A 72,089-nucleotide genomic window follows, 5' to 3' on the forward strand; every position below is an offset into this window, starting at 1 on the left:
ACTTTTCCCCTTTATTCCACTGTCTTCCCCATTGAGTGAGCCCCCTCTGCTGCTGTTCCTGAAACCATGGCCTTTTTTTCCTCTCTCTCTAAAATGTCCTTCAGTATTTTTTGTAGGGTTGGTTTGGTGGTCATGAACGTCCCCAGTTCCTCTTTGTCATGGTAGTGTCTTATTTCTCCATTAATTCTGAGAGATAGTTTTTCAGGATACATCAATCTGGGCTGGAGGTTATTTTCTTTCAGGGCTTGGGATACTTCACTCCAAGCTCTTCTTGATTTGATGGTTTGTGTTGAGAAGTCTGCCATTAGTCTGACTGGTTTTCCTTTATAGGTGATCTGCTTCTTTTCTCTGACAGCTTTTAGTATTCTATTCTTGTGTAGAATTTCTGGGATCTTGATTATTGTATGTCTAGGTGTAGCTCTGTTTTGGTTATAGCTGACTGGAGTTCTGTATGCCTCATATATCTGAATATCATTTCCTTTTCCTATACTTGGAAAGTTCTCTAATTATTTCTATAAATAGACTTTGTATTTCATTTGTGTTTATCCTGGCTTCTTCACTCAATTTTTTAATTCATAATTTATAGATCCTCTTATCTTCTAGGCTTTGTATTGTTACTTCCTGGTTCCTTGTTATTTTTAGGTGGTCTTTCCTTTCATGATGGAAAGCTGCAAACCTGTCTTCAAGGTTTGATAGTCTATCTTTAGTTTCTTTCAAGCAGTTTTGCAGCTTTCCATGGAGTTTTTAATTCCCCGGTAATCTCTTTGAATCTGTTTCATGTGCTCTAAATTTTTTTTATATTCTTCTTGAAGGTTTCCCTCCTTTTTCTATGCTCCTCTATTCTTCCATCTGTGTCTTCTTTAAAGGTGCTTAGCAATTCTTTTATTATGTTTCTCATATCTTCTTGTACCTGTAGTAGCATTTGTATTCTAAATTCTTTTATAGCTTCATAGCTTCTTTCTTTCAGTTGTTGTTGTTTCAAAAACTACAGGTGTACAACTCTCAATCTCTTCTGTGTTTACACCTCCTGGACCAGTACTGCTTGGGTTGGAGGCCAGAGAATGCCTTTTGCTTCTTTCTCTTGTCATGTTCCTGGTTTCTTCCGGACAAATGGGTAGCAGGATCCCTGGCACTGTATTGGTTATAATTACTCTGAAGTGTGTTGGCTAGGTATTTCTGCTGTTTGCTGCTTTACCCAGTCTGTTGGTGGCTACAGGAGTGTAAGTAGGGTTGGGGCAGGCTAGCCCTCCCTCTGAGCTGGTTAACCACAGGGCGTCTTCACTAAGTTAGTGTGTGCCGGCCGGTGGTGTTGGTTAGGGATAGCTTTAGGGAAACCTCAGCAGTGGATATTGGACTGTGCAGAGGGGTGGGACTCAGTCCAAGCAATTTTCACCAGGTAGGAGTGGCTGAACAAAGCCAACTGCAGTTCTGTCTCCAGGGTTATACTGCCCAACTCCAAAATGGCACCTGGCCAATCTCCCACTCGCCAGGGAGAACCGAGTCCCACACACTCACCGCCCAGCCGGTGCAGCTCTCTGATGTGCTCTCCCCTCTGCCACTGCATCTCCCCACCAAGGCCTTTGGGCTTGCTAGCCACCCGCTTCACTGTGCCCTTGTGTTCCAACAGTGCTTCTGGCACAGTGGATCTAGCACTTTTGAAAGCACCAGCTACCACCTTCCTCTGTTTAAGAAAAAAATTTTCTTATTCTCTCAGTGGGCTTCAATTCTCACTGTAGTTTCTTCCTGGGTGGAGGGGACCCACTTCTTTCCTTCTTGTCTTCTCCAGAATGCTGTATTTCAGCATCTGGACTATTTCTCTCAGAGAGGCTATTTACTCTGCTGCTTACTGTTCTGCCATCTTCCCAGACTCCTCCTGGTCTATTCTTTCAAATCATGGGCTAGATAAATTCTGTACATAATAACTGTATTTTTAAAGTACATACAGGCAGGCTTTTATTAGGGCAAACATTTCCATATCCATAAAGATATCATTAAACCAAGGATCCAAAATGAATAATTAATTTAAAATTAATTATAAACAAAGATTCCTCTGCATACAAACCAAAGTCTTCAAAGATTTTAAGTTTAGGGACCTAAGAACATTTTTCAACTGATTAATGAGAAAACCATAAAAAAGATTACAAATAATAATATAGTTTTACATAGCAAAGAGATATGTCTAATATTTTCATGAATCACATTTGATACTACAAAATATACTTTACAGGACAAAAAAACCTGAAAAAATAACTTTAGGAAAACATATGCAAAAATTGATAATGTATATTAATAATTTAAATACATGGTCACAAGCATGAAAATGTGACATTATTATTTGAATGAAAGTTTATTAAAATACAGAAGACATTGTCTGAAACAAATGAAAAATCAAGATATAGTGAAAAGTATCCTTGTAAAATAAGATGCAAAATGAAGTAATAATTATAAAGTCATTTCTACAGATTTTTCATATTAGGGCCTAATAAAATTAGTTTCCAACTGATAGATTTTCACCATATGACAGATACTAAAGTACCAAGTGGCAAATGAACTCTTATTTCTCTTATTTCCTGAAATAGGGGTGACAAATGATAGACATGGCTTTAAAAAATGTAAAGAACATAGTCAGTGAACTTACCACCTTCTTCAAAGAAAAAAGAATCATTTTCTTGGGAGATTATAAGCAGCATAGGAAGACACATCTTATAATACCAGTTAATGAAATACTTAGTATTTTTAGTACCAAACTACTTCAATGGTAAAAATGATGCTCAGAAGTATATTCTGCTGAGAGACCAGGTAGTTGACACTTTCCTGAACAGCTGCCACAACTCTGGGATCCTCCTGAGACTCATATTTCCCAGCTCCTGGCACCAAAGAACATCAACTCCTTTGAATGTTCCATGTTCTGTGAGGAAAACACCAACTAGCTTTGTGTATCCTTGATTGACATGGGTATGAATTGTCCCTGTTAAATGCATCACCCCACAGAGCTGGACCACCAAGTTTCATCTGAAAACCAGCCAGTTCATAGACTCTTTTTTTGTAGGCTTCTCTGTTTTGCACCATGGAACCAGATAAGTAATCTCACTCTCTTGTTTATCAATGTGAGCCAAATTTGCAATGAGGTATTGTTGTTACTTTCCAAACTGCAGTTTAGTGAGCAAAATTATCTCATTTACAAATATGAAATACTTTGTTCATTCTGTTTCCAAATTCTACACTTCACTATCCAACCAATTCAGAGTGAGCTGTCCAAAGATGAACATTTTTATTAAAAATTTCCAGGAACTTATTCATTTCTGAGGGTTTAAAATAATAGGTATGAAGTTCATAGAATGTCTATCCTGTCTGGTTCCCAAGGGGCATGCGCCTTTAAGGCCAGGGCCCTGCTGAGACCACTTTGGAAGGTAAGCATGGTGGGATTGCAGTTGCTGAGGGTGGTGGCATCCTGGGAGAGGCTCTTCTTACTAACTGCATCTTTTAAACTGTAGATTTTATGTGTCCTCTTTTTATTTTCCTTGTAATATACAAGGTCTTCCAAAAAATGTATGCATCGGGGCTGGGGATTTAGCTCAGCGGCATAAGCACCTGCCTTGCAAGCAGGCAGTTGTGAGTTCGATCCCCGGTACCGATAAAAACGAAAAAGGCAAAAAAAAAAAAAAAGTATACATCAAGAAAAGAAAACCCTATAGTGTTAAATTTATTGAGACATCAGGAGATTAATAGAAGTTATTTTCGGGCTCTACAAGAGGTACTAAAAGTGGTGGCCATTAGCTTCCAGACTTTTATTAGTACAGTGAACTGCTAAAGTGTGTATACTGCTTTCGGCTGACTGTATTTGTCAGAGATCAGATTATTTCTCTAGTTTCCCATAACCTTAATTGTTAAGAGTTTATCCCCATGGTGTTCTTTAATATGTTCCCCAGTTCCTTGTACTTCCTGTGAAATGGTAAATCTAAAAGGCTTGATTATATTCAGGTTCAGTATTTTGGCAAGACTATTTCATAGTGCTGTTATGTACTTCCGTCTATAAGCATATAATGTCTATGTATCTGATTTCTAATGTGTATAACATCTTTTTAATAGCTGCATAAATTCATTGTGGATTGCAAAATGATACACTGTTATATCTTAGTGTCTTTGTGTTAGTTTTGAGACAGGGTCTCACTATGTAATTCATGCTAGCCTTGAATTTGCAGTGATCCTCCCGCCTCAGCCTCCTGAGTGCTGGGAGTAGAGATGTGTGCCACCACATGCAGCTATCCTACAATTTCTTCATTTGTGAACTACCTCTTTACAATTCATAAGAAAGTTAGACTATACGGTGGATTTTTCCATTTACTTAAAATGTCGAAATAATGGGATAGATTCTCTACTTTTTATCAATTGTAACCCATTAGTTTCTTATTTTTTAAATGTTATAGTATATTATTATTATTTTTTGTTACTGGGGATCAGACTCATGACCTTGCACTTGCCAGGCAGACACTTGTGCCACTGAGCTAAATCCCCAGCCCAAATGTTATAGTATAATAGTGAAGTTGTGGATTTAAAAATGTTTGATGTACTCAAATCAATTGCAATTATCATTTTCACTGATGTTAAATTTTCCCTCTTTGACCTTTGGGTGCCCTTCAGCTCTCACAATGAGTCTTTTGATATGGCAATCACAGTAGTTTCTGTCAATTCTTTGCTTTATGGCTCAAGATGTTTCAAGTTTACCTTTTTTTTTCTGCGAGAAAGACTTATTTTTTTTTTCAGTCTGAGATTTGGGCAAGGGCTCCACAGAGGTGAAAAAACTGGCTAATGGCTAGAGGGAGAGAGTCAGGCCAAAGCTCTGATGCCAGGTGGTGCCTGACTGCCAGGCTCTAGGGCCTCCTAGTCCTGCTTAAGGGTGAGCCTTTTGAAGGACAAAAACCTCTAGATAATCTCCTCAGAGACAGTACATACGTTTAACAACAGGCAGTATCCTCTCATGCCAAGGTAAGTTTAGAAGCAATGTACCTCACCACAGTAAAGGGTATAGGTAAGAAGTCCACATACATACTCAGTGATGGAAAACTGAGTCCTCTATAAAATGTGGTAAAGACATGGACACCCACTCTTGCCAATTCTACTCAACAGGGTATTGGAGTTCCTTAAGAGAGCACTTAGGGAAGAGAGGGAAATGAAAGACATCTGATTAGAAAAGAAAGAAGTGAAACCATCACTGATGACATGAATATATATATATACATATATAATATATATATTTATAGCTAAAGATTGCACCAAAACTGCCAGAACTAATAAATACAATAAAGTTGTAGGATAAAAATCAACATAGATCAGTAGTGTTTTCATACATTTAAAATGAATTATCTGGCAAAGAAATCAAGAGAATAATATTATTACAGTGGTGATGAAAGAAATTGAAGAAGACACAAAGGAAAAGATAGCTTATATTCATAAATTTAAAAATTAATATTGTTAAAATGTCTGTAATACCTAGAGTGGTGTGTAATACAGTCAAAATTCCCATGTCAGTTTTCACAGAACTAGGAAAAGTCCTATAATTCATATGGAATCATAAAAACCAAACCAAACAATAGCAAAAAAGTAACAAATAGCTAACGTAATTTTGAGTAAAAGAAACAAAGCTGGAGGCACACATTATCTCTCTGCTGGCTGTACTACAAAGCTCTGGTGATTAAAACACCACAGCTCTAGGGAAAAAGAGACACACTGACTAATGGAACAGAAGAGGTGGCCCAGACACCAACTCCCAACCCTGTACATGTGCACAGTCCATTAATATTCAACAGAGGTGCCAAGAACAGAGATAGGAAAAAGAGAGTGTCCTCAATAAATGGTGTCATGAAAACTAGATAGATATCCATATGCACAAGAATAAAATTGGACTCTTGTTTTCTTTTGGAACCAGGAGTTGAATTTAGGACCTCATGCTTGCCAGGGAGGCACTGTGCCACTGAGCTAAACTCCCAGAACCCAAAATTGTACTTTTATCTCATACCATGCTTGTATATAAAAACCAACCTAAAATTGATTAAAGACTTAAATGTAAGACCAGAAACTAAAACTGCTAGAGGAAAACAGAGGAGAAAAAATTACATGGCATTGATAGGGGTAATGATCTGTTGGATTTGGCCCCAAAAGTATGGGCAACAGAAGCAAAAATAGACAAATAGGACTGTCAGAGTAGGAGGATCTTATATAACATAGGAAATAACAGTGTGAGGAGACAAACTTACGGAGTGGGAGACAACATTTGCCAGCCATATGTTTAATAAAGGGTTAATACCTAAAATATGTTGGGAGCTCAAAAAACTCAATAGCAAGAAAACAAAAAACTCAATTAAAAACTAAGTGAGAAACCTGAACAGATGTTTCTCAAAAGAAGACATGCAAAGACCAATATATATGCTTATTTTTTTCAACATCTAATCATTATGGAAAAGCAAATTGAAACCACGATGAGATATCATCTTACACTTGTGAAAATAGTATCAAAAAGACAAAAAATAACAGGTGTTACAATGTGGAGGAAAGGAAACTCACACTCTATTGTTGAAAATGTGAATTATTATAGGCATTACACAAAACATTATGGAGGTTCATTGCAAACACTAAACATAGAATTACCACATGATCCTGCAATTTCACTTCTGAGTGTTTACCCAAAAGATTCAAAATCAGGTTTTCAAAGAGATGCCTGCACTTTAACATTCATTACTATTTATTATTTAAACTAGGTAAGTTATGAAATCAACATATCTATCATCTAATAGATGGATGGATAAAGAAAATGTGATATGGCTGGGGATTTAGCTCAGTGTCATAAGCACGTGTCTTGCAAGTGCTAAGTCGTGAGTTCAATCCCCGGTATAAAAAAAAAATGTGATATGTACACACAATGGAATACTATTCACACTTTAAAAAGAAAGAAATTCTGTCATTTGCGACAATAACATATGGAATTAAAGGACATCATGCTAAGTGAAGTAAGTCAGGCATAGAAAGACAAATATTGCATGGTATCACATATGTGAAATATAAAATAATCAAACTCGTGTAAAATAAAGCATGTAAAATAAATGTCAATTACAGGAGGTTGGGAGGAAGGGCGAGATGACAGTTGAAGGATGAAACAATCTCAGACAGGTAGAGTATTTTCTTTGCGATATTTAGCACTATGGTGGGTGCAGTTTGTAGTAACAGTGTGTGATGTGTTTCAAAATGGCTAAGAGTAAATTTCAAATGTTCTTACTATAAAAATGATACATGAGGTTATGAATATGTTAATTAGTTTGACTTAATTATTCTACAATGTATTGATAAATTCTAATATCTCTTCAAACCCCATGTGATGTACACACACACACACACACACACACACACAACAGGAGTCAGTTTACGGTAATGTAATTCTAGCTGGCAATGGTTGCACTTGGAGAACAGGACTAGGAAGGGAAGAGGGGGTCACAGACTTTAAGGATAAGAGATTTTAGGGTTTTTGACTTTTAAAATCATGCACGTATAGTACATAAAAACAAAAAGTATGTGATTAAACAAATGAATACTTCTTTCATTAACAAAAGAAAGGAAAACAGTGAAAGGATATTTAGGATGATAGCATTACATGGGATCTTTTTCCAAATAAGTCTATTTCTCTTTTTCTATCAACTCTGATTTTCAACCAGTTTCCTTTACTTTTGTATTCATAAAAATAATATTTAGGAAAAGTCAGCACCTTATTGCATCCTCAGGTCTCTTCTGCGGAGACTTGGGTAAGAGAGGCTCCTTTTTTCTTTAACAAAAGCCTAGCCGGCCTAAGAATTCATTGTCTTGTACAAACATTGTGCATAGCCTCCCCTGCACCCCTCAGGAAGCTGTGTGGGGCACACACCAGCAAGGGTCCTGACCGCAGGCTGTCCCTGACCAGAGCCAGCAGAGACCTCCCTGAGAGGCTTTGAAAGAGCCGGGTTGGGGGGGGCGTCTCAGCTGCGGGCATAGAAGTGGTGCTAAGGAAGACACCTGGGAGGCTGAATTTCTGTGGCCAACTGGCCAAAGAGGACTGCTGACCTTGAAATGCGGGCAGCTTTGTCTCCAGTGGGAACTGGTTCACTGGTTCAGTTCAGGAAGAGGGAGAGTCGAGAGAACAGGAGGAGAGGACAGGGGAATTGTGGGTCTGGATGTAGGGAGAGCAGAGGATCAAGGACTCTCACCTCCCATGTCCTTCCCCCCAAAGTCAGAGGTCAAGTGAGATAGTGGAGAAACACTGGACCTGGGAGCTCCCAGATCTTCCCTTCCTGACTATAACAGGTCTGTGAAAGACCTTGCGGGCTGATGTAAAAACTAACGTTAAGTGCTCTGTAGATTATATGATGCCTTTAAGGAATGCAAGGAACTTTTTACCTAATATAGTTTATTATTAATCATGAAACAGTGGTGTTGGCTCAATTTATCCCTGAGATTTTTGCCTGGGACCTCTCAAACAGTCAAGCATCACTTCTGTCTCATAATTAAGACAATTGGACTTTCTCTAGCACCTAGTATTGATTCAATTAAACAATTCTTGTAGGTCTAGTGATAACTTTTTACAAAGTTATTTGTTTACAAAATCAGCAGACTAAAACCATCCTTTTTATTTTAAGGAGAATAAAACAAAATAGAACAAAGCAAATCAGAACAGAACAATGCAAGCAACACAGGACTTCAAAAGAAGACAACAGGAAATCAACAGTGGTTACTATAATGTCTCGTTTTCTTTGAAATAGTTGTCCATACCTTTGCACACAATAAAATCAAACAAAAAAAAATAGTATAAAACCAAACAACAACAACAACAATAACAAAAAAACAACAACAATGAAAGTACTATGGGACTTCAAAATAAGACAATAGAAAATCAACAATGGCTACAATAATGTCTCTTGTTTTCCTCAAAATAGCTGTCCAAACCTTCAGACATAATGAAATCAAGTAATAGAAAACAGACTAACGCCAATCAAAAAAGAATGCAAGTGTTACAGGACTTCAAAACAAAATAACAGGAAATGAACAATGGTTACTATAATGTCTTGTTCTCTTCAAAATAGCTGTCCATACTATCACACATGGTAAAATCAAACAACAGAATAAAACCAATCAAAACAAAATAAAAGTGTTATAGCATTTAAAGATAATAGGAAATCAGCAGTGGCTACCAGAATGTTTCATTTTCTTCAAAACAGCTGTTCATACCATCACACATAATAAAGTCAAACAAAACAAAACAGAATAAAACCAATTAAACAAAAGAATGAAAGCATTATAGGACTTTGAAACAAGATAATAAATGATCTCCAGTTGCATCCATTTACCTACAAGAGCATTGGGATTATCCTACTTTATAGCTGGGTAGCTTTCCATTGTATTAAATACCGTATCTTTCTTATCCATTCTGTGGCTGATGGGCAAGTTACCCTTGCTTTTTTCTGGTCTCCTGTCACATGAAACAGTTTTTTCTCTCTTTTAGTTTTCAGTCTATGAATTTCTTTTCGAATTAAATGTGTTTCTTGTGTACAGTATATTGATGGATCTTGTTTCTTGATCCATTGTCCCTGTGTTTCTTGTTGCTGACCTGGCGCTATCTACATTAATGGTTACAACCATCGTACATTTGTTCATCTCTGCCCCGCTATCCTCCTGCTGTTGGCCCTCCACTTTTCTGCTTCATTCAATTGCCTGTCCTGTTTGGTGATCCTCCTCTGCTGCTGTTCCTGGAACCATGGTCATCTTTATCTCTTTCTAGAATATCCTTCAGTACTCTCTGTAGGGTTGATTTGGTCATCAAGAATTCCTTCAGTTGTTTATTATCATGGAAATATCTTATTTTCCCATCAATTTTGAAAGATAGTTTTGTAGGGTACATCAGTCTGGGTTCGAAGTTGTGTTTTTTCAGGATTTGAAACACTTCACTCCAGGCTCCAAGCTTTTCTTGACTTGATAGTTTGTGTTGATAAGTCTGCTGTGATTCTGATTGGTTTTCCTTTATAGGTGATCTGTTTCTTTTCTCTAACAGCTTTTAACATTCTATTCTTATGCTGAATTTCTGGGATCTTGATTATTATATTTCTGGGTGTAGATTTACTTTGGTTATGGCTAGTTGGAGTCCTCTATGCCTCACTTATCTGCATACTAGATCCATGTTTGGGAAGTTTTCCTCTATTACTTCTGTAAAAATGCTTTTTTATTTCACTTGTGTTGACCCCTGCTTCTTCACTGATAACTATCACTCTTAAATTATTTTTCTGTGTGTCATCTTGCAGCCATTGAATTGTTATTTCTTGGTTTCTTGTTATTTTAAAAAGACCTTTACTTTTGTGATTGCTAGCTGCAATCCTGTCTTCAAGTTCTCAAAGTCTATTTCAGTCTCTTTCAAGTGGTTTTTCCAGCTTTCAACTAGTTATCACTTTGAATGTTTCAAGCATTGTGATTCTTTTCTATATTGTTCATTCAGTTTCCGTCATTTTCCTATGCTCCTCTTTTGTAATCTATGTCTTCTTTAGATATGCTGAGCAATTTTTTCATTGTTTGTGATTTCTTCTTTTACCTGAGACATTATTTCTGATCTGATTACCGTTACAGTCTCATGAAGTTGTTCCTTTATTTCAGTTGCTATCCTCTGGGAAATTTCAGGTGTGTGATTTCTATTTTATTCCATGACTATATTTCCCAGACTTGTTCTGTGTGGGCTGGAGGTCTGAGATTGCCTTTTGCTCCTTCATCTTGATATTTTCCTTGGTTCCTCCCAACAAGCTGGTTGTGGGGTCCCAGGCACTTCCCATGTTGGCTGCCGCACTGTGGTGTAGGAGAATGGACAGGCACTTCGGTTTCTCTGACCCTAGATTCCCAGGGAAGTAGCAGGGTGTGGGGTGGGCTTCTTCAGACCTGTGAAGCTATAATGGGGCTTCCCTGATGGCCAGGGGTGCATGATGGTGGGGCTGCTTCTCTCATCCTGTGTATCTGCATTGGGACTCCCTGATGGTGGCAGGCACAAAAGGATGTGTTTGTCTCAAACCCTCCTTTTTTATAGCAGGAAGAAAATAGATGTTGTTCAAATTGGATGATTCAGCAATAAGGAGGGAGATGGAAAGAAGAGGAGGGGAGGAGAAGTAAAGAGAGATCAAGATGCCATGTGTGCCAGTTCCCCACAGTGAAACGTTGGACCTGTTTCTACAACGGAACAGACCAAAGATATTCTGATCACACCAAGCCTTATTGATGAACTTCAGTGAGATTGTATTTGAACTGGATCAAAGATAGAGGAGGTAGAAAAATTTTGGAGCCTATGAGAAGTTATTGGGTTGTAATAAAATCAATTTTGGAGGCAGCCATTGTCATCACACACACAGAGAATCTGGATAATGTTCAGGGTGACAAATTAAGATGCCCTCAGTCTCTACTTTCTCTTTCTCCCAGCTTGAAGAGCAGAGAAGGTAGGTAACAGTACAGAGTGACTTAACTCATAGACAGATACACTTACGGGACAAAAATCAGAGACAGCACCGGGAGGACTTTAGAGGTTACTATGTGGTTCATTTTTTAATGTTAAAAATTACGTTAGTACATATTTGCATTCTATAACTGTAATCATTGTGAGGAGTTGGTGCATGCATATAACATGTCTTAATTCTTTTCATGTCTTCTTCCCCTCCCTTCACTCCCTCTCCTTTCATCTCCTTTCCATTTGCAGAAGATCTATCTTGTTATTTCCTGTATCTATCTTATTTTGCTCTTTATTTATAATTTGGGTTTCTCATATAAGAGAGACTATGTGATATTTAAGTTTGTGTCTTTGATTTATTTCATTAATAGTATGGTCTTAAATTGCATGCATTTTCCTACAAATGACTATAGTTTATCTTTCATTATGGCAGGGTAGTAACTCCATTGTTACAAATACCACAATTTCTGTATACTTTCATCTGTTGATTTACATGTAGGTTGTTTCCAAGACTTAGCTATTACAAATTGTGCTGCCATGAACATGGGTATGCAAGTATCACTGTAAGATGATGCCTTTAACTCTTCTGGGAAGATACATGGAAGGGAAGAGCTGTGTCAAATGGGATTTATAATTTTAGTTTTTTGAGGAATCTCCATACTGACTTCCATAGTGATGGCACTAGTTTGCACTCCCACCAACAATATATACAGGTTCTTTTCCTCCACAGCCTTGTCAGAAATTGTTATTAATTGATTTCTTGGTGGCAGCCATCTTTTTGGAGTAAGATGGAACCTCAGTTCTTTTAATTCACATATCTTAGTGGCCAGCAATGTCAAGCATTTTTTCATGTGTTTCATGGTCATCTGCACTTCTTCTGAAAAGTGTCTGTTAATCTCAGCTGTCAATTGTTTTGATTGGGTCTTTTATTTTGGGAAGTCTAATTTCTTTTGAGTTTATATTCTAGTTATCAGTCCTCTGTCTGAGGAATAGCTGGCAAATTTTTTTTCCCATTCTGTAGGTTATCTCTTCACTCTGTTAGATACCTCTTTTGCTGTGAAGAAGCTTTCTGACATAATCTCATTTTGTTTATTCTTAATGTTATCTTTTTGTGTGACTGAGGTTCTGTTCAGAAAGTCCTTCTTGCCTGTGCCTATGTCAAGAGTTTTACCCATTTTATCTTTCAGCAGATTAAGTATTTATGTTTTAATATTTAGGTACTTGATCCATTTTGATTTTATTTTCCTACCTGGGGAGGGACAAGGGTCTACATTCAGTCTTCTCCATGTGGACAGCCAGTTTTCCCAGCACCATTTAGTAAAAGATAGCCTGTCCTCCTATACATTTTTGTCCCTTGTTTATTTATTTATTTATTTTTAAATTTTATTTAAGGAGAAAAAAAACAGAGAAAGGGTACAAGTTAAACAGATTTACAGAAAAAAATAAACAGTAGGAAATCACTAGCTAATGGATTACATATTGTCATCTTAGAAATAATTGTTGAAGTCACAAAATTAAAGCTTGTAAAGTGGACATTCCAACAGTGAGACTGCAAACAGTTCTGTTCAATGATCCAACAAAACTCAGTGATATCATTATTTATCTTATACACTTATATGTACATGCAGTTATATCGTTTAGAGTACTTTCTTTTCCTCTCTTTTGTACAATGACAATTACACATTTTGGGTTTTGTTGCTCCCACAGTTCTTATTACTTTTTTGGAAGGCAGTAGAACCAAATGTGACATAACAGAACAGAGTCAATCAAATCAAAAGGGTGGACATAATAGATAATGTAAAAGCATAATACAAGGTGATCAACAATGGTTACCATAATGCCTCCCGCTATCTCTAATAGAATTGCCTATATCATCAGTTATAATAAAATTGAACAAAACAGTAAAGAACAAAACCGACAAAACCAAAACATTGGAGACATTATCGGTCTTCAAAAGTAGATAATAGTCAACGAGAATGGGCGTTATAATGAATCTCACTATCTTCACAGCTGTTGCTTAAACTTTCGAACCTGGTACTATCAAGCAAAACAGAATAGGGGGACATCAGTCAAAAACAAGATGGTGAGAGTAATACAGGGCTTTAAATCAAGATAATGGAAAGTCAAAGTGGGTTACTATAATATATCCTGCTATTTTTAATTTCCCTTAATTAAAAGGATAAAAATAAAAAGTAAATAATGAAGTGGAGATTGAGATAAAAGAGGGCATAACAGCAAAACAGCACAGATCAAAACATAACCATTTAAACAGAATAGTGTTTCACCACAAGATAATCCTGACATAAAAGTAGTTACCATATTGTCTCTTTCCTTGAAATCTTTGAGTATAACTTCGTATACTGTAGCATCAAATATATCAAAACAATGTAAAACCATTTAAGAGAATGACAGCATTACAGGGCATTTAGAATCAACCAACAGAAAACGAACAATGGTTTCTGTATAACCTCCTTGTCTTTAAAAGTTTTTGCTTATACTATCATACATAATAAAATCCAACAAAATATACCTGTTTAGACCAATGGAGACAGAAGAACAAAAGCTTGATGAAACTTCAAAACAAGATGATACTAAATCAGTATTACCTATTAAGATGTCATTTTCTCCAAAATAGCTGTTCCTATCATCTAATCTTCTCTGCCTCATTTCTGTTGAGCTCTTTTTCTGTCATTAGTTGTCAGTTTGTCTTCTTCATTTTGTTTTCTGCTGCATTCATTGTGGCCTCTCTGCCACTATTTCTGGATTCTTTGTATTTTTCTTTTTTAGAATATCCTGCAGTATTCTCTGTAGAGTTGAATTGGTGGTTGCATATTCCCCTAGTTCCTCTTTATCCTGGAAGCACCTTGTTTTTCCATCAATTTCCAGGGATAGTTGTGCAGGATATATCAATCTTGGCTGGAGATTGTTATCTTTCAAAGCTTGAATTATTTCCCCCCACGCTCTTCGTGATTTGATGGTTTGTGCAGAGAAATCTGCTGTAATTTTGATGGGTGTTTCCTTGTAAGTGGTCTGTTTCTTGTCTCTGACAGCTTTTAATATTCTGTTCTTGTATTGAATTTCTGGAATTTTAATTATTATATGCCTGGGTGTTGCTCTGTTTGGGTTGTAGGTGGCTGGGGTCCTGTATGCTTCATACAACTGAGTATCTTTACCTTTTGCTAAATTAGGAAAATTCTCCTGGATTATTTCTGTGAGTAGCTTTTGTAGTTCATTTGTTTGTGTCCCTACTTCTTCTTTTATGTTCTTAATTCTTAAGTTATGGATCCTCTTATCATCTTCTATTCTTTGTATTATTGCTGTTTGTTTCTTTGTTACTTTTAAGAAGTTTTTCATTTCATGCTCCCATATTACAAATCTGCCCTCCAGTTTAGATAATCTGCCCCTAGTTTCTTTCAAGCTGTTATGCCAGTTTTTGATAGAGTTTTTAGTTTCTTGGTAATCTCTTTGAACCTGCTTCACGTATTCTTTGCTTTCTCTATTTTCTCCATCAAACAATTCTCCCCTCTTTTTCTGATCTTCCATTCCACCATCTGTTTTTTCTTGGGTGGTGCTTAGCATTTCTCTAACTATTCTGCTTATTTCTAGCTTCAGGTCATTAATAACTTCATTCCTGAACTGATCTATGAGGCTCTCTAGATGGCGCTTTATGTCTATTGATGCGGTGTCCGCTATTGCCTGTTTCTCAGGACTGGGGGCCGAAGGGCCTTTCTTGTTGCTGCCTCTTCCCATATGCTTTGTTTCTTATGTATGCAAGCGTATATAGGAGGCCCAGCTTCCTTTCCTGTCAGCCACAGTCTGACTGAATTGCACTGGCTAGGTGTTCCCGCCCACCGCAGCACACCAGGAAGTTGCAGACCAGGCAGCCTACGCGGGGCCCACCCCTCCAGGCCACCCTCAGGCTCTGGGATCTGGGTTGTGCTAGCCCACTGGGTCTCCGCCAGCAGCTTCACGTAGGCTAGGCACTTCTCCTCAATCCCACTTGAGAGGGGGATACGTGGCTGAAGTCGCTGCAGCGCCCTGTTCCTGCAAGTCTGCCCAGTCCCAGAATGTCCTCTGTTGGAGTCTCCCAAACCATGGGAAGAGTGTCAGTTTCTCTCACTCACCTCACCGCAAGTCAATGCACAGCTCCCCGCCCATCCTGCTTTCAACTCCGTTCGCCGATTCCCGTTCTCAGAGCTTCCGCGCGTCTCTCTCCCTGCCGAGCCGAGGTAGATGCAGCTGCCGTGCGGTGGGAAACCCAAATTGCAGCTTCCAATGCCGCGGGCTCCAGCTTCCACACTGAGGCTTTTCTGTTCCTGTTATAGCACCAGGATTGCACTCCAAGTTGGTTTCTCTCAGCCCAGTTCGTTCTTGGGTCAGCAGGGCATATCTCCACCTGCTCACGACTCCTTATTCTGCACCATTCCTGAATTCCAAGCTGGTTCTTTCAGAGAGCCTCCATAGCTGCTGCTATCTGTCCGCCATGTTCTCCCGGAAGTCCTCCCTTGTTTAAAGATTAGCTGGCCGGCCGTGCCTGAATGTGGCTGAGTGTTTCTGCATCCTCTGTTCTGTTTCACTGATTTTCTTCTCTGTTTTTGTGCCAGTACCATGCTGTTTTCATCACTGGAACTTTGCACTAAAACTTGAAATCCAGGATTATGTGCTTCCTGTTTTGCTCTTGTTTCCCAAGACTGTTTTTGCTGTTCTGGGTCTTTCCTAATTCCATATAAATGTTAGGATTGTCTTCTCTAGTTCTGTCAAGTATTTGTGTGGTATTTTGATTGGGATTGCATTGAATAGATTTATCAGTTTTGGTAGTGCAGCTATTTGGACAATATGGGTTCTGCTTATCCAGGAACCAGCTCTATCTTTCCATTTTCTGATGTTCTCTTCAATCTTCTTTTTCAGTTTTATAGTTTTTATAAAGAACTTTCACTTTCTTTGTTATCTTAATTCCTAGGTATTTAATTTTTCTTGAACCTATTGTGAATAGTCTTGTTTTCCTGATTCCTTTCTCAGTAGATTCATTGGTTGTGCACAGGAACACTTAATTTTTGTGTGTTGATTTTGTATCCTCATACCTTGCTAAATTTGCTTATTAGTTCTAGGAGTCTCTTGGTGGAATTTTTTTTGGGACTTTTATGCAAACTGGGAAAACGAACAGTTTTTTTTCTTTCCAATACATATCTCTTTTATTTCATTTTCTTACCTGATTGCTTTAGCTACAGTTTTGAGTACTGTATTGAATACGAGTGTTGATAGTGGACAGCTTTGCCTTTTTCCTGATTTTAGAGGAAAAGTTTTCAGTTTTTAATATGACATTGGCAGTAACTTGGTCATAAATGGCTTTTATCATGGGTTCAATCACCAGCAGTGACAAATGGTTTTTATCAGATCTCTGAGATAAGATCTTTCCATATCTGTTTTCTTCCCAGTTTTTTTTTTTGTTTGTTTTGTTTTTGTCTTTTAAAATCATGAATAGATGTTGGATATTGTCAAAGGCTTTCTTCTCTGCTTCTATTGAGATGAATTTTGTTCTTCTTCTGTTCATGTGATGTATGATGTTTATTGATTTGCGTATACTGAATCATTCATGCATCCCTGAGATGATGCCCACTTGGTCATGATGTAGATATTTTCTGATGAGCTGTTGCATTCTGTTTGGTAGTGCCTCACTGAGGAATTTTGCATCTATGTTCATTCAAGAGACTGCCTGTAGTTTTCTTTTTTAAATTGAGTCCTCATGGTTTTGGAATCAAGGTAATGCTAACTTCAGGAATGAGTTTGGCAGTACTCCTTCCCTTTCAATTTCATTAAAGAGTTTAAGAAGTATTGGCATTAGATCTCCCCTGAAGTTCTTGTGGAATTCAGTGATGATTTCACTCAATCCCGCAATTTTTTGGTTTTTAAGTTGTAGATTTTTATTACCATCTCAATTTCATTGCCTGTTTCTGGATTTTTCAGGGTTTTAATTTCTTTTTGGTTCAGTTGTACTAATTGAGAAGAAAGACTAAAAGTCTTTCTTCAGGATTCTCCATTTTTGGAGTATGTTTTCAAAGAAGTTACTAATAGCCTTGTGAATTTCAGTCGCGCCTGCAGTGCCTTCACCATTTTCATTTCTAATTGCATCAACATTGAACTTTTTTCCTTCTTTTAGTTAAGTTTGGATAAGGATTTTTAAATTTTGTTTATTCTTTTGAAGGATCAGCTCTTCAGTTCAATGATTCCATGTATCTTTGTTTTAGTTTCAATATCATTAATTTCTGCCCTCATTTTTATAATTTCCTTCTTTATACTAGCTTTGGATTTGCATTTTCTCAGCCAATGTGGCCCATTATTTGGCTATTGACAGCTGTTACTGCTTCCTATTGAATTGCTCCTTAACCCATATATAGTGCTCTTCTTTGCCTCTTCTGATCATTTTTGGCTTAAAGTTCACTTTGTCTGAAAATAGAATAGCTACTCTTGCTTGCTTTTGGGTTCCTTTTCTTTTTTTATCGGTACCAGGGATTGAACTCACGACTGCCTGCTTGCAAGGCAGGTGCTTATGCCACTGAGCTAAATCCCCAGCCCCCAAAATTTCAAGCTTTTGCATGGAATATTGTTTCCATCCTTTGATTTTTAGTGTCTGAATGTCTTTTTGGATTAGTTGTGCTTCTTGGGTGAAGTATACTATTAGCTTTTGTTTTTTGATCCAATCTGCCAATCAGTATCTTTTGACTGGGGAGTTGAGACTATGCACATTGAATATTATTACTAAAAGGTATTGGCTTATTCCTGTCACTGAATTATTCTCCTATTACTGATTCCTTTTTTTCTCTTTTACTGAACTGCTCACCCTAACCCGTTGTATTTATTTCACTGGACTTTTTGGTGTCAATAGCTTTACTGCCTCTGTTGAAGATATCTTTGAGAAATTTTTAGAGTGCTGATTTAGTTGTCATGAATTCCATAAGGTGCTCTCTGTCATGGAAAGACTTTATTTATCCTTCAGTTTTGAAAGATAGTTTTACAGGTTATATTACTCTGGGTTAAAGATTTTTCTTTTTAGGGCTTGAAATGTTTGAGCCCAATCTCTATTGGCCTCCAAGGGTTTGTGCTGAAAGTCTGCTGTGATGCTATTAGCTTTTACAAGTGATTCTTTCCTTTTTTTTTTTTTTAAAGGCTTTTAAGATTCCGTCTTTAGGTTAGACTTCTGGGATTCTGACTATGGCATGTCATGAATAAGTTCCTTTCTGACTTTGGCTGTTTGGGATTCTGCATTCCTTCTTCATACTCAGAAAATTTTCTGTTCTGACTTCTGAAAAATGGGTTTTTAAAAATGTAATTTGTGCCATCTTCTGATTTTTCACTAAATCCAGTTAATCCTAGGTTAGTCTTCTTTGTGTCATCTAGCAACTGCTGGATCTGTTTTCCATGATCTCTTGTTTTGAAGACAACTCTGAGTCTGGGTATTGTCACGTGCATCGGGCCTGCCTTCCAGTTCTGATGCTCTCCTCAGACTGGTCACACGTCCTGCCCATACTTTTAACAGAACTTTGCATTGCCTTGATTTATGCTTGGCACTTTTTAAAGTTCTCTAATTTTTTTGCTAAACTGGCCATTCAGCTTTGTATGATTTTGTAGTTCAGCTGGCTTTTTATTTGTGTCTACTTTAAACTTACTGTTTTGTGTTTATTAAGTTCAATATCCATCTATCGGTGAGCTTGCCTAGTACCTTATTCATTTCTTTCTTTTTTATAACTTCATATAATTTTAACTGTTTTTATAAAATTCCTCCCAATTGATGCCCGATGAGTCAGCTTTTGGAGAGCTGGGGGTCGCTGGGGGAACTTCATTACCTTGTTTTCTTATCTTTTTTTCCCCCTTTTTTTGTGCTGCTGGTAGAAGCCTGATTCTAGTGAAAGGACTTTGTTGCTGTGTAGTGTGGAGATAATTTTGGTTAGTGTTTCCTTTCCAGCGATCTGATCTTGGCTTCCTTTGTATTTTGGTATTTATTTACCTCTGCAGCCTACTCAGTTTAATAGGCTCAGATCTGGTCAGTGTTCCTACTGGTTATATCAATGTCAACTATATGTCTTTAAGACTTTAACAATTTCATCCCCTATCAGTGCTCCTTACAGACTGTACTAGGTTGCTACTAACACGTGGACTGGGATGTGGAGGAACGGGATAGGAAGAAAAAATAAAGGGATAAGTCAGTGGAAGAGAGACTATGAATAGATGCAAAAGAGATAAGAGATCTGACTTTGTTAGAATTATTTTTATAGTTGGAGTAAAGTGCTAGTGTGGAGTGGGTCAGAGAGGATATTTGTGGGCATGGAAGAAGGGACACAGCGGGAAGAAAGTGGAGTTGGAAACAGGGGAAGCCATGAGTGTCCAAACCTGTTAATGCGCTGGTAGTCAGCTTATGTTTGGATCCTTTATGCACAACTTTTGGTGAGGTTTATCCTGACTTGCCCATTATGGATACTGTTTAAAACACTGGAAAATTTTTTATTTTCCTTTGCACATATACAGATTTTCTTTGCACATATACAGTCATCCACAGATTTATTTTGCACACCTACAGATCTGGAATGGAAGAGACAGAAGATAAAGGGATCAGAAAGACAAAAGAAGGAGAAAGAAAAGAGAGGAGAAGACAAGGAACAACAACAAAACACCCCAAACCCAGGCAAGAACAAAATTGATTCAAAGCAGCCTCTCTGTCCTGTTTATACTGCAGTCTGAGTTCAGTTGCTGGTCTCTGAGCTACTCCCCCATGCCCATTTGCTCAACTACCTGCCCATGAGTGAGGAGGCTTGTCCATCTAGGTGGCCCCCTGGCCTGCCTCTCAGCTGAAAGCCCCGCTTTGAGAATGACTGACTATTGGCCTTTGCTTCTGTCTCAGAATCTGACCACCTCAATTAATCTGAGGAGGTAAAAGAGCAGTACAATTCTCCCCCAGTTATCATGAAATGAACTGCAGTAATGTCGATGACACAAAGGCAAACGAGATACTGTGCTGACATACAGTAGAAACCAATTAATAGCAACAGCTGTATCACTTCTAGCAATAGCAAAGAAATTAGCAACAGTGGAGTCAAAGACAAACTACTCACACACCATAAGAACCAATAAAAGCTACCACTGTACCACCTTTAACAATAGAAAAGAGACCTATGGTAATAATAAAGATGCAAAGACAAACCAAATATTAACACACAATAAATAGCTACTAAATGCAACAATGGAAAAGAATTTAACAGTATAGCATCAACTAAATATCTAAAAATTAATAAAACTTAATAGTAATTTTTTTGTTGTTTTTTTTCCTTTTTATCGGTACCGGGGATTGAACTCACAACTGCCTGCTTTCAAAGCAGGCGCTTATGCCACTGCGCTAAATCCCCAGCCCCAGTAATTTTTAATAAAAATTAAATAAAAATGAAAGAAGTAAAATTTGAAAAATAATGAAAATGAAGATGAGAGAAAAATAAGATAATGAATTTAATTAAAGAGTACAAGAAAATTGATAGATAAAATTAACAGAAAAGCACTGTCTTGGTTACTTTTTTCTGGTTGCTGGGAACAAACTACCTGACACCCAAATGAAGGAAGGAAAGGTTTATTTAGCTTACAGTTTTTGGAGGTTTCAGTCCATGATCAGCTGGTTCCAAAGCTGAGTGGCATGGCACTGGGGCAACGCTTCAAGGCAACAGCCAGAAAAAGCACCCAGAACAAAATGGGACAAAAGCAAGCTTCTTTTCCTCCCTTGTATCTTACACAGGCCACCCCACCCTCTCCAGTGGGGGTGTAGCACTCACAAAATCTCTGTGCCCTTGTCTTGCACAGGATGAGGATATTTATAAAGATCTTGGTTCCCTGCTGAGTCTCTCAGTTAAACTTCTCAAGTTGACACAATGTATCAACCATAACAAGGACAAACAAGAAAAAAGAATAAAACAGAAAAAGAGACAGGAAAAAAATGTTCAAATCCTCAAAAACTAAAAAAGGAAGAAAAAATAAAAAGAAAAAAAGTCAAAACAATGTGTATGAATGAGTTGTTTCCTTCCATAGCCTGCAATATTGGAGCCACCAAATGTAGGAGAGGGATACTAAGTCACTACCAAGGACTATTTTGTTTCTGTATTTATGCTTGTGCATGCCAATGCTGAGTCCTGTCCTGCTTTTCCTGCTCCGCTGGGTCAATCAGTGCTCTGGTGCCTGCCCTCAGGCTGTATTTACTTCAGTTGCTCACCATGCCCTTATCCCTCTGTGCAACCTTCACCTTGCTAAACGGCCTGGCCTACAGGTTTGTGAGCTGCTCCCTTTGCACCAGAGGCTCTTCCGTTCATATACCCCCGGCAGTGGCAGCTGTCCAAGCTGAGACACATCCCTGGTCACGTTGGCAGGTGAGGAAAGCAAGAAAACCACCGAGCTCTGTGCTGGATGTAGGCAGTGGGGATAAGGATGTCATGCAGTCACACTGAATGCCAGCATTTGAGATGCAGCTCCCTCCATAAGACATGTGTGCCCATCCTAGCTTATCACAGACAGTGGGACCACTGTGTTTCCTGGCCCGAGCTTGCCACTGCTTAAATTTCTCAGAGGGTCTATGTCTTGCCTGTGGCCTCTCTGCATCTCTCTTGTCTCTCAAACAAACACTCTAGTAGGGGGACTCCAGAAAGTTGTTCTGTGCCTTCTGAAATCTGGAGTACCTCAGTCTTAAACAATTAACTCCTTCCCTAAACGGCTTCTGACTGATCACTCAAATACAGTGGGTGCCTCAGTAGATTTCTTCTCCAAATCCAGCTTGCCATGCAGAACAGTGACTTTCAGGGTAAAAGCCTGTGCTGAATTTGCAGTGTACAATGACCATGGGCTTTTCTTGCAGCTAGCACTGCCAGCCTGACCCACTGCTTCTCCCTTGGGGCTGCCGACCTCCAGCTTGTGTTACCAGAAACAAGTCTCTCTTCTTGGGAGCCAGGGTTAGCATTCCAGCCTGCTTCTTTCTTTTTTCCTGCATTGTCTTCAGTTTCTTTGTGACTTTTTCTTAATTCCTGGAGCTCTTCTTCCTTTTCTCTTTGCTAAATTGTTGTTTTTCAGATGTTGCAAATGTAGGTCCTGGAGAGGCTGTGATAAGATGCTGGATTTTATGCTGCCATCTCTCTTTGTCTTTGGGTCTGGGTCTGTGTCCCGTATCAGAACATGCAAACAAATGGTTAAAACTTAATACAGATGGTCCTCAACTTCTGATTGTTTGATTTAATGATTTTTGACTATAATAATGTCAAAGTGTACCCATAACACATTTTAAACTTTAAGTACAGCATTCAAATAATTACATCAGATATTCAACATTTCAATAAAAATATGCATTGTATTAGAAGATTTTGCCCAACTTTAGGCTAATATAAACATTTTGAGCACATTTAAAGTAGGCAAGGCCAAGCTATGATGTTCAGTTGGTTAGGGTTATTAATGATGGATCTATCCAAATATAATCCCATCATAAGCTGAGCAGTACCTGTATAGAGATCAGATAGCAGGAGGGATGGAAAGAGGTTAGCTAAGGAGCACCCAAGACACAGTTAGATATGAGGATTTAGTTCTGGTTTTCTATAGCCTAGCAGGATAAATACAGTGTACGACAGTTTATGACATTTTTTTCAAGATAACTAGAAGAGTACCAAGATTCTCCACACAAAGACGTGATTAATGTTTGAGGAGACGGAAATGCTAATTACCCTGATTTCATCATTACAAATTATATACATGTGTTGAACGATCATACTGCACTCCATAAATAGGTACAAATATTATGTGTTCAAAGAGAAAACCCAATCAGTGCAATCTGAAATCACCATCTTACAGATGGTGAAAGCAGGCAGCCAGAGTTGGAGCAGACCCCACACCAGGGTTGTACTGAGGCGGACGATGATGCCAGGAGCCGGGTCCGGGAGCAGGGAGAACATGTCCTTTGCATCACAGCGTTTCTCTGCCTGTAGACTGGTTGGGGGACCCATGGACTTTGGATTCTATTCAGCTTCTGTTCCTGCAAGGCAAATGCCCAACTGGAGAGTCAAAACAGAAACTCATGTACACTTCTGAACCAGTGTTCTAGGGTAACACACTCAGCTCCAGAAAGTGGGCTTAGATCATTCAGGCAACATGTCCTCTTTTTCGCTAGCCTTAGAACTGGAGGACTTGGTTGGGACCAGGAGAGGACTCAGCATATTTCTTAGGTTAGGACTGGAGTAGCGAACACCACCAACTGCAATATCGAAGAGTTTCCAGCAGAGGGCACTATTCCCCAACAATCTAGAATGCTAATCTGTGTTGGATTGGAAATTCATAAAATTTATATATATGCACAATATATAATAAACATTTAATACAATAAATATATAACATAACTATGTAATTATATAATATTGATTATAATATAATAAGTATATTTCAGTCCTAGGGGTTGAACTCAGGGCCTTCCCACTGAGCTATATCCCCAGTTCTTTTTGAATGTTCGAGACTGTCTTATTAAGGCTTTTAAATTGCCCAGGCTGGGCTGAAATTTTATATCTTCTTGTCTCAGCCTCCTAGAGTTCTGGGATCATAGATGTTCACCACCACGTTGGGTTTACATAAAATGTTTTCCGTGTCCCCAGTGTTCCCTGTCCTTTGCAAAGAACAAAAAGTACAGCCATTTAAACTAATTAAAACTTATCAATCACACAGATTTCTAAGTTCTAGAGTGTAGCTTTAAACGTAACAGGTAACCAACAAACATTCCTTCTTCCATAGTTTGCCTGCAGCCACTTTCAAAGTTTCCTGATGAATCTGGTTTTAATAAATAGCCAGAACATTTCTCTCAGAAGTTGTGGGTGAGAGGAGCAAAGTCACAGGGCATGGGCTCCCTGCTCAGGACCGCACAGCCGGTGACAAGGAGCTCACTGCCCTGAGAGGAGGAAATCTGGTCTAATGGATGGTTCTGGGGGGGCCCCAGCAGCTTGGGGAGAGGCAGAGAGAGGTCGCCCAAGCCAGGGCTCAACTCTCCCTTTGAATGGACAAGTGGCAGGACCTCTTTCTTCAGAATTGTCTAGGCCAGTGGTTCTCAACTGGGGGCTACTTTGTCACCACTCCCACCAGGGAGTACTTTTTGTTGTAATAATTTGGGGGTGCTACTAGCATTTGGTAGGCAGAGGCCAGGGAAGCAACAGAATGCTCTACTGTGCACAAGACAGTGCCCCCCTCCCCGCGCCAAGATGGGATGATCTGATAAAAAATGTGAATCGTGTTGAGTTTGGTCTAGACTCAGGAACAGCAATTCTGAAAGTGTGGTCCCCAGACCTAGTGAATCAGTGTCACCTGAAAGCTTATTAGCAAGATAAATTTTGGAGCCTTACCTCGGACCTACTAAATCACATGTTATGGCAACAACCTGTGTTTGAATGTACCTTTCAGAGGATCTAAGACACTGAAGTCTGAGAAACTTGCCTAGGGACTACAGTGCTGGAAAGGGGTAGTCTAACACTGTGCTTTTTAAGAAAATGTGCTTACAGTCACGGCAGAATCATTGAGACATAAATTCTGATTTAGCTGTAGTTAGAATTTTTACTTCATGCAAGTTTCAGGTAATTCTGGTTGTTTTTGTCTGGCCACACTTCAAGAAGGACCTAAGATACTGCTTCCAAATCTGCCTAAATAAAATATACCTGAAGTGCATGTTGGCACTTCAGGTTCTCAAACTCCCGCTAAGAGACCTGTGAATTAGCTAGGAGATCTACAAAGGAAGGGCATAGGAATGTGTATTTTAATAAGTGGCCCAGATAATATGATCAAGTAGATCTGCCTTCAGAGGGCAGGTTCAGGAGTTACTGATTAATGAAGTCACCTGAATCCACCACGTTTATACCAGAAATTCTCAGGCTGGGCTGGGGAGAATCACCTGGGGAGCTTTGAAATTCCCCTGCCAAGGTCATAGAGCAGACACATTTCAGCAGAACCACCGAGGGTGGGGCCTAGCAAACAACACTTTAAAAAGCTGCCAGGTGAGTCCAAGGTGTAGCCATATTTAAAAATCAGTGACCCCAGCAAACAATCTGGCACTGCCTCAAAAAGTCAAACATACAGTTACCATATGACCCAGCTGTTCCACTCTGAGCCGTATACCCAAGAGAATGGAAAACATATGTCCACGCAAAACCTTGTACATGATGTTCAAGCGGCACCGTTCATAATAGCCATAAAGTGGAAACAAACCAATGTCGATCGGCTGATGAATGGATAATCAGATTAAAGTAGATGTGTTATAGCCACACAACGGAATATTATTTAGTGATAAGAAGGAATGGAATCTGTTACAACATGGGTGAACATTGAACATATTATGCTAAGTGAAAGAAGCCAGATGCATAAAGTCACATATTTGTATGAATCCCTTTATATGAAATATCTGGAGTAAGTAAATCCATAGGCCAGAAAGTAGATTAGTGGTTCCAGGGAACACTGGGAGGGTGGAACAGAGAGGGACTGTTTAATGGGCTTAGGGTTTGATCTGGGGAAGATGAAATGTTTGTAACTAGCCAGTGAATTGTGAACGTACTAAGTACTATGTGAACATTTAAAAATAGTTAATATGGTAAATTTTATGCAAATTTTATCTCAGAGGTAAAAAAGAGTAAATGACCTATAAACTCTTATGCTGATAGATTGTAATAAATCAGGCTAAATCCAGATATGACCATAACAGGAAAACTGTCAGGAAAACTCATTCTAAAGAAGACAAAATGCCTTTTCCATGACTATCATGGCCTTAAGTCCTCACTACGGTAAAAATGATTTTGTTCAGAGCTTGATGAGAATGGATATAAGATCTTACGATTAAGAGCAAAGAAGATAAATGTTTTTTTTCTTTTTGGTACCGGGAATCAGACTCAGGACCTTACATTTGCCAGGCAGGCGTTTTGCCACTGAGCTATATCCCTGGCCAAAGCAGCTAGTTTTTATCTCTGTACTGAAATTCTGGTGGTTTAAGTATGTCTTCTAAACCTGGGAGGTTTGTGCTTTTTGCACAGGCTAATGGAGAGTGTCATTGCTGATACCAGTTTTGTTCAAGTGTGGAGTCAAGGTTCCAGTTACTTAATTTGAATATAAACAGGATGATTCTACAAGACTGGAGGTCTGGGGACCTACAGGCATTGGATAGTTAGTCACATTTATGTAGCTACCTGCCTGGGAGGGGAGACTGTGAGTGCACAATCTTGAGGAAGAAATGTTATAACTTCACACCCTCAGTCATCTGCAAATAGATCTACAGGCAGGGATGCTAGCAAGAGAAACTGAAAATGGAATTGTGTTTTGAAAATTCAGCTCATATAACATTTTCCCTTTTGGGGGGTATAATACCTGATTCCCTTGCTGGACTTTATATTTCACAATAGCAAACATTTTGTGCGTTGCATATTATTTACCACCATATATTCAGCAGTGCTTGGCGCAAAGTAGGGGGCTCCGAATTCATCTGTGTTGATTGACAACTGGAAGCCCCAAGCCAAGCCCTGTAGTAAGCTGTGAATGCTGGCGATAGGACTGCAGACAGGTGGTGGTGCGAGGCCTGTGAACACACAGCTGTGCTATGGGTATAGGGAACGGGCTTGCTTACCCCTGAGGGGAAGACATAGGGATCAAAAAGGTTTTCTGGAAGTGACGACTCTGTGTTGAATCTCAAAGAAGGACCAAAGGTTGGTGGGTGGGAGACTGGAAAGGCAGGTCCTGCAAAACAGACAATATACGTGCAGGGGCCCAGGGGGCAGAGCGGCCCTGGGGCTAAGGCAGCTGCAGGGGTCAGGTGGCTGCGGTGGGAGCAGTAATGAAGGACAGGCCTGGCCTTGCTGCGGATTCTACCCTGATGGCAGTGGGAAGCAACTAGCAGAGGGGAGACAGAATCAGGCCTATGCTGTAGAAGATACCTAAGATGCTTTTGGAGGATGGATTTGGGAAAATAGCGGGCCGCTGAAATAATCTAGAGAAGGAAGAGAAACGAGGAGAGGACTGTGTTGTTGAACCAATATAGATGATGTGCTCGAAGAAGAGGGGAACAATCTGTTTCTGCTAGATTTGCTGGGATTTGGTGACTGCTGGTTTGGCGTCCAGAACAGTAATGCTGCCGCAGCTGTCTCAACACAGACATCTGTCTGTCTGTACCAGCGCTGTACTAAATGCTGCACAGGTACTGTGTCAGTTGAGCTTCATCATGATGCACTGAAATGTTAAAATTTTTATCCTCCTTATATACATGAGGAAACTGCAGTCTAGAGAAGCTGTCACTTAGCCAAGGTCACCCAGTTAGTATGGAGTAGCCAAGCTTTGACCTTGAGCAGTTTACATTGCTCTTAGCTGTATCTGTACTGATTTCAGGTTATCAGTGCTTGGACTGGCCAGGTGGATGATGGCATCCTGACCCCAATCCAGGGAAACGGGGAAATGGTTCACTGGCAGGAAAGCAACAATTTGAGTTTAGGACACACTGGGCTGGAGGTGCTGTGCATTATTTTGTGATATCCAACAGGCATTTATTTTCAGCTGAGCAGGCAACTCTGGAGGTGTAGATTTGCAGGCATGGGCTTACAGAAGTACTTTAAGTCTTGAGGAGGGCGAATGAGATACCTTAGAAGGTGAAAGAGTGAAGAAAGCAAAAGGTAAAGGACAGGACCAGCAGACAGTGAAGAACCACACAAGCCCTTTGGATATGACCATCAGGAAGTCACTAGGAGCCTTGGCGCGAGGCAGACGGTTAGTGGGTGGGAATAAACACAAGTTCAGTGACTGGAGCTCAGGAATAAGGCCCTTGGCTGCAGCAGAAAAGCACTTCCTCATTCAGATGAGGGATGGTGTAAAGAGGTTTGCTTTTTTTTAGTCATTAATGTCAAAGAGATTTTAAATGTTGCAGGCTAAAGAGATGGAACCAATGTAAAGGATGACTTTGAGAGAATGAACATGAGAGGAGAGATGATGGAGTGACATCCCTGGAGGATGTGGTGAAGATCCCGGCCTTAAAAAAAAATAGGAACATTTATTTTTTAGTTCAGTGAAATGTGTAGGTTTGAACCCATCTTGAACAGTACACAGAGGCTTTAAATAGGTGAGCTTTGGCCAGGAACTCCAGCTATTGTGTTCTGAAATCCACTGCTGCATTTGCACTGAGGTACACATCCCCCAGGCTCCCTAAAGCCAATGATGCCAGCATAGTAGGGTCACAATCCCCAGGGAACCCACTCTTGGGAGATGCTGTAGTGCTTGCCCTGGACTCGAGAGTTCTCCACAGCTCTGGATGGACCTTCCTTAGAGTGCACAGCAGTCTTGGGTGCTTCCACCCAGTCTTCCCTCCTTTCCCTTTGCTGGGGGTCAGACTGCATTGTGATTGCTATTTCTGCTTTCTCTGCTGCTTTTCTATTATATATCAAAGAGTTTTTCTTAATAAAATCCTTGTACGTTTAATCTGCTCCATGGAAGATCAAGCCTCAGAGTCACCGAAATGCACAAGTGGATAAAACCAGAAAGGTTGAGACAGGGAAACCTGGGTCCCTTATGATAGGTGTTGACTCTAAGGGACTGCGAGGGATTTGAGCATGACAGGTAAATGGGTGGCGGGGGATCCTGGTCATTTTCCTGTAGATGTTTGCGACTCACTGTGACTGCACACCAGACACAAGGTGGACTCTCAGAAGGTCTAAGCAGTTGGGATGGTATCAAGATGGGTGTGAACACAGACACAGCGATGGGGGTGCGTGGGAAGATGCTGAAAGGGATCTCACTTATCTAAGAGGAGGAAGTGAGGTCAGCCACTCTAAATATGGAAAGCCAAGGAGTGGCATCTTGAAGAGTGGAGTTTTGGAAGAGCTACTGTGGGAAAATGAAGAGAAAGCTGGTAACGCAATGAGACACTCCAAGGAGAGAGGAATGAGAAGCATCAGGGTGGGGATGACAGTGCAGGGCCTTGAGGCACTGGGATGGTGTATTAACCGTTAGAGAAGCCAAGGGAGGGTTTTGAGCTGGGCACTATGTGATCCGATTTACATTAAAGACCATTTGGGCCTCTGCTGGATGTAAGAATGGAAACAAAAGAGCAACTAGAAGCTCTTTTCTACAGTGGCCCAGAAAAGAGAAGACTCGGTTCAGAAAAGGATGGGACCAGTACAGATGCTGACTGATAAGTGGTTTTACTCCTAGTGCCTTTTATCCCCCAGTGAAGTATGAAATCAAGGCAACAACTGAGAGAGTGGCTCTATTTTCTTTCTGTATCATGGATTTTGGCCCACTGTCATCCATTGCTTATCAGAAGGTAGCACCAGGAAAGCCAACAATCTGGAATATGTAGTTCTCCATTTTATCACTCAATTGACAGGTAGCTTTCAAAGCAGCATCTTAAGCACTGGCCCAATGCTTCAGTTAGGCCAATTTAACAGATACTGGATTAATGTAGATAGAAAAAAGGTGAAGACATTAAAGTTATAAAATTTTAAGTTTAAAACTGCCTATTCAAGACACTTAACTGTCTTAACTGTATTCTGAGCACTGCCCAGTCTTTGATAGCAAACTTTTAAACAATCGTTTTGATAAAAGATCAGTACTCAGCTCGTCCTCCCAATGAAGTAACTTCATCCTATCTATTTGAATCTATCAGTTGCTGCGATTCCTATTTTGAGGTGGCAGGAGTTACACTATGCCCAGTCTACCAGCTGCTCCTTGGATTTTCAGTTCTTTCAAATTCACTGTGTGTGCGTGTGTGTATGTGTGCGTATGTATGTGTGTGTGTGTGTGTGTGTGTGCATGCACTTGTAAAAATAAATGTCTTTAAACAGAAAGTGTGCCATATATTTTTATTAAATCATAGAAAACATCTGTATACAAATTTTTCCACTTTGAGGAAATTAGAATATTAAAACATCTGGGTAACAAAAGAGTTGAAAGATTTATCTTGCTTTAAGCAGAAACAAGTTTTAAGTGGTCACATTTATTAAAATTAAAAAAGAAGCTGAAATTATCAGTGATAGGTTTTTGGGTTTTTCCATCTCTAGGCCAAATGCATATTTCTTATAACCCTTAATTATCTTTAAGGATTTTTTTATCAGTTAAATCAACATGAGTTTAAATACAGTTAACTTGGACTCTGAATACAAAATCAGTTTCTTTTTAACCTCTGTAGGCTTTTAGGATACAATAAATGCTAAATTTCAGGAGATGGTCTCATTCCACAGGGATGATTAAGGTTCCTTTCTACAACAGCAAACATGTATAACAGTGTGGAATATATTTCAGAATAAGTTAAATATTAAGACATACAGTATGACAACAATGTCCTACTTTTTACCAAAGAAATTTCAATGTTCATCCTTATCGTGTACATTTATAAAAGGCTGAAGATGGAGAGATCCAGTGATATTGAAAATACACAAAAACCATCAGAAACTTGTTCTCTAAATGTTTTGAAATGAAAAAAAATGTATCTCCTGCCAGGATCATGCTTGCATTTATTCCATGGGGGATCAAAACACACAGAGTGAAGTTCATCAACTGAAAATGGGCAGTGGTTTTGAAGTGTAAATTACCATTTGTTCTGCTTCTGAGCAGAGATCTGGAGGTGCCACTGTGGCATCCACACTCATACAAAATACTTACATAACACAAACACAAGTTAAATATTATCAAAATCAGTTTAAATTAAATTGAAGACCACTACTTTTAAGTGCATATTTTCCCCTTAGCTTCTAAATGCATAGTATAAATCAAGAATTAATAAGGAACACAGCAGAGGCCAACTTTGCTTCCTCTCGGAACTCCCTGGAATAACATGTGAAACTTTCGGACAAGGGAGGGAGCAATTCTCCACTCCAAATGGAGGAATGGTCTCAGAAAGTCATGTTCCCCAACTCAAGTCTGGACTTAAGACTGTAAAAGGAACTGAAGATGGAATCTTTGGGACTAAGATCTTGCCTATGGCAACAATCTTTTTCCCAGGATATTTCTTCCCCAAATACCCTTAATACTGCGGGCTTCATTTGAAGCTGCCTCCAGGTCCTGGGTCCTCACTGTTGATCTGCAGACCTGAAGCTCTACCAGGGAATGTGTAAACAAATCTGGAGAAAACTGCACTTCTGCAAGTTTTCTTTTTGTCAGTGAAAACACCTCTTGGGTTAAGAAAAATAATAATAGGAAGGGCTACCCTAAAGTCAACTTCCCACAAAGCTTGTCTTTTGCATCTCCTGCTGTAAAAAACTAAATAGGTAAATTAAATATTTTTTGCCTGGCTTACCCAGCATTTCTTTGGATTACCTTATTCCTGATTTATGACAAACACTTGTCACAGTTTTTGTCCTGTCATTTTGTTACTGGAGATGACTTGGAGACGAGGCCAGGCTCTTGTGCAGGTTGGGATTCTGGCTGTGTCTGTTTCGACTGCGAACAGATGAAAACATAGTGTTGCAGCCCGGCACTTTGCATTTGTGGAGCTGCCGAAGGTGCACGGTTTTGTAGTGGGCCCTAAAGGTCCCTTTGTTACTATATGTCTTTTGGCAGAGGTGACAGGTTATGGGCAACCCAGAAGGCAGGCTGGCAAGGCTCTGGTCAGCCTTCTCCATCAGGACACAGATCGGGTACTCATCTTCCCCAGGGACAAGACCTTGTGCTTCACAGTTCCCATCACTGTCCTCCATAAGCACAATACCTTCCTCACTGGCCCCGTCAGAGTCCCAGGAAGAATGGCTGCTGCTCTCCGACTTCATGCTCGAGGTAGTGCTCAAATCTAGGACAGTACCGTCGCTTGGGGGGCCAGAGTTGTAGCTCTCTAGGCTGGCACTGTGGACTTGGGCTATTGGGTAAACCAGACTGCCCATTCGACTGGTTCCCTTGAAGATGACAGATGTCTGGGATGCTTGCTGTGTGAAAGCTATGTCCTGATAGGCCTCTTTAGCCACATCTTTCAGAAGGTAGGCTGTAGGGAAATGATCTTCACTGCTCTCCAATTCTTCTTGGTTCAACACTTTTTTGTGGAGGCTTAGGTTTGAACTATGTCTATAAGAGTGAAAAGATGGTTAGCAATGAGTTGGCTGCTGCTTCACAAAGTCATCATCCTGATAGAGCATGATAACAAGAAACGTTTGTGACACGGGTGAAGTGATGGTAAGAGGTTGGCCCCCTGTGAAAGTACATGTTCAGTGGACACTAGGGCACTGTGTCATTCAGTGCTTGCCAGAAGGTGGCATTCACTGGAAAACCAACATCACTGAAACATCAATTTTTCACTCTCTGACTGACATACCTTCCTATAAAATTCATCTCTTGTCAACAGTTAATACTTCATCCAATTAGGCCAATTTAACTGGGACACTGGAACCAGGAGATCTTAGGATAACATCAGTGCTATGGTTGAAACACTGTGTCAACTTGAGAAGATTAAAAATTTGACTAAGAGACTCAGTAGGGAGCTGGGATCCTTACTTTGTAAATATCCTCAGCCTGTGCAGGTGGAGGGTGAGGAGATTTTGAGAGTGCTACACTCATCCTGGAGGCAGCGGTGGCCTGTGTACAATATATGGGAGGAAAAGAAGTTTGCTCTCGCCCTACTTTGCTTTTGTTGCTTTGTTGTGTTCTGTCGCCTTCAAGGGCTGCCCCAGTGCCATGCCACTCTGCCTTGGAACCAGCTGATTATGGACTGAAACTTCCACAGTGAACTAAATAAACCTTGCCTTCCTTCATTTTGGGTGTTGGGTATTTCTTCTCAGTAATGAGAGAAAAGTGAACAAATAACCAGTCACAAACCACAAGAAACCTAGCAAGGGACTATATTTTGATGAAACCAGGAAATATCTCCTTGAGCTACACCAATATGGTGACTGAGTACCTTGAAATGTGGCTGGGGTCATATCCTGAAATAGCAATGTTTTAGATATACTGGATCAAGTAAGCTGTTATTAGAACATACTCTGTTTCTTTTTACTTTTTTAATGTGGCTATTAGAATATTAAACTTTCCCACGTGACTGACATCTTCCTAATGGACAGCTCTGGTGTACAGCATCTGTACACACTTCATACCCGATGGTCTATAAGATGGGTGGAAGTTTGGTTACAAGTGTGTGTGCACATATAGTTTAGTTCATATTTTCAGTGTTTCACCATGAAACACTGTAGAAGTTTTGCAAATGCAGCAGTGTGAGCACACCACTGATCTTCTAACCGATGATTACTCCTACAGGGCAGATAATGAACATCCATTACAACACACATCTTTTGCTTATATGTTATCATTCGGTCATGACTAGTAAATCAATGTTGTCCACGCTCAGGGATCTGTTTAACTTCTGACAAACAAAACCAGCCCCTATTCCCAAGAGGTACAGTCTTAAAGGTGACAAAAGAATGGCTTTAGAAACAAATGCCTCTCTCTGTTTCAGATCAAAATGTATGCCAGGGTCATGCTGGGAAAAACACCTCATTGAAACCACTAAGAATGGAATTTTCTCTTCACAATCTCTCAAGATGGGTGTATATGGGAGGCTTAATCACATTTCATAATATGTGTAAAATTTACAGCAGAACTTCTTTTTCCACTATGCTTTTTGCGGGGCATAATCCGAATTATATTTCCAGGTCACCCACTTTGCAAACAGCTCTTCTCAATAGCCGCTCTGCCCTGTGATTATGTCATTGTTCCACGTGGAAGTAGCCAGTATGTGTCGGCAGCAAATGAGACAACAGATTGACATATAGCCTAAAAAGTCAGACGAACACATTTAGTGGGACCTTGTTCAGAAAGGCACCTTCTGCAACAAAGCCAGCCTCTGGGCCTTATGCCCAACTACGGAGTAGCCCATTAACAGTAAGAGCTAGCCTGTAGCTCCTCTTTCCCCTCTCAGGCCTTTAGAGGGACAGACGCTATTCCAGTTGCCATGTTCCCTTTGATGAGTAACTCTGACAACTGCAAAGGCATCCAGACCACGCCCTCAGGCCTTCTACTTCCGGGACTTTGCAAATCCTATGCCCACTACCCTTATTCTCCCTTCAGTCTCTAACTCCTGCTCCAGCTCTTTCCCTGTTTTATTTTAGTTGAGGCCAAGAGATTCTCAAAAAGGTGGTCTGAGGGACAATCCTAGTGTTCCCTAAGGGACTTTCAGGGGGTTCCTGAACTCAACAAGTCATAAGTAACTAAGACATTATTTGTCTTTCCTATTCTCATTCTCTTATGAGTGTATATTTTCCGAAGAGATTACATAACTACAACAGATGGAATGTAGAAGCAGATATGAGAATCTAGTTATTGTCTATTAAACTAGACATCAAGGAGATTTCAAAATATGTAAAACAAAGCCATGTGACTCACTAAATTTTTGTTTTGGAAAAGTACATTTTTTCATAAATGTTATACTAACATGTTGTGTTTACAAAAGCAATATAATACAGTTTTTCAGTTTTAATATCTAATATAACAAGTATCGAGAGCAATGACTCAAACAGAAGTCTAAAGAGTCCTTAGCTAAGTATCTATAAAAGAGTTGTGAAGTCAAAATACCTGTGAGTCGCTGATTTAGATACATCCCTTTTCCTGAAGCCTTAGTTTTTCCAGGGGCCTGGTTAGACGCCCTCCCAGGAACCCACAGCACGCACATATCCTCCACTGTTATAGGGGCACTCGCCTCTTACGGCTGTCTCTTCCACTGCACCTGAAGGCTTCTGTGGGCAGGGACTGTGTCCCCAGCACCTACTGTGAAAGATTCTTAACAAACATTTCTCAGCTAAAAAGCACCTAAGGTGCTGTCCCAGTCCCTCCCTGATGGGTCCTAGTGACATCTCCCGCCTGTTCCAGTGGCTTAAAGAGCAAGGTGAACTCCTTTCAGCAATGTGGCTGTCACCTGACTCAGGGAAATGGTGGTGGGCTGGGGCCCACCCACAAAGTCCTATTTAAAATGATGTCATTTTAATTATAGATTCTAGATAAGATTACTAGAATTAGTAGTGTTAAATTAAGAATACAAGATGCTTTCCTATGTGTTGGGGGGCTCACATCTACAAATAGAATAGAGGATAAAGTATTAAATAAATGAAAAGATAAGTATCAAATGAAAAAGTATGTTGAATACAATATGTGTTCTAATTTAATAGATACTGTAGGCTACAACAATCTCAGAAATGTCAAAGATAATCTGACCAATATGACTACCACTTGGTAACAACGGCCTATTCATGAACAAACACTCCTCCTCTTGGAGGATGAAGGAGAAGGACTGGTTCACTAATTAGGGTACCACAGTGGTTTGGTTTAACATCCTAGCAACAGAAACAGGAATTTTAACTAATATCTCCCGTGCTCTATCCTCTTTCCTAAAGACAATGAGTGTGTTCTTATGCGCCTATCCAGGAATGTGTGTGGGAGTCTGTACATTTTCACCCTGTTAACAAATTAGCTATTACAATTTGGACCAACTTAGGGGTATTGACCTGCTTCAAGCAAGCTTGTTTGAGCAAATGTAACATTTTAATATTCTCTGAGCCACTTAGTATTTATCACAATGCATGTCATCACACAGCTAATCTTCTCCTGAAACCTCCTGGGTCATCTTACTCCTTTCACAAGCTGAGGAGAAGGGTGATCTGAGGAGTAGTCAGACACCCAAATCCATGACAACAAGCATAAGCAAGATAGCAATGCCAGCGCTAGGTCCCTGCAACAATGAAACAGGCTCCGTAGATGAGCATTCTGTAAACAGCTGCCTGTGTACCTATCATGAAAAACCAGCATCTTCCAGCCACCCACACAATCCCCAAAATAACCTGCCAATCACCTTTATTCTTTGATATCTTAATATTCTTAAAACAACTTTAATCCAGCCAATCTTCTACGTTTTCAAATGTTGATGGCTGACTAGAAATCGGAGAAAATGTTTCATTTGAAGGGCTTCATATTATGAAGTGGAAATCAGACAGGTTTTGGTAAACTATAGTGATAATTTAAGAAGCTCCCTCTCCTGTCCTTTCCAAATATTTATCTTTTGCCCAAGTTTTTAATATGAAAATTAGTTCATGACTCCTTATCCCACTCCCTTCAGGGCCAGATGTGTTCTAAATTCAGACATTCTGAGTTCAGAAAGGCAGAACAACACATTTACTGACAGTATTAATCTCTCTATGATAAATACAAATATAAATTCATTAAAATTTTTGTACCAATATAAAAAATCCGCACACCAAGCTGAAATGACTACAAAACTAAAAAATGACTACACATACCCTCTCATCATTTTAGGTGAACTTTTATAGTCAAAGTATTTTGGGAAATTAATGAATTTAGAAATATGAAAACTTACAGAACTAGAGTCCCTGGGATTGCAAGGCTAGTGTGAGCTGGGAACTCAGGGGAAATGTGACTGTTCAGGCCTCACCCTACCTTCCAAAGAAGAAATTCTAGGGAGAGGGCCCGGAAGTCTGTGTTTTAAGAATCCTAGGTGATTCTGCTGCGTGTGCCAGTTTAAGAACCACTGCTGTAGAAAAAGTGACTGCCCGCAGATGCCTCACCTGTCTCTGCTCCTTCGGGAGGGGAAAGTGGCACTGCAGCCTTCCACTGTGCACGTGTGTGCTTCTTTGGCGTGCATATTCTTGTGGTGCATTTTCACCCCGCAAGCACTTTTGAAGGTCTTTTTGCAGATGTCACACTGAAAGCGAGTTTCTTCTTTCTGCCTTGCTAATGCATGCTGATTCACGTGCTGCAGTTCTTTAGACTCTTCCAGACAAGGAAAGGTTATTTCCCTGCTGGATAAAGCACCGAAAAGTCCTCCGGTCAGCAGGCGCTGCTGCAGTTCCACATAGTCAGGAAAAGGAACTCGGGGCTCCATTCCCGGTGTGAAGTGGTGTTCACGGCTGTCACCATCAACCTCCTTTGGCACCAAGGTCAATGCTAGCTTCTGCTCGGCCTCCCTTTCTGAACTGTGTGTGGTTTGCTCAGAGGTTCGGCTGATGGCTCCATGAGACTCAATCACTGAGTCCAGGTGGCAGGGCCTTTCTCCCTGGGGGAAAGGCTTTCCTGAGCTTCCCGACAGTGTGTGCTGCTCCTCGGGTGTTCTGGCTGACACGGGACTGCAGGCTTCTGGCTCATCTTCACTGACCACCTGCAGGGGCATGTCTTCATCTGAACTGTGTCTCTTTTCATTAGCAATCTCCACAGCTTCCTTCTCGATTTTGATAGGCATGCTGGACTTGCGGGATTTCTTCTTGGGAAGAACATCAAATGGCATTTCGTTGGAAACCAACTGTTCTGGGATTGAGGAGGACAACAGAGGGAGAGAAGGTAGTATCCCAGGTGTGTTTGCGAGCTCAGCGGGAGTGGCTGGACTGCGGTAGAAAGGAAGGACCGGTTGGACTGTCTTTAGGTTGGGGAAAAGCACGCCATTTTGGCCAATGCTCGAGAAGGCTGGTTGGCCTGGCGTATCCTCTCCTGCACCAGGGTAGCCGGGGAGAGGTCTACAGTCTGGAGACATCACCATGAATCCTGGGCACTTGTAGCTCTCAGAACTCGCCATGCTCAGGCTGTTCCTGAGATCTTTGTCTCGGTTATTTCTATTCATTGGCATGTGGAGCCGAGGGTTGGGATTGGCGCTGTGGCGGTTCCGGCTCCTCAGGGAGCTGAACACCATGTTACATCCTTCGATAGTGCACTTATGCTTGATCTTCAGGTGGACGGCGTTGTAGTGGATCTTGAGAGTGCCCTTGTCATAGAAGGTCTTCTCACACGCAGTGCAGAATACTCGGCCTTTCTTTGTGCTAAGGCTGTTCCTTTCAGGCTTCACTTTGGCCTCGGGGGATAACTGTGTCCTTTCAAGCTTAGCAACAATGCTATAGGAGCTGGAGTCACTTAAATGGGCACTGTCTTCTTTTTGAGTAATAGCATCTGGACAGTTTAAACACTGCTCCTTTTCAATCTGAAATGGTGTGGAGCTGGAAGTTAAGAAGCTGCTGTCAGAGAATGGCCCGTGGATTTCCTGTTTGGGGTCATGGCTTTGGTCCTGACCCTGGTCTAACATATACTGTTCAGGCAGCGACCCTATCAGTGCAGGAGGCAGAGGGTTGAAGAACTGGAAAGGCAGCATGAAGGTCATGTTGTTTATGAGGTTCTCAAAAGGGTGCACATTGCTAGGGCTTCCTTTGTCTACAGGGGTGGGGAGGCTAGCACTTCTGTGGCCACAGCTTTCAATAAATGCCCTAATGTCTACATTTGTTGTGGAAGATGGTATGACGATGGCCTGCTCTTCTTTCTCTTGAATTGCCATGAGCTCCACTATGGACTTGGTCTCTCCAAAACGAAGGAACTGCTGCAAGGTGGCCACTTCTTCCTCACTGGTCATGATGTTCCAATGATCCAACACCTTTCCTGATGCATCCTAAACCCAAATCAGAATTTGAAAGTATGATCAATTTACTGAACTTTCATCTTTTCTCCAAGAAAGCAGCGATCTGATCAGGGCTCTACTAGACTACAAGGAACATTGACACATGTCAGAAAAGGATGCCCTCTTGTCTTGTAGAGTTCAGCCCTTGACCAGAAATTCTGCGAAGAACATAAACTGCACAAATGTAAGTAGTGGTCATACAAATGGTGCAAAAGAGAGAAATAAAACTATATTATTGAAACTCAAGTCATGGAAATTTGGTTATTATATTTTATCTTATTTCAAACCAACTGGTTGTCTTGCATTAGGCACTAAAATTAAAATATATATCATTTGAACAATAGCAATTTCTTTATCTAGAGACTACAAATGGAGCACTCAGGCTTAGATATAGCTCAAGTATTCATTTGCTGCAAGTTTAATAATCTTCCCAAGCAACTACCATCAGAAAACAAATGAACCTATATTGATCTATTACCCATGTTCACAAAGCAGAGCTGTAATTACACTGGAGTGCTGGAGATCTTTCAAACTCTAGTAAGGCCAAACTTTTCCCAAAAACTACAATAAATATTTTATCACAGAACATGTATTTGATGGCCTACTGAGATTTTTCACAGTGCATGTAAGAGTTTTGAAGATGATGAAGAATGTAACATCATAAATTTTTCATGCACTAGAGGCTCAAGGTAATTGATTCCATATTTTTAATCCTAACACTAGAAAGCAAGATTATTAGTATCATTAAATATTGATCTATGTCATAATGTAAGATCAGAGTGCTACTCTACATAAATGGTTATTTTTAGACTGCTGGGGGTCCTGCACTAGCGGTGAGCAAATGTGCTTCCAGAGGAAAATTATGGGCTTTAGAGCGAGACAGAAGTGGGTTCAAATTCTGAACATGCCACACATTTGTGGAATGACTTTCAGAAAGGCATTGAATAACTCTGAGCTTCTGGTTTTTCAATTAGAAAATGGGGATAATATACCTACCTTATAAGATCATTGGAAAAAAAACGTAGATTAGTAAATGTTTTTTTTATTAGTGTTTCCTTTAATGTTATAGTCTACATAAGACTGAAGTGTAAGTCATTCATCTCATATTTCATTGAATTTTTTACCAAAGTTAGCTGAAGTTATAGTGGTAAGAAAAAAAATTGCTATAGCTGTTTCAAAGGAACAATATAATTTTCTTAAGGAAACACGTTCTTTGCTCAGAAAACACTTGATATATTTGAATATGACACATGAAGCTTTACCCCTATGGCATGCTCTGGGAAGAAAGGTTAAATTACTCTGAAAATAAAAAGAAAAGAAGGGATGAAAGGTATGGAACACTGGAGAAAAGAAGAAAAATTAGGACAAAGCCAAAAGAGAATTGTGGGGAGAAAAAGGGGAAAACAGGAGAGGGTTAAGGGCTGGGACAGAGAATGAACAAATATCACATGAAGTGGAGCCCAGGAAGATGAATCAGCACCAGGAAAGCAGAAAACTTTAATGAATGATACAGAGTGGCACACAACTGTTATTTGCTGTTTGATTCTGGAATGTAAGTTTCCTTTCTGATCCCCCAAATCCTCAGTAAAATCTGATACAGACAGCATCTTGAGTCAGTGGGTAGTTTGGGGTTATAATGCAGGCAGCACCCAACATGGGTCAAATGGTTTGCTGCAGAAAAGGGGGCTTAGTGAAAGCCTCATCAGAGAATGTGTCAAGTTCTCACAACCTGACAGGTATCTTGAGGAAAACATGGGGCTCCACCCAGAACAGGAGGTGGGGCTTAAGTCATTAGGAAAATATTACAGGAAAGGGTGACATCAATGACCATGCTACTGGTAGGCAACTGGGTTAATCAGGTCCAAGGGCGCTCATTTCAGAAGACACCAGGAGAGCAGTACCTGTAGCACGTATCCACGGATGTAATCTTGCAGGGTCCAGTCCAAGGCATGGAGGATCTGGAGTACTTCATCTTGCTTCAACACACTAAAAAGCCGGTCTAGAAGGATTTTCAGGCGCACAGGGATAGCCTGGGTTCCATACAGCATGAGGCTGCTGATGTCAAACACCACATTGGACTGGACAATTTCCACCTGGCTTGTTGGATACATGGGGGGAATCCTCAGCTTACTTAGTGCTGAAAATCAAAATGAAGAAATACCATCTTTAGAGGAGCAAAAAGTAGACTAGGGCTGATTCTAGTTATCTGTTTCCACAGAAAAAACAGGAATACACAAATGACTAATAACCTGAATTAACTATCAAATTTCAAGTTTTTAAGAAATTCTAAAATAAAATTGCCTGATTTAAGATTCCCTTTCTTGTGATATCTATGAAACGACACTGTCACAAACAGGAAAAGAACAAAGAAAAGGAGGAAATACAAAGGCTGCAACTGAATAATCAAAAGGATGAACAATTAGGAAGCAAAGATTCTGGCACTGAAGAACCTGGGCTCGGGAATCTGGGTGATCTGGGCGACAGCCCCAATAGGCTGCTTTCTACTTCTGCTTCTTGACAGATGAAGTCACCTAACTCCAGGCTCTCCAAGGCAACAGTCACCTGCCACATGTGGCTATTTAAATTTAGATTAAAACAAACTAAGATTAAACACAATTAGAACTTCCACTCTGGCCACCCTAGTCGCATTTCAAGTACTTGGAAACTACAAATGGCTAGGGTAGAGATGTCAGGTTTGGCAGTGAATAAGCAGGACACCCAGTTATAAATTTATGGAACATACTTCCACCAAAGAACGTATTGGGATGTGCTTAAACTATAAAATTAGAGACTGCTTAGTAGCACAGAACATTCCCATTACTGCAAAATAAACAGCTCTGAAGCATCAGTTTCTACATCCTTAGAATACAGTTAACAAGACACAATATAGAACTGTTAAAATTCAGAGGTAACATATGAAGTGGTTAGCCTGTAACTTAGTACATACTAGAAATTTACAAGTTAGCTGTTATCCTTACACAGTAAACCATCATCAGTCCCGGAGTAATGGTAAGTTATTAATAGGGAACACTAGAGGAAGGGTAAAATGTCAGTTACCATGAGCCACCCATCCATGTCTGCATTGCTCACACTGACGGTGGTTTATTTTCCCAGGTTTGAAGCTTTGGCAACTACAGTTCAGAGTACAGCCGATAGCCTGCAAAAGAGGAGAATAAATACATGTCTGTGTGGCAATGTAAGTGCTGTGCAGAGCATACACTGCACTTAGGAAACAAAATATATTCCCCCATTCAATAGCCTTCACCAAGCAAGGAGTATTCACTCTGTGCCAGACCCAAGGATGGGAGCAGTACCCTGGAAAGATGATCAGCTGGCCCAGTACTTGGGAGACTGTGAATGTATTACACAGATATTCTGCACACGAGAATGGGCAAAAACACAAGGACTTTTAAGAGAAGATTATGGCTTGGAAGTTAATGTCCTGCTCTGTTATGTTATTAAGGGCACAACATCAACAGTCGGTTTTTTACCATATCTCTTTAAGTTGACCAGAACAGCAACTCTGAAAGGTTTTCAGTGGACATGCAATAAAAGGAACAATAATCTGAACTAAGAGCAATCCATATATGGAATTTGTTATTCCCATTCCCAAGATGTGTAGAGGCTGAAAATACCTGAGAACGTGCAGTGGCTGGCTATGATCAGGCTGATTCTCTGACCCACTCCCTGGACTGTGTGATTGACTTTTAGAGACAGACAACTGGGTAAGGCCTACATGGATACCTTGTTTGCCTGTAATAATGCTGTGTTTGGTGTCATTGGGTTGACTATATAAAAATAGAGCTGAGACAGAAAACGTATGTATGTAACAGAGTTCTAGAGTTAACAGTAAAGATATATTAAATATGTGTAATTTTTTTTTAAAAGATGAGTTTCTCAAAAGGAGATAGAAGGCTGAAGAATATAATCTATTTTAAAGCAAAAAGATCTCAAAGAAGCTCAGTCTGGGAAGAGACAGTGGGTGGAATCTATACAATTCAAGAAAGGCTTGAAAATAGGAACTCTGTGTGTGTGTGTGTGTGTGTGTGTGTGTGTGTGTGTGTGTGTGTAAGAAGGATGAAAAGCCTTACAATTATGGGCTTACTCCCCAGTCTGGCATTTGAGGAGCCATGTGGCCTTGTAAGAAGGACAAGAAAGACAAAATCTGGCCAAGGACTTGGGAAACTCACTTTAAGAAGTATAAAGCCAGTCTTCACTTAAAAACCTGTTGCTGGCTGGACTGTAAAATGTTACAGCCACTTCAGAAAATAATCTGGCAACTGCTCAAAACATTGAACACAGAGTTATTAAATGACCCAGAAATCCTACTTCTCAGCATATAGCCATGAAAACTGAAAACAAATCCACACAAAAATCTGTACATGAATGTTCACAACAGGATTATGCACAATAGCCAAAAAGTTGAAACAATCCCAACATTCATCAACTGACCAATGAATGAACAAAATGTGCTACATTCATACAATAGAATAAAAAAGAATGAAGAACGGATACTTGCTACACCATGAGTGAAACTTGAAAATATTACACTAGGAGAAGCTAGGCACAAAAGGTCCTGGGTTGATTCCATTTGCATGAAATGTCAAGAAAAAGCCAATCCACAGGGGCAGAAAGTAAATTAGCAATTACTAGGGGAACAGGCAGAGGTGAGATAGGACTCCTAGTAAGTGATGGATGGAGACTACTGTGTATCTTCATTTAAAAAAAAAAACTTTATTGACCTCTTTACTCTTAAGTGAAGTAAATTAGACACACATGTTTAAATATCACATTGTTTCTCTAGTGGGAGAAACTGAAAAGGTAAATAAGGACCAAAATGTGTAACAGATACCAGGGAAATAGGAAGAAAATATTCAAATGGGAAGGTGGACAAGGGATGGGAGAAGAGGACAGGGAGGGAAAAGAAAAAAATGAATACAAGGAAGTGAGACAATGGAAACAAAGCTTTTGTGAATAAGAAGGGAAAGGGGTTGAAGGGAGAAGAGGAGATTGGGGAAAAAAGAAAAATCAAGAAATACTATACACAGGTACACATTTCCTCTAATGAGCATGAACATTATACATATCTAAAATTTACCAATAAAATTAATTTTTAAAAAGTTTTATTGAGATAATACTTGCATATCATATAATCTAGCCATTTAAAGTGTAAAATTTGTGATTTTTAGTATATTTGTAGAGTTACACACCATTATAACAATTTAACTTTAAACATTTTCGTCATCTCCAAAAAGAATCTTCTGTATGAGTTTATAATAGATATGTTTTCATTTCTCTTGGTTAACGTCCTAGAAGTAGAACTGCTGGATTACAGACAGGTACACTTCATTTTATTGCCCCTGGATTTACAGTACCTCACAGATACTGTTTTTCAATTGAAAGTTTGTGACAACTCTGTGTTGGCAAATCTACAGACACTACTGTTCCAACAGCTCAGAAGATTGTTAGTATATTTCAGCAGTAAAGTATGTTTTAATCAAGGGATACACATTGTGTTTTTAAACACTATGCTGTTGCACCTTTAACAACTATAGTGTATAATATAAACACCTACGTGTACCGGGAAACCAAAAAATTCATGCGATTTGCTTTATTTTGACATTTGCTTCTAAAACCGAATTCACAGTATTTCCAAAGCTTTTTATAAAGTCATACAATGTAAGACACAGAGTCTGATGCAATCTCAACTCTGTGCTACTCTAGGAATTATGTATCTCCAGAGGGGGTGGTATCATTCCCAAAGGAATGAAGTCTGGCTCTTGGGAGTGTGAAAAAAATGTTATTGTATTTATGTATAATGCACAGATATTCATGAATATCTAAAGACACATACATATATATGATTGTACATGTATGACAGTGTGATACTGTACTAAAATTTCTTTGGGGAGGTATAGTTAGGAAAAAATTTCTAAAATCTCCTCAGATGTGGGAGGAAATATAAAAAAATTGAGAAACACTGCTCTAATGCCAGAATTTATCTTACTTTTTCATTATACATTTTTTAACTTGCATATGCATATACAAATACATTCAGTATATGAACACATGTACCTGAATATGTGTACGTTAAGCATTATTATATAGTTACCTTGAATGGAAGCTGAAGGGTAAATGTGAATCATGGTTTAATTTATATTATACACCATCAAAAATTTAAGGAGACTATTAGCTTAGTTTGTGGCACATCTAGTATGTTGTCCAGCATTTCAAACTTTGGTCACAGCTTCATGAACATCAGCTGCCGATGAACCAATCAGTAGATTGTTGGTAGCTACCACCACACTCAGTACTAAACCTGTAAAAGTATTTCACAATCTAAATGCTATAAATGTGACTGTCTTAAAGGAAAAATAAAAGGGAGAAAAGTTATTCTTTTGGACTATATGCCTCAAGATCCTTTTCATTACTTAAAAATAAGACATTGCAAAAAAATTACACAAGGGAATTCATTTTATTTATTCTGGAAGTAAGACCCTGTACCCACCAGTTGCCAATTATTCCCCACTTCCCAACTAGTGACAACCAAAATTATCTCCAGATATTGTCAAATGCCCCTTGGATCTACACCTCCCTCTAGCTGAGACCATAGACCTAATTAGTCCAGTTTTAGCAGCTTTGTAGTTTGGAGACAGAATTTTAAACAACTTTTATATGTAATTCCAAAGGATAAATCCTGCTTTATAAGAAACATTCATGTGGTTTCACATGAACCTATTTGAATAAGGCTTATTAAAGGCTCATTAAACATCTATGGAAATAAATGTCCGAGGAGTTATTTATGAACTAAAATACCTAATTACAATGTGTAAGGAAACTTCTGATATCAAGGGCTTTGGATATTCCCACCTATCTCAGAATTCCATGATGCTGTAAAATTATAGCATCATTATCTAAAGATAAAGTAAAACTTCTAAAATGTAATCAAACCAAAACATTTAAATTACAGGCCAAAAAGTACTCATGTAAATCAAAATTGAAAACTTTTAAAATTTATCTCCTTTCCTTTGGAATCCTAATAGCTGTTCTGTTCTTCAGAAACACAGGCAGATGTTTACAACTCTCTTAACTCACCGAGACATGATCATTGCTTCTTACGCACTCATCTTAATCAGACTATTTCTGGAATTATTAGTCACTTTGATGTACTACAAATCAACATTTAAAGTTCTATAACTCACGTGTTCATTCATTTCCAAATGGACACACCCAGTGTGTGATGAGCTGGGTTGTTTGCTGTGGAGTGCAACATTATGACCTAACGTTCTGTAAGTTGGTGGACCTATTTCATCTCCCAGACAACCCTGCTCGACCTTCAACTTGGTGGATAAACTTCCAGAAACTCTGCGAGTAGCTGGCGCAGGCACTTGGTGAAGTAGATGCACAGACATCCTGTGCTAGGATTTGCTTTATGGAGTTTAAGAACAAAAACTGTTTACTTCAGAGCTATTTTCATTTCTGGAACAGGCAGATATTTTTATAGCACCGGAAAATAAATCAAAGGGAATGTTTTTTGGGGACCAGACAGAAGAGGGAGGGGAGAACACAACTTTAGGGTTCCTAAACTCACAGCTCTAGCCCTTTGTATGTGACAGAGACACACTGAATTTCACTGAGCCTGGGAACTCTCAGATTTGTTTCTTGGTTTGTGCTGTCCAGTACACTAGCCACCTCTGGTTAGGTAGATTTAAGTTAATTATTTAGCAGTTTAGCTCCTTGGTCACATCAATTACATTTTAAGTTCTTAGTAGACATGTGTGGCTACTGGACTGGACAACGGAGATACACAGTATCCAGTACCTCAGGAAGTTCTACTGGACAGTGCTGAGCTCAAGGGTGAGACCAGTTACTGTTCTCTGACCTGGTAATGTTCATGTTTAATAGGTGACTTTATTTACTCTCATTAGCTTGCTGTGAGAAGGGAATTATTTTTTGGGAAATTTAAATTGATAGAGGATTTGTAATTTGTCCAAGATCACACAGTTGGCAAGCTTTATTGAGCATCTTTTTAGATTTGTGAGACCCTGTACTAAGTAGGTCACATATAGTATTTAATTTCTTTCTCACACACACTAAGGAGGAAGGGCATGTATAAAATTCTATTTTATAGATCAGGAAACTGAGAAATTTAAGACCTCGTGGTAGTCTCAAATCTAATCATGGGGTGAAATATTAGTAGCTGGAACCAACTAGTTTTATTTAATCTCTACAATTTTCAGCATTAGGCATTATCATATACTTCTGCACATAAGGACAATAAAGTTCTATATGGTAAAGAAACTTCATTCATTGAATATTTACTGAACAATTAAGAGTCAGCAGTGTTCCAGATTTAAAGATTAAAGAGCAGAAGAAGGAGGATAAGGTCCTTGTCCTTGAAGAACTAATATTCTAGGCAGAGATCAGAAAATGAAAAGTAACAATTATTTTTCAGAGTAAAGTAAGTTTTATGAACAAATTGAGAAGGCTATGCTAATGATTTAACAAGGTGGCACAGAGGAGTAGGGATAGAATTATGTGTGTGTGAGGGTCATCATCAAAGATCTGTGAGGAGATGGCACATGAACTAAGACAAGGAGCTGGCCATGTGAAGATCTGGAAAGGGAGGGAGTGTGTCAGAGTCTGGAATTTATTCTAACAGCACGCCTTTCAAAAGAGTGAAGCATGTATGATTTGCCTATTCACACGATATCTTTGGTTGCAGAGCCGGGGAGCTTGAGCTCCTCCCCCTTCACCTCCTGAGTGCTTTTTACTGAGCCATAGTAAAACCCAGGACTAGCCTCAACTTAAGTCTTCCTAAATCACATGACCTTTAGCTCTATGCTTCGACACCCACAACTCTAAAACAGCTTCGATACCAGCTTCTGCCAACCTCAGAAGCCTCGTAGCCATACAAATGAGGACTCACAGATGAAGAGTTGAGAAAAATGAACATAGTTAGACTGTTACTGCCACCATGACCATGAGTAGGTTGTCAGGTCTTCTGGCTCTGCATAGACTTAGCTACCAAAAATATGTAAGATAAAAGCCTCCCTAAAAACTACTCCACAGTAAGTCATTTCTAAAAGATGAAATGAAACAAAACTCCAAACCAATGCCTACCTATAAGCTCTGGGCTTGATACTTGGAAAATCTTCCACTGGTATTACTTCAAAGAATAAACAAATCACTGACTGAATCAGTGAGGGAGCTGCACCTGTTGTGGTGTCCCCTAGATCCCCTCCCCGGATCTGCCTTGCTAAAAGAAACGCAGTTTCCAAGTCTCTACTGGTGGCCAATTACTAACTGGTATGCAGTAGTAGCTGCTGGTTGGGGCATTACAGAAAGCTCCTGAAAAAAACGAGCCATGACAGAACTGAGATTCCTATTTTCCTTTTCCTATTCCTCCTTCTTGGAACAAGATGGCTGGAATCCAGAGATCATTTTTTGACCGCTGGGTAACCCTGACATCATGCCCTAAAACATGGTTTAGCAGAAAGCATGGTTTTTAGGAGCATTTTACCAGCAGCCAAATTAGTTCCTGGTTTATACACCGATCTTCCTATTGACTGTGAAGAGAACCACATAAAATCATATGGAGGTGGCTCCTTAGTAGAGATTACTGGGCCAAATGCAGAGTCTCTGGTCCACTCTTACTTGTGAAATTTTATGGCTATGCCAGACTCTTAGTGGTAAGAATTCCAATCTGAAATCAGAGGATCCAGCCTGCCAGACCCCAAGTCACTTTTTACAAGTCACCAAGCTTTAGAATAAATATGCTTCAGGTTTTTCCAAGTTGTCATTTTAAATGCTGAATCTAGGTGATTGTTACTACTGTCTTCAAGCCCTGGGAGACTGCTGTATTATCAAAAATGGTCAGTTAGGACACAACAGAAGACATCTTTCGGAGCAACTGAGCTAGCCTTAGCTGTAGGGAGAAGGCTTGGTTTCTCTTTCCCTGGAGTGAAACTGTCATTCTTTTCCCTGTGGCTGCAGAGCTGACCTTGCTGGTTTAGGAAACGGGCACTATGCTGAGATGGGCGCTCTCTGCCCTCTGCTCTGCCTCTTACACACATACTAAATAGGACCTTGGACTTTTCTTATCAGAACCAGATTGTTGTTGTTGTTGTTTTTGGCTTTTTACTTCTCCTTCTCTCTCTTTTCACCAACTTATTTCACTTCCCTACTTTTTAAGTTTTCCAGTGTTTTTGTCACACATACAAACTCACAGAAGTAAACGTAAGATTCTGAAATAGTGTCACTACCTGCCAGATGGGCAATGATGACAACTGGAAAGAAAAGAGAAGAAAACTCACGAGGCCTGTTCTGTGAGGCAGCTTATCTGTGGCTGACCGCGCTGGACCACAGCCCACCTGGAGAAATATGCACGGACCAGATGTTCATCTCATCAACACACCAAGCTATCGTCTTCCATTAATAGTTTAACAAAATGATAACCACGTATTTTAAAAAGTTGGTTTTTGTTTGTCCTAAAAGCTTCTACCATATAGAACCTAGGAAGCTTAGAGGATACAAAGATCAGTAAGTAACTTCTAGTGTTTGCATTAGGGGAGTACATGGCTTCCAAGTCATAGAACTGGGTTGGTTAAGAACAAAAGCTCAGGGAATATGATTCGTCACAAATTAGCATGTGCCATTCACTAAATTAAATATCTAAGAATTCAGTGTGTGCAGGCAATACCACAGGGTTAATCACAAAGAAAGGCTCACTGTGCCCATGTGTGTCAGGCCCAGGAGCCTGGGCCACAGGGTACAGATTTCTGCAAAGGGTAATAAGAGCTAATCTTGAGAGGTGACCCAGGCTGGGCACTGGACTAGGAAAGACCGGGAATCAGGAGCCTCTCTTTTGAGCAGATGGAACTATTAGAATTCTAAACAACAGGAAGATATGATTATGATTGAAAGAGGGGAGTTGTTGAGCCTCAGAAACCAGACAGCATCTGTAATGTAAAAATGACGCGAACGGATACCGGACAGAATCTGTTTTCTCACTCCAAGTGAGGGATGAAAAGCTGTCAAAGACAGCTAAGGGCACAGACAAGACAAAGCTCAGCCAGAGAAAGCTCAGGTGGGAGGTAAAGCCCTTTCAGGCGATAGCTGCTGGGCTAAGTCTACCTGTGAAGAGAAAGTGTGCGTGACACACTGGGAGTGTTCTCTCATTGCTTAGTTCAAAGCGGGTGATGGGGAAAATGTTCTTTTGATGTCTAGAAATCAAAGTATCAATCCTGTGCCAAAACAATTTAACATCTGAGCCTTTTTTCTTAAAATTATTAGTTCTGAAAACTGAAAATGTAAGAAAGTAGAAAAATATGCAAATATCACCTTAGAACCTAAAACTGAACATTTCTTTTTCTAAAAAACAATTAAAAACTATACAGAAATATAAATGATTGAGATATATTTTTCCTTTATAACCTAAATTTGCAAGACCTCACGAGTAAATCTTTAATGTTTGACCACATAAAACCAGAAAGACATCAACTGCATGTAAAGGAAACTTCTGAGCACAGCTGAATTAGCTGATGGAGGCAGAAGAATGACAAAACCATGTCACGGTTTTAGGGAAGGTGAGCAGTTACATAAGCAACGGCACTATAATACTAACGCTAATTAGAAAGTAAGGGTGAAATTGTGAACATTTCTCTCTGGGTAAAAATATATAAACCTCTGTTTTAGGAACTTAATGAGAACTAGATTTTCAAAACGAAGCTTTTAAAGAGACAAGCTCAAACTTAGTTAATTATGCTGTCCTGATCCCTGTCTTAAAATTCAGCACGGTGTATCATGAAACGTTACAACTGGCAGTATAAAAATTTTACCTTTAGAATGAACAAAGCAAGAAACAATTAGAGGTTTCTGGAATAAGGACAATGTTTCTGGAAGGTGGTGTAGATCTGGACAGCAATTTTCTGTTCTGTTATGGGAGGATCACACAAACACTCTGCAAGAGGGAACAAACAAACTAATATAACTATGAAAAAATGCTAGAAGCCTGAATCAAGAGATTACTTGAGGTAATCATTTTCCTCTACACAGGTCTTTTTGGCCTTCACAAAATTTTATCTTTTATTTTGCTCTCCACATTAGCCGAGGGAAATTACCATCCTCTCAGCCTAGGGTCCTTCTGTGATTTGTCAGGCTACTTAATAATAATGAGTCCATGTGTGGACGGGAAAAGTGACAGCCTGTTTGCCTGTAACTACAGAAAATTTGAGATGGCCCCAAACTGGACTCTGGAGAAGCAGGAATGCTGTTTATACCCACACTCTTTCACTAAAATAGCTGTATGTCTGTATAGAGAAATGATGCCACGCTGCAATCTTGGAATTTCCAGAGTTAGGAAAAAAGACTTCAAAGAATGACAAGATAAACAGAAATACGGTTTCCAGGTAGAAATCAATTTAAAAGGAAAAAACATTCCAGATGCTCCATCTGTGTAGAACCCAATCTTTAACCTCTCTCAGTGATGTCATCAAAAGTAAACAAATAAATTAATAGCCCTGCAGGAGAGTATTCTGAATAAGGTAATTTTTAGAAAATGTGTATTGGTTTCCTAACTTTTGATCTTAGATTCCAAAAAGAAGTGTGGCTCTGCACTGAAATTTCACCACAGTGAAGGATATTTCTTGTTTTTGTTCTTGTTCTTCTTTTTTTTTAAGGGCTGTTTCTGACAAAAGTAACTCACTTGAAGTGACATCTGCAGGGGAGAAAATTCACCCTGGGGTGAAGCATGCTCTTCTGCAAGTAATTTACCTTGTGGAACCTTCAGGGCAGCTCTTAATGACCACCACCAACAAAATAACTGCTAAAGCCCTACACAAAAGCTGAAAGACACTTCTGTCCCCCCACCTTGATACACCACAGTTTAATTTTACTGACAGATCAAACTTTTAAAATGTACCCTGCTTATATTTATCCCTTGGCATTTGTAAACAAGTGTGTTTACCATAGTAAACAAGTGTGTTTAACAGACAATTATTAGTTCTACTTATAGGGTTTTTCTCATCAATGGGGTTGGGTGGTCTTTCTAAGCTGATGATCTGGAGGCACAGAATGAAGGCTTGACCTGGGATGCAGGCCTTATTGCTGCATGAAGGAGACGTAATAAAAAATAAAACAACTCTCTGTAAACCTTATGTTTCTAAGGAAACTACTCCATGTTGATTAATATTTTTAGAGTGAATTATAACCACAGCAAACATTATTATTTCACATCCTGGATAGCAGCACCTGAATAACAACTTCAAACTGATAGCCATTTTTTATAGTTGTTGTTGGGTTCAGGGAAGAGCATGTCACTAAATCCTTGCTGGTCTGAAGAGACTGCATTTAGAAAATCATACAGACAATATTACAAATTAAATCCCGCAGATGTCTGAACATATGTGAAGAGCATGAATGCTAACTGAAGACTCTGCCACTTCTCACCGTTTAATTGTAACAGGATATGTTCAACCAAGAGTCAAACTGAAACAGTAATAGTTCCTGGATGAAATTAAACTTTGCAAAATTATTAGACAAGAGATCAAATTATTACCCATGTCCTATTCTTTATAACTGTATGAAAGTATGTCAAAAAGGATCAAGTTATTTATAAAAAACCCTCACAGTGTAAGATGTAGTTATCTCTTCACATGTATTTCAAGCAAAAATCAAATATAGCGCATTTAGTAACACCTTAATGCTCTTTCCTATGATGTACAAAAATTTTATTTGACATTCGCTTTTCAGGAGTTTTAAATATACATCAACGAATCTGGGAGGGAACAATCCAGAAGTGCATTCACCACGAAGCAAAAATTTTAACACAGTACTGTGAATCATTAAAGAAAAGTGATTGAACACAGGTAAATGCGTATTTGAAAACTCTTAAGAGCCTAAGGACTTCTCTGAAAAGACTGCATAAAATTTAACGGCAAGACAATACACAAAGAATGAAAGGACACCAGAAAGAAAAAAACTCTGCCAAATGCAGTTTTTCAGTTCACTTACATTGTCAAGCCAAAATCCTGCTGTTTGGAGAAGACTAAGAATACACTTTTACAAAAATCGTTGCTACATGTGTTCTGTGGTCCCATGCAGTCGCACAAGCCCACACGCACACGCACACGCACGCACATACATGCACACACGCCCCCTTGCAGGGAGCCCGGGACACCCAGCCTCTTTCACGTCCCTCAAGTGTTAACGGCAGCGGCGCCCCTGGAGAGGTCAGCGCGGGCTCGCTCCCTCCCGACCCTGGGAGCTGCGGGCTGCCCTCCCTGTCACTGTCATCCGGTCCACGAGCCCCGACACCAAATCACGCAGTCCTGGGTGGAACACGTCCCGCTGCGTGCGGGAAAGGCCGGGCCGGGGTCCGCGCCCGCGGTGTCTCCTGGGCCAGCGGGTCAGGCCCCGGGACCAGCAGGGAACCGGAGCTGCCGGAGCGCGCGGCCGCCACGCCGGGCTGAGGGGGACAGCGACCTTGCGTCCCCGCTCCGCGCCGTCACTGCTCCGCGCGCCCCGAGGAGGGGACACCAGCACGGCGTCCCGGGCCGCGCTCACGCTCACGGTCACGGTCACGGTCACGGGGTGGAGCCGTGCCCACGCCTTCTCGCGCCTCCCGCCGCCGCCCGCGCTCCTGAAACTTTTGCGCCTACGGGACTGTCGGCCTCCCGCCGCGCGCGTCCGCATCTCCTCCTCACGAGTCCGCGGTCCCCCTCGTCGGCGCTCAGGGCAAGCCCGGCGGGGTCCGCGGCCGCGTCGCCGCGCGAGATAGATAAAGCGTGAGAAGCAGAGGGACGGACGGACGGACGGACGGACGGACGGGCCAGGTCCGCGTCCCGCGCGCAGGCCCTCACCTCGGCCATCCTGCGGCGTCCGCTCCCGGCCGGCTCCGGCGCGTCTCCCGCCGGCCCGCGTGCGCCCCGCTGCGCTCTCGCCGTCGGCAGTGGGCGGCCCCGCCTCCGCCCCTGCAGCGCCCCGGGGGACCCCGCCCCGCCCCGCGCTCACGCCCCACGCCCCTGCGCCCCTGCGCCTGGACTGGGGAGCGCGCGCCCCCGGGCCCGCCCCGCGCCCCTCGCTCCCCTCCCCACCCCTCCCCGCTGCCCCGCGGAGGACGGCGGCACCCGCGGAGTGGGCAGGCCGTGGCCCCGCGGACAGCGGAGGTGTCTCCCCGCCGGGCTTGAAGGCACTTGTCGGGGAGACGCAGACGTGTCCGTGTCTGCCTCCGGGAGCACTGCGCCCCGGTGCCCTGGCTCGGCTCCTGTCCTCCCCTCTTCCTGCGCCAATGGGCTCTGCCTCCAGCCCGCCCCCAGACGCCCTCGGGTCCCTGGCGAACTACACGTCTGGAAGACCTGGTCGCCCCCTTTCCAGCTTCACCACCGCCCCACGACAGCTGTGTGCGACTGCGCACCTCAGTAGCTTCGGTTATAAAATGGGACTAAGGATTTCCCCTTAAGGACAGTTAGGGAGCTGAAAAATCGAAAGGCAGCTTGGCACTTTGGAGCATGTGGGACAGTTTGCCCCAAGACCCTGTGCTTTGGGGCCCATGGACAGAGGGTCCTTCAGTCCCGGGTGCAGAGGTGGCCCCTAACTGCAGAAGCAGGCAGACCCAGGGCCAGAGGGAATGAGGCCTTCCTTCCCGTTTTGAAAGGACTCCCAGGCTAGACCCGGTGTGCAGGGTGTTTCTCTCTCCTCACCCACCTTCTTTTCTAATGATGGAGATCCTTGGTGGTGGTGGAGGGGAAACAAAGCCCCTTCGCGGTTCCTTCCACAAAGTGAGACTGAAGGGGTGCAAGCTGATTGCAGCCTGCCAACCAGGAGGCCGCCCTAGCGCTGGAAGGCACAGATGAGCGGCAGGCCTCCATGGGGAAATGAGGCAGCAGGGCACAGAAGAGAAAAAAGTATGGGTGTCGGGCTATGGAGTCCGAGGGTATTCCCACTGGGCCAGTGTCCTGCACCCATGCCAGGCTGGAGGCGTGAATGTCATGCCCTCAGATGAGATGCCTACTCGGTGGGGGAAGATTCACTTTTCATACAGTTAACGTCAACACTGAGCTTTGCTTTGTGAATTCCCAATACAAACTGCTGACCTCCTGTTCTCTATGTCCACCGTCCCTGAGGAATAAGGCCTCTCTTGCCCTTCCTTTCCTCTCTGGTGGTTGTCACACAATACTTCCATCAAGACCGTTCTCAGCTGTCACCGCCTCTGGGAAGCCTTCCCTGATCACCAAACCTTCCCTTCGTGCCTGCCTTTGGCCTCTCCTGACCCCTACACGTTTGTCTCTGCTTCTCTTGCCGTGCTTACTGCACATTTTGTAGCCTCGTTGTGGCCTCAGTTCTTTTGGTCATTATTTGCTTAGTGGTTTCCACGGAGCTCAGGCTTTGGGGTGTGAATGATCACGGAGTAGCCTGTTCTCAGTAAAGGGAAAGTGGCAGAGGAAGTCAGCTTTCCTGGCCTTCCTTTCCTGATCTATGAAAGTGATATGAAGCCTTGTCTCTGGCCCGGCAGAGATAAAGAAACTAGCGTGTTGTGCAAATATTGCTCTTGTTTCCTTTCTGCTGCACCTAAAACTGATTTTGGGGATAATTAAATCTGTCACAAGAGAAGTCCTTGGTTGTAGTGTTACAGAGTGATTATATATGCTTATGGTAAACACACCAAAATGTCTAAGTCTCCAGCAATGGAGATTTAATACCTTTAATCTGCCCAATTGAAGGTTTGGGCATTATCTTTCTGTTCACTACAAATGAATTATATTTGTTTTAGTAAAAGTACTAGCAACAAATACCAGGATCAAGTCAACTTGTAAGTAACTGTTCCCGGTTGCATATACACACACACACACACATGCACATGTAGAGGATTTGGTAATACATAGTTTGTACACACGACAACAGGCTGCCTCTTCCAACACACACTACTGGGACTGACGACATATTTTTAAAAATATGACCAATTTGGGGGCTGGGGATTTAGCTTAAGCGCCTGCCTTGCAAGCAGGCAGTCGTGAGTTTGATCCCCGGTACCGATAGAAAGGAAACACACACACACACACACACACACACACACACACACACACACACACACACAAAATGACCATTTTTACTTCCACATAGGGAACTAATAGGTCTGCATAAAAAGTAATAATTATTTGCAAGTTCACCTAGAATCATGTACTTCATAATACTATGCGGCTTCTGAAATCTGTTCTCATATTTACTCCCCAGGTTGGATGGACTTCTCTTTCATTCCTTGGAAACATGAAAGCAGAAACAGGATAGAGAAGCCACTGTGCTCGGGACTGGCTGAGTCAAGACTATGCAGACCATGTTCCTGGTGATTTTTAGGTTGGGACTGGGCCCTGTCGTCTCCTTCTCCGTGCTCAGCTTCTTTCGTGTGGCAAAGGAGAGCATGACTGACAGCCAGCTTTCAGAACTGTCACTTTTCGTTCTTATGCTTCAGCCCTGTAGTTTTCTTTTTGTGTTGTTTCTGGTCTTAGCAAGTGATAAAAGCAGAACATCTTTCTTAACTTTACATATCCAGATATTGATAAAAAACTTTATTAAAAATGGGAAAATAAAAAAGACACAAAGTAAGAAATTGACTGTGCCTAGATCTGAAGTGAGCAGGAATCAGCTTTCTGGATTCAAGGGTTTGGGTTGGGTGGCCCTGACTCTGGGCAAGACCTCTCCAGAGAGTGTGCAGTGTGAGCCCATCCTGAGAGTGGACTGTCAGTGCTGAAGGGCTGGGCTGGTTGAGTTCAGGGAAGTAGGGAAGGCGGGGGTGTGAGGTTGGAGGGCCAGTGCCTATCTGAAGTGGGCAGTTGTTGCTCTGTTTGTCATCAGCTGGGAATGTGGGCTCCATTCTCCTAGATTTCCTGAGTTTTCAAGTGAAGCTGGAAATGTTCTGCTATTTAAAAGTTGGCAACTAATTCAATTTTTTGATAAATATAGTGTGAGTCAAACTAAATGTTTGCTGGCTGAATCTGTCCAACCCACTGTTCACTAGTACCTTCTCCTATATAGTGGTGTCTCCATTACATCTGGGTTTGCAGCAGATATTAGGTATGTAAATAATTTTTTTTAGGGTGAATACCATTCTTGATACAGAACACCTCAGGGCCCACCTGAGTTCTGAAAACAGAATGCGCAACCTTGTGAGTGTTGGATTCAGAGTCCACAAATAAGCTGGTGAGCTTTTCCAACATTTACACCCTGGAACTCACTTTCTAGTGGTTCCTATTTCTGTTAAACACCAGAGAGCATTTTAGGAAATGTTTTCTCAAGAAGTTTTCCCCCAATGGGGACAAATGAACTTGAAAATATTTTCTAATTAAAAAATATTTTTAATCATGAGAATCATTCTATTAAAAATAAAAAAGAACAACCCACACCTTTAGCAAGGAGGTCTGGGCACTCAGGATGGGAACTGCATCACAGCAGGCAGGCAGGCCTCTCACCTGAGCCCACCGGCCTGAAGGAGGAGCCTGCCCTGGGGCTGTTCACAAGCAGTCTGGGAGGGGGCGGAGAGCTGCTGTGGTAGCCTCTGCTTGGTCCTCCACATTCCTCTGTGGACAGTGTCAGGAAACACCAGGAGGCAAGAATCACACTGTGCCGTCACCTCCTGGTCCAGACACAGACACCTGGCAGTGGCAGGTCTGGGCACATCTGCAGCACTGCTGGGCGTCGGAGCCTGACTAAGCAGCGCTCAGGCCAAGCTGCCCCCCTTCCTCCTGCAGCTGCCTACCAGGGGGCTGGCCGCCCTGCCACAGACCTGGCACGGATGTTGCAATTTCATCCTGCTCCAGCCACAGGGCTGCTGCCTATTGAGGGAGAGGAGAAGCAGCCATTCTAAAGGTGGTGCAGGATTTTGGTGGCAGAGAATTGTTTCTCTCACAAAAGGTTTGAAGTCAAAAGGCCCAAAATACCCTGAAAATCCTGTTAGACAGATGTGCCTGGCATTTTGGGTATTGATGGCCAAGACCGAGCATCTCAAGGAGGTGAAGTGAGGGGGCTGTCAAAGAGGGTGATAAACACAATAGTAAATTCCAATGTGTGGACGAACCTAGGCCTGATTCCAACTGCTGCCCTGAAGGCATCTGCTGGGGCTGTGCCTTGTGAATGTCAGCAGCCCCTCTACAATCAGGAAGAAAAGTTCATTCCCAACATGAACAAGTGGAAGGTTTATGATGGCTCTTGCAAGCGTAATGCTTAGGAAAATATATTACAAATTTAGATATTATTATTTTGGTATGTGAGGAGTGTATGAAGTTGGATTCTTAATCCGTCTGCCCTTTGTGACCTTTAAACAGTCAGTGACAGTCACAAGAAAGCTGTGGCCTTCCATCTAAACTGGTCATTCTCTTTCATCGTCAAGGCAGGGGGAGTAAACTACCTCCCTGAGCACTCTATTTCTTTCTACAATTACACCTCTGAATGTAAGGAGCTCTATTTCTAATTAACACGTGGAAGAACTACTTAGACTAGCACTTTACAGGTTGAGTGGATGGATTTGAGGGGAGTGTTACAAGGACAGGACAAGTGCTTCTTAGACAGGTTTTGGGGGGCTGGTGAACATGCATCAGAACACTCTTGAGGAGCATTATTTAAGACACCTCTGGGAACATGGTGTCTTCCACAGATTTAATGATCCATCATCTAGTGTGAAGATTTTTGGGTTTTCATAACTGAGAATTCCAAATGAGGTCACACTGCTTTTGCAAATTTGAAAGGATTAGGGAAGATGAGCTATACAACTTTAAAATCACCCTTAATTATTGATATCAAACATTTCTTTGGGGATTGTAGTATATTCATAAGAAAGAGCCAAAGAAAAAAAGCTTAGATTTACCCATGTTGTCATGCTTTTATTTTTTATTTATTTATTTTTTTGTCTTTTTCCTTTTTATCTGTACCAGGGATCGAACTCACGACTGCCTGCTTGCAAGGCAGGTTCTTATGCTGCTGAACTAAATCTCCAGCCCCTGTCATGCTTTTAAGAAGTAAAACTGTTTAAATGTCGGACTTGACATTATTAGAGGAGCTAGATTCCTGTTATCAGAGCTTATTTCTAACATTGAAAGAAAATTAGTTAGCAACCCAGAATCTATGCATGAAAAAGGATTGTAGCAGACTGCGATTGCCTCCTTACCCTGTATTTTAGTCTTTCCCCAACTCAAAGTCCTCTGCTTGATCATTCTATCCCAATCCTGTGGGTGATTGTGTCAGGTAACTCATGCCTAAACCAATCAGGTAGAACCAAGGCATCTTCCTGGCCTCACAAATTGGTTCCATGTCGTCCAATCAGCTTAAAGCTCAAGATTTATGTTTCATGGGTGGAGAAGATAAGTTCTTTCTCCATAGGTGTGAAGAAGGGAAAAAATGATCCTAGTTACTGTTGCCAGTTATCTTGTGAACAGTAAAGGAAAATCAACTCGGGAACTGAGCTGACACAGGGAGATGAGTAGAGTTGAGATAACCATAGAGAAATTCATCTGAAGCACTGATTAAACCAGTCCTGGAGCCCGATGTAGTAACTTACTTTGTTTTACTGCTGCAAGATTATTTTGAAATGAAGGGTAAATGCAAATACCAAGGATTCTCTGTCATAACTTTTGCTTCTTCTTTGCACTAACAGATAACATTGTTGATAACATTAGCAACCCACTAACATAGGCCTTCAATCAGCAAACACTGGACCAGGTGTACTTCCGTACTGTGACCATGATATTCTCCTTGGTCTTAAGTAAAATATTTTTCAAATATGCACTGGTTCCATTCATGAATATTTTGAAAATTTTTCTCCATCGTATTTTAAGGTTTGGGAGGGTAAGGACTGTTGAGTTTTTTATTTTTATCTTTTTTTTTTTTTTGTACTTTTAAGCGGAGGGCGGGGATCAAACTCATAACCTTGTGCTTGCCAAGGACTGTTAGTTTTTACTGTTCTTAGTACAGTGCTTTTTGGTACACAGTAGGTGCTTCATAAGGATGGCTTTATCTGTACCTGTGCAAAAGAAGAAACTTAAACACACATTCTTGTCTTGTAACCTCTTAAGAGTGCCTTCTTATAAATGGCACACTGGAAGACCTCTAAAAATGTAATTGCTAACTGCACTTGGAAATCCACTTTGTCACACTGTGGCTTCTAACACCTTGTCTCCAACACCAAATCAATTTTGATACCGACATTTCCCAGAGGTGTGGCTTTTAATCCTCAAATTACAACACAAGTTTTAACAGGCCAGATTTGTCTGTCACCAGGAGTTTAGTAATTAACAAAATTCTCCAGCACTAATGGTTTATCAAAAGGCCAGTGAGCAAAAGAGAGACATTATACAGGAAACAGACCTGGCATGCCCACTGGGGGATTCATTTAAGGAACACCCCTATTCATTCTGTTGTGTTGGTCACTGAAGCTCCATAGAAGACTTCCGAAGGCAGGCTGGAATCAAGCCCTGACTATAGCTTTTATTTTTGAACAAAATCAAGTGTCCTGAGTGACCATCCTTGGAGTCACACAAGTCAAAGTCCATGTTCACTGCCAGAGATATTTTGCAACAGCCTTCACTACAGACGCTTTAATAAAAGTTAGTGGTTTTCTTGGAAGTCCAAAACAGGGCACATCATAGCCAGTGAGTAACCTGCAAGTAATGCCCGTGGTGACAATTTTGCTTTGTTCTGTGGGAGTGAATGTGAGAAGTCGAGTCAGGCCATGGATTGCTCTCTGTGAGTGTTGGGAAAGGAAGCTCCATACACTCCAAGCGGGGAGTGTTCTGTGTATCCGAGGTGGCTGCCAAGTTTTAACTACTAAAACATGTAGGTGTACTCGAGTGAAGAGAAAGCACTGACATTTCAGAGATAACGTGATAGAAGGCAAGAAACCAGAGGAACTGGGTTATTTGATGTAGATTTACGTTTAGTCCTGAAAAGGTAACCTGGAGGCCTCTGTGTCCTCAGGTCCTGCCAGAAGGGTGTGACGTGTCCTCAGGCTGGCGTTTTCACAGGCAGGGCGCTGCCTGTGTCTTTCTTCTCACTTTCCCTCATCAGGGCACCTCTAATGGATTACAGATGTCCTGTTTGGTTGGAAGCACGTCTCAGCTACATCTGCCCCTCTTGCTTTTATGCAAAAAACACCTGCAAATCTTTATCTTTGGTTAGATTTACCACACAGTTGAAGCTTTGAAATTTTGGTGCAGTGGGAAAGAGGAACATGTCACCACCTTCCTTCTTAAGTTGAATTCCATAACTGACAATAGCTTTGGGGGAAATATTTTTATTTTAAGACTTTAACAGCTTTCGACCTACCTATTCAGTGGAAAACTAATGAATTTCTTTAATCCTATAGGGTTTGGAGAAAAATCCAAAGTGACTATGGATGGATGGATCGCATGTGTGTGTGTGTGTGTGTGTGTGTGTGTGTGTGTACATGCACATGTGTGTGAATGTTTCTTGCTTTTTTTGAGTCTTAACAATGATGAAATCACCGTACCAGGCAAGAAGGGAACAATGAAGTGCTGGCAGTCTGGCTAGGATTTGGTTTAAAGGCCAGTTTCCTTGAATGTGCCTCAAGAATACATTCGGTGTATTTCTAATAACTGAATAAATCTCTGTAGGCCTCAAGGAAGATTTTAACCACTCCCTTTATTCATTGAGCGTTAGGGTATTTTATCCCATCATCCAAGGAATGACAGATGACATTTAAAGAGTTGAGAGATAATAAAATAATAAAATAATGAGCTGCCTTGAGATGTTGAGAAGGAAATCCCATTCATTGCGGTTTTGTATGGAGTTAGGAACGGTTGGCTCCTGTACACTGGTGTTGTGATTTTGAGCAAAACATTTAATCTTTTTTTTGGAGGCGGGGATCTCACTTTCTGTATCTATAAAGGAAATGATTAAAGTCATTGGTTTATTCCACAAATAATTACTAACATTGAAGAGCTTCCTTGTGCACTGAATCTAACAACCTCCGTACCAAGTCCCTGGACCCATGACCAGTCGTCACTCCAAGTGAGCTTCAGAAAAGCTTAAGCCTTCCACCCCAACTTACCCTTATTTCCTGGATTTTAATGTTCATGTGGTCTGCTTATCCAGCAATCCAGCTCTACTTTCAGTCTTTGACTTCTGTCTTCAAACTTGTTTCTCCTTTTTCCATGTCACTCACATCTCTGTGTGTTTTGAAGCTGTAGAGGCCTCCAGTCTCCTCACTGCTCTCCTTCCTCTATCAGTCCTCTCCCGGGCCCACTCTTTCTTACCTAAAGAGTTAGGGCTCTGTTTCTACAATTTAGATTATCCTCTCTAGTAATCGGTGGTTCCTGGTACCATTGTTCTTCTGGTTCTACTCTCCTTCTGCAGTACCTATGTTTATGCTTTCGATCTAAAATGCCCCCAAAAGTCTGTTTTCAGAAGTGGGGCTTGTAGAAGATGCCTGGATCATGAGGGTGCTGCTTTCATCAGATTAGTCTATATAGAGGTGGGGCCTGCTTAGAGCTAGGTCACTCGGGGGGAGACCTGAAAGAGTGTGTTCTTTTCTCTGGCTCCTCCTTTCTTTCCCTGCTTTCTTGGTGCCCCACAGTGAGCAGTCATCTGCCAGGCTCTCCACCATGCTGGATCTGCTTGGAGCTGTCTGACCATGGGTAAAAACCACTGAAGCTGTGAGCAAAAGTCAGCCTCTCCTCCTTTAAATTGTAGGTAAATTCTGTTCCTGGATCAGTACTGTAATCAGTTTCCTTAACTTTAACACACATGTCACATGCACACACGTGCACATGTGTGCACACACACACACACAGAGTGGAGAAGAAAATGATGGAAGAGCAGGTGTCACAAGTTCTGTTCCAGAGTCACACTTCCATGGACAACTCCCTCTCCTACACCTCTCAGTGATCAAACTGAAATAAGCGCATTTCCATTTTCAATCTCTTCTTCCTCCAGTCTCACAAGACGTTGTTCCTCTACCCTCTTCCATCAGACACAGCCTTTGGGGCCCTATTAGTAACAACTTCTCTTTATTTAAGAAATACATGTTTTTAATGGTATTGGGATTGAACCTAGAAGGCACTGAACTACATCTCCAGCCCTGTTTAAAGTTTTTATTATGAGACAGGGTCAAAGTTGCCCAGGCCAGCTCAAACTTGTGATCTTCCTGCCTCAGTCTCCCAGAATGCTGCAATTACAATGTGTCACCACACCTGTGTAATCTATCTTTATTGCAGTGACAACCTGGTTCCATGATTCTGGTCACAAACTGAGTTGGTCAAGAACTGATCAAATTTCCAATGAGGTTCAGTGTAAATGAGTTTCGTCCATTCTGAGCCATATGTATTTTTTAAAGCACAAACAAGTACAGCACAGTGTAGTACAGTACAGTAAGGAGGGAGAACGCTAACCTTACTTAACTCATTACTGCTCTGCACATTCTTGTTACCTTCCTTATACCTCTGCAATTTCTTTCTACCACCACGCTAGCTCTGCATGTTCTTTGTGGACATGCTGGATTGAACAATACTGTATGTGCTAAAAAGCACACAAAAAGGTTTCACAGCAAGGGTGCACAGCTCTGTCTGCGGCTTTGATCTCAACTAGAGGAAACCTCGACTGTGAGAAAGGCGAGGATGGCCAAGGTTGTGTTTGGCACTCTATGCAGAGTTTGTAACAGAAGCAACATTTTTCTGAATGCTTCTGTTTGAGAAACTAATTGTTCATGAACTGAGGTATTATTGTATTATCTTCAACATCTCCCTTTCAGTGGCTTCCTTTGAACTCAACCTGTAAACATTTTAACTCATCATTTAAGAAGGGAAATATACTTATAGTGGATTATTATATTGTTAGGCACCCTTCTCCTTAATTCTCCCAGCATTCATACCCTTGAGTATTGACTCCTACGTGGCCTTTTGGCTGGACTGTAATTTGTTGCTTAAAAGGTCATTAGCAGGAGTGATACAAGTAGGGGCTTGGTAAGTGCTTGCACCCTCAGATTATTCCCTTTTGGAGCTCAGCAGTCCTACTGTAGGGAAGCCTCCACCGTCTCCATGGAGAGAATAGCCACATGGAATGGACCCTGGAACATGAGAGGCCCCTGCAGGGCAGAGTTCTGAAAGCACATAGAGATGCCTGGAATCACGCCTAGCTCAGCCAGATGACCTTCCAGCCAAAAGTAGACGGAGAGCAGCCAGAGAGACCACCTGAAAAACAACTTAGACAACTGACAGGGTCCTGAGAAAGAAAAACTCCTTACTTTGAATTGTACATTTCAGAGTGATTTATTACACAACATCAGCAAATCAAAACAATCCTAAAAACAGACCAACAACAGAACATTCTCTTAACTTCCACTTTCTCTGCCCTGTTTCTTCTTGTCCACGCTTTTCAGATCAGTCTGCACTTGCTGCCCAGTTGCTTCGATTCCTAGTCTAATGGGTGGGCTTCAGTATGGCCTTCCTGCTGTACCGGCCTCACAGACCGCTTCTTCCCCAATCTCCAGGACTCCCCAAGTTCTTGCTTACTCTCATTCGTTTTCCCCCAGATACTGTTTATTTCCTCAATAATCTCTTCCTCTCCCTACTCTTCTCATGTTCTCAAGGTCTGTCCTCAGCTAACTGCATTGTTTTTCTACTTCATACTCTGTAATCATTTTTGTTGTCTGGTTCCAACCATAACACCATGAGGATGATGACCCTTCAACCCAAGAGGTGGATGCTGGTTTCTGTTGACCTCAAGAACCCATTATAAACAACAGGCATCGTCCGAACTCTGTGAGTCCGTGGGTGCATCACAGTTTTCTGGAAACCTCCAGGCCTTCTCTCCTGTTTCCTCTGCCTCTGAAGGAGCTTCATCCTCTACACACTGGACCTCACACTTCCCTTCCCCAACACACTGTTCTCCAAAGTGTCTTTGCTGGTGCCACCTACATATCCCTTCCCATGATAGGCCAGATATTCTCGTCTGATTGTTGTATTCAGAACAGATTTCCTTTGCATTTAACCTATTTTAATTGTTCCTTTCTATATCCTTTCCCAGTCAGACTTTGAGTTCCTGAGAGTAAGGAAGATTTTATTGATTTAGTATCTTGCAGAGTTTAATGTGATCATCAGTATCTAGGAACAGCTGATCAATAGGTGTTGAATAACTGAATTGTAGATTCTCCTTCTACTGTCTGATGGAATTCTGACCCATTCGAGGTTTTCATATTTATACTTTAAAGGAAATTGGTCTATAATTGTGTGTATAAAAGTCAGAGAAGTTTGGGAGTATCTGGAAATGTTCAATTTATAAAATCAATTGATAGTTCCCTAATTTGCCATGTTCTGGCAAAGTTTTTGTAGTGTGGAAATGATCTGTTTCTCTAAGATTTGCCAAAACTTACCTTCTTCATTCCTGATACTTGTTGATTGGGGTAGATGTGGTTTTTAGAATTCTTTTTCTATTTATTTACCTTTGTTACTCCTTATAAGCTTTCTGTATCTTGCACTTTCAATTATTTTATTTGTAGGGAGAAATGTTCATCTGTTTGCTATTTTTAAATTTAATATATCATGTGCAATTGTATAATTCAACATACAACTATTGTTATATATAATTTTTTTCAATTCTAATTTTTTCTCTTTTCCTCTTAGACTTTCCATTATGTTGTTTATTTTATTTTTTAAAAATAAATCAGCTTGTTTCATTTTTATCACTTCCATACTCTTATTTTTCTTAGGATTTCTTTTGTGTTTTATTTAGACAAGTTTTAATTGAATGCTAAGTTATGTTAAAAAAAACGCTTCATATATTAAACTCCAAGAATGGTTTTAGCCACATTTCTTATATTTGCCTATGTAATGCCTCCTTAATTATTTTTCCAAATTATGTCCTATTATATTATAAACATTTTGAACCAGATAGTACATAAGGTTTCCCAATTTATTAACAACTTTTTTGTCTGAAGCTTTATGATTTTTTGATTTATTGTACTATTTCTACAGATTATGACCAATATAATCTCTACTCATTTGAATTTATTGAGAGATCTCACATGAAATAATTGTGTATCTCTCTGTAAAATATGGTCTATTAAATGTGACTTACAGTCATGTTCATGTTCTCTAATTCTTTTTTTTGGTGCATACTCTATCACAATTTAGTAACAGTGAAATAAAAAGTTCACTGCAGTCCTCTGTATGTATATGTGTGTGTGTGTGTGTGTGTGTGTGTGTGTGTGTGTGTGTGTGTGATTTAGGGTTAGGGATTGAAAATTCTGGAAGGTTGCCTGGAGGAATACTGCCAATATGTGCATATTTTAAACAGTAAAGAGGTAAGATACTAAGGTAGCAAAATTATCCCTCCCCCCCCCAAAAAAAAGAAAGAAAGAAAGAAAGAAAGGAAAGGAAAGGAAAGGAAAGGAAAGGAAAGGAAAGGAAAAGTTACCTCAGTCAACTTTTGTCCTGCACTTCCCTCTGGCTGCTCCTACTAGTCTGTGTTGTAACTGCTTGTGTGCATTCTCCATCAGACTGAATAGCCTTGCTCACACTTAACCCAGTAGGCACCCAGATGATTTATTTGTTCATCTATGTAAATATCGTCAGGTTCTGTTTTTTTGAAACAAATGTGAGATTTCTTGTTCTCTACCTGGTCTGTATTACTGCAGAGATTTCATTACATTTCAGTGTCTCTTTTCTATTTTTGTGCTGACATATGAAGGATATTCTGTTCATGTTTAACTGTTTGGAAGCCAATCATCATATTGTTGATCCTAGTAATAGTTTTCTTAAAATATTTTATGAAATTCTCTGTATAGAAAACTGGTATCTTTGACCCACTTTCATTAAACCCTTCGAACGTCTCTCTTCTTTTTCTTCCTTTTTTCATACTTCTAAAATTAAAAAACATCTGAGAATAGGCAAATTATTTATAAATTGCCATATGAAAAATTACCCCCAAACCAAGTGGTTTAAAACAATGCATGCTCTCCCAGGTGTGGCTTAGCTAGGCCCTCTGGCTCCGGGGCTCGGCAAGTCTGCAGTCGAGGTGCAGGCGTCATCTCCATGCTCTCCAGGGAGAAGGGATTTGCTTCCACCATCACTCACACTCACTCACATGGCTCCTGGCGGCCTTAAAGATCACCTCCAAGCCCACTCACATGGCTACTGGCAGTCAGCGGACCTGGCTGGCTCAGGGCCAGGTATCAGTTTCTTGTCACATGGGTCTATGTGTGGGGCAGTGCAAAATATGGTACGGGGGAGAAGGAGAGGGAAAGAAGAGGGAGAGGGAGAGGAGAGAAGAAACGAGAGAGAAAGAAAAAGCAAAACGAAAAGAAGGAGGAGAAAGAGAAAGATAAAAAGTAGAGAAGAGGAAAGAGAAAGAAATGCTGAACGAGATCAGAATCTTTTTGTAATCTAGTGAGATCTCTCCACTTCAGCCACAGTTTTTTTAGAGCCAAGAGAAGGTCCAGCCTGCACTGCAGGAGGAGCCTGAACACCAGCACGACAGGATGTTGGGTGCCATCTTAGATGCTGCCTAGCACAGTAGACAATGGCCTTTCCTTCTACTCCAATCTTTTTCCTTTTGTTTCTATATATGTATTATTTAGATGTCAGTGACACCATTTCTTGTTACTTGTAAAAGCCTAATGTGAAAATTTTACTTATCTCCTTCAAGGATAATCACTATTACTTTTTTTTGGTATGGGAATGGAACTCAGCACCTTGCGCTTGCCAGGCAGGTGCTGCACCCATGAACTATATCCCCGTCCCTATTACTTTTCAATTATAACTTCCCGATGAATAATTCTTTCATTTAATTCTAACCACAGTAATTTGGACAGTTTTGAAGACTCTGCATAAATAGCACTAAGCTTGAGATATTGAATCTCTGCAAATCTTGGAATATTGCCTTTATATATGAATCCTGGGAATAGAAACCTTGGGTGTCCAGTGATTTGAAAATACCTCTTCATCCTCTTTTAATTTTGATAGTTTCAGAAGAGATATATGAAGTAAGCCTGCTTAGAACTCATTTGAGTAAGATCTGTTTTCTCTTCAAACTTTTGTCAGCTTATAGGTTTATTTCCTCCCTGAGTTCTAACAATATGCCAGAGTTTGAATTAATATTCTTTCCTTCATAGTGCTTTTATCTGGCATAAAGTGAGTCCTGTTGATTTTTAATACAGGCGTTTTCTCTAAATATTGGTAAATTTGATGAATGAATTCTTAACTATTTGCTCCTTCTTTGTCAGGAACATTTTATTTGTAGGTTGCCTGTCAGGTCTGTGCCATGTCCTTCAATCTGTTGTCTTTTGCTCCCTTTCAAAAATTTTGTTGACATAGTTTACATTTGTATATGATTCTTGACACTACCAATTGTATGGATGAATAGATTTCCTGTAGTTTTCATTCTGCTTTTAATGAAGCTTCAATTGCAATTCTTACAGGTCTAATTTTGTTGTAGTCTCCTTTTAGGTTGACCTGTTCATTGATTGATGTGATGAATGTGATCTCATTGGAAATATAAAACTGGTTTTTCTTCAAGTTAAACTACATCCTGGAAGATTTTCCTTTGGGGAAACACTATATACGCTTTAGTAGGGTGCATTTTTTATATGTCCCATGTTCTTTCTTTTTTTGAATTTTCTTCTTTTCAGTTTAATTTTCCCTACGTAAAAGTCCTTATTATGCTTGTCTGAAAGACCATTGGGGCTGAATTGCTTAAAAACCAACATCCCATGATTCATTTGAACATGGAGTCCTCTCTCTGGGACTAGTGCCAAAGATTCAATCAAAAGCTGCCAACGACCCCCATGGGAAGTTCCTGGATCTGAAAATGAAGGATAGACCAAGAATAGATGCAGGTTACCTAACCTAAATCTTCCTTGGAATAAGACTGGGGCATAAATCAATCAATAGATGCAGGTCACTCATCCTTCCTCTGCTGAATGGCTGAGCAAGGAGAATCTAACGCAGACCAAACTCTCATTCACTCTAGTGAATTATTTCTTTGCTTGGCTTATGTTTTGATATTTCCACTTTATCTTAAAGCTTCTTCAGGTAACTTCTGGCCCAAATTCACAGTCGATATTTAATCAACTGATATATTTTCTTTATTTTGGGCTTTCTGTCTTTCCTCACATTCCGCTTCATCATCCTTCTGGGTTCATTTTCCTTCTCACTGAAGTAAATCCTTTAGTAGTCTTTCAGTGGGGATCTGTGAGTTCCAAGTGCTCTTAGACATTGTGAATCTGAAATCACCATGTGGCAAAGTTCTTATTTTTTCTACACCAGATTGATGATATTCATTAGAAGTTATCTAGGTCCTGATGCAGTTGAGGAATGAGTGGTTGGTCTAATCATCATTCTTTTGCTTGTAATCTGTCTTGCCTCTCAATGTAGCTTTAGTTTTCTTCTATATTTTCAATTTTCTAAGGTTTTATAATAATGTAAATAGGAGTGCTTTATTTTCAGTTTTTCTACTCATAGCTTTTTAATTCTTTTATGGAGATTACTTCTTTAGTTCTTTGAAGAACCAACAATAATTATTTTAATCTCATTTTTAAGAACTCTGTTACAGTCATTTCATCTGTAATGAACTTTTCTACTTGTTGATATAGAGTGTCATGCAAAAGTAGAGATCAGACCTAACATCACTGTATAAAACTCAGGATAAGGTGGGACTCTCCTGTCTACCAGTGACACCTGAAAAAGTAAGAATAGTGCTACTAATATCTATGATTCTCAAAAAAGTCACAAGCCTAGAGAGATGGGAGAAAGATCTGCTTCCAGGACCCGAGAAAATCCTTCTCACCCCACGTAATGATTGGACCTGTGCTGTTCTGCAGTGATTCTAGTTTGGGTTCCCCATGCCTTGTGGGATATTTTGGAGCTCATCAGCTCTGCTTACTACTTGTAACCCTATATTTCTAATAAATTTCTAGTCCATGAAGGTGTTTATTTTCCTTTTGAAATCAAAAGGGATCAAATATACTTTATCTATTGTTTTCATGTGTTTAGAGTTGCAGAGGGGCTCAGAGTATGAACTTCATTCAATTTTGACTGTCAATCTTGTTTACAGTTGTATAATTTATTTTAGAAGTTCAGTATTAATTTCATGTCATGGGAGTATCTATATTTCTATAAAGTATTCTTATTTCCAATGACAATTTAAAGACTCACAACAAGCATTATATGGTTCTTTAATTTGAATCTCTATTTTACGGTCTATACTAAAAATTTAACATGATCACAGTGCACATTATCCTGCCAACCACTGCTTGTACTGAAACTGAAATGCTTGTCAAACTTTGACCATGGATATATGTCAAAGCATGTGACTACTATATTAGACAACTTCCTGTATAAGTTACTTCCAGTTCACAGTTCTGATTTATGCAAATTTCATTGAGTTTCTCAGGCAGAAATGTTTGTTGATGACTTTGCTCACCCCCCAGTGCAGCACTGGTGTCTGGGGCTGATCAAGTTGTGCTAGACATAGGTCAGCAAGGCCTAGGGGATGGCTGGAGTGAATTTCAGTGGGGTAAAGGTGAGGGCTGAAATGGGCTGAGGAGACTTGAGCAGGTTAAGCGTCACTGCCCCGCCCTTCTTAAACACCCAAATCTTTGTGGGTTACTGCAGTCAAGCTGCTTCCTGTTTTCTGTCTCTTCCTACCTACACACCAGTGCCAGATAAATTTTTTAGAGCACCTGGATCATGTCACCCTCCCACCTTCCTGCCTAATCCTCTTGGAACTTTTTTTTCTTTCGGTTTGCTGAATAACCCTTGTGCCTGGCACTCAAGGCCCTTTTCCCCAGCCCACGCTTGCTCTCTGGAGCTACTCCCCTGTTGCTCGCCCAGTGAACTCCTGCACCAGCTTTTCCTCTGTGACTGCTCCCTGGATACAGCTTACCGGCTCCCACCTCAGCATCTTCGCCCATGCAGGAGCATCCCTGCAGGAAACACCTCCCTCCTGGTTCCTTCCATATATTAGATAGACCTTGTTCCTTTAACTTCCAGCCCTCAGGGGTCATTCTCTTTCTGGATTCTGCAACACACCATTTCACATTTGTTACTATGTCTCTTAAGTTCACCTCTCTCCTCTGTGCCTTCACACGTCTCCTGGCCGTCTGGGTCCCTGGTGCTCAATGGCTTGTCCTGCGGTTAATGACACTTCATGTAGCCTTCCACTAAGCTCTTCTTCCTGATGGGTGGCTCACATGCAGGCTCATTTCTTGAGAGGCAAACTGTTTACTGCCAGCACAGCCTGGACCCCCTCTTCCAGCCCAGTCTATCTACCTCTGACATTCTTGAGCTGACCATCTTCTGACCAGGCCTTCAAGGGGTTTAGCAGGATTATCTGCCTAATAGGACAGCTTGAAACTCTGTCCAGGGAGGTACAGGAACAGAAGCAGATGCAGAGGCACATTTTCATCTCCAGAGGACATACAGAGGACACACGGAGCGGGTGGGAGGGAACCCTGCCCCAATTGGAAGCAGAATGGATAGTGTAACTTAAGAGAAAAGCTGCTTCCACAGACTGGAGCAGAACACAGTTACTCCCTGCCCAACTATTCCACTGGCAAAAGCAGCCAGGGTCCCGGGCTGAAGAGGAGGAGAGGAGTAGAGAGGGAGTAGTGGGGGTTGGGAAATCCACCTGGATGCCATCAGTCTTGCCAGAGTAAACAGAGTTGACAGGAGTGCTTGCCGGCAGCCTGGTACAGGTTAGGGGGGGGTCACCGGAGCAGCCTGGTGACCTGCCTGCCTTAAGGTAGAGACGCTCTGGAATCTGTCACAAAGGACAGAGCTGAAAGCGCATTCCTCCCAGAATGAACTCGTTTCCTGGCATTCCACACAATTGGGAGTGCGTACACTTTTAAAATGTTTTAAATGTAAATCTGAGCTGGGATCATATACACACATTTAAAGCAAAACAAACAAAAAAGTTCCCTTCTCCTCCCCCAGAGAAGGACTTGTATTATAGATGTCACCAGCAACAAAAAATAATTTTTAAAAAGTGTCTTCTTGGTTTCTTGAAGGTTGCGGGTTTAGAAAGAATAGTCAGATTTGTAAGGAGATACCTATCACTTAATTATCTAGAACTTTCCAACCAAACAGCAAGACCTAACTTAAGCAAAGATCCTTCATTAAAATCCTATGGTAAAATGGAAAAAATCCTATAATAATATGGAAAATGGAAATCTCATTTTAT

General features: G+C 40.7%; 1 protein-coding gene and 1 pseudogene across 1 annotated transcript; both read right to left on the minus strand.

Annotated features, from left to right (window-relative positions):
- Positions 1–1,336: 1,336 nt before the first annotated feature.
- Positions 1,337–23,502, minus strand: LOC100724225 (protein NipSnap homolog 3A-like; annotated as a pseudogene).
- A 6,845-nt stretch (positions 23,503–30,347) lies between these two features.
- Bnc1 (basonuclin zinc finger protein 1) lies at positions 30,348–55,092 on the minus strand. Its single transcript, XM_063249682.1, has 6 exons — positions 55,004–55,092; positions 53,168–54,240; positions 41,967–42,284; positions 40,811–41,046; positions 37,042–38,900; positions 30,348–32,545 (listed from the first exon to the last, which is right to left on the minus strand). The coding sequence occupies exons 1-6, from the start codon at positions 55,090–55,092 to the stop codon at positions 31,861–31,863; spliced, it is 4,260 nt and encodes a 1,419-aa protein (XP_063105752.1). The 3' UTR covers positions 30,348–31,860.
- Positions 55,093–72,089: the final 16,997 nt, after the last annotated feature.

This window comes from Cavia porcellus, unplaced genomic scaffold (genome assembly GCF_034190915.1).
Source record: "Cavia porcellus strain 051 isolate PalLab524CR breed Dunkin Hartley unplaced genomic scaffold, mCavPor4.1 scaffold_6, whole genome shotgun sequence".
NCBI lineage: Eukaryota > Metazoa > Chordata > Mammalia > Rodentia > Caviidae > Cavia > Cavia porcellus.

Excerpts from the sequence above, each read along its gene's own strand:
- Bnc1 (XM_063249682.1), bottom strand. The coding sequence starts at position 55,092 with ATGGAAGTATTGTGTGACAACCACCAGAGAGGAAAGGAAGGGCAAGAG. Across the intron at positions 42,285-53,167 it reads GGCAGCCCGCAGCTCCCAGG|AATATCTGTGTAATACATTC; the intron begins GTCGGGAGGGAG and ends TCTCGTGTGCAG. Across the intron at positions 32,546-37,041 it reads TCCCGAAGGAGCAGAGACAG|ACATAGTTCAAACCTAAGCC; the intron begins GTGAGGCATCTG and ends TCACTCTTATAG.